This window comes from Haemaphysalis longicornis, unplaced genomic scaffold (assembly GCF_048455015.1).
Source record: "Haemaphysalis longicornis isolate Haplotype H1 unplaced genomic scaffold, Haemaphysalis longicornis Haplotype H1 scaffold_6, whole genome shotgun sequence".
Classification (NCBI taxonomy): domain Eukaryota; kingdom Metazoa; phylum Arthropoda; class Arachnida; order Ixodida; family Ixodidae; genus Haemaphysalis; species Haemaphysalis longicornis.
The window spans coordinates 44,419,343-44,491,431 of NW_027526407.1; the positions used below are offsets into that span (position 1 = coordinate 44,419,343).

At 44.4% G+C, this 72,089-nt stretch overlaps 2 protein-coding genes across 2 annotated transcripts in view; both read left to right on the forward strand.

Moving 5' to 3' along the window:
• Positions 1–6,108: 6,108 nt before the first annotated feature.
• On the forward strand, positions 6,109–49,340 carry LOC144142547 (venom metalloproteinase antarease-like TtrivMP_A). The gene is made up of 14 exons (XM_077674132.1): positions 6,109–6,340; positions 6,819–7,003; positions 7,899–7,991; positions 16,912–17,035; positions 22,958–23,044; positions 33,192–33,322; positions 35,386–35,457; positions 36,523–36,647; positions 38,829–38,878; positions 39,690–39,798; positions 39,900–40,031; positions 41,496–41,646; positions 44,174–44,272; positions 49,167–49,340. Exons 1-14 carry the CDS (start codon positions 6,283–6,285, stop codon positions 49,218–49,220), a joined length of 1,470 nt encoding a protein of 489 aa, XP_077530258.1. The 5' UTR covers positions 6,109–6,282; the 3' UTR covers positions 49,221–49,340.
• A 15,344-nt stretch (positions 49,341–64,684) lies between these two features.
• Positions 64,685–72,089, forward strand: part of LOC144141518 (venom metalloproteinase antarease TserMP_A-like) — a 22,978-nt gene continuing 15,573 nt past the window's right edge. Inside the window, exons 1-4 of the mRNA XM_077673066.1 lie at positions 64,685–65,130; positions 65,268–65,434; positions 67,594–67,686; positions 70,867–70,990. Of these exons, the coding sequence (XP_077529192.1) occupies positions 65,001–65,130; positions 65,268–65,434; positions 67,594–67,686; positions 70,867–70,990 (514 nt within the window). The 5' untranslated portion in view covers positions 64,685–65,000. The remainder of the gene's footprint in view (positions 65,131–65,267; positions 65,435–67,593; positions 67,687–70,866; positions 70,991–72,089) is intronic.

Sequence of the window (72,089 nt, forward strand, 5' to 3'; positions counted from 1 at the left end):
GGGCTACAGAACATCTCGTGATTCAAGGACATACCACCGAGACAAACGGCTCACCCCATCGCCCCACTTTGGATAAATCCGAAGCTGTTCTTTTGCTGCGAAGCAGTGTATGTCTACCCCCTCCCCCCCCCCCCCCCCCCCCGCTTCTTCCCCAGTTTTCCTTCCGGTGAAGCCGCTTTACTCAGCGCCGCTCCGGGGCTCTCCCTCGCCACATCACAACTGTTATACCCCTCACCACCACGGATGCCTCTTTCACATGTCGCGCAATCGGCCGACAACGCTGGTAGCGCCTTGATCAGGTGATTGCGGAGAATCTACAAATGAGCGAATGGGCGTTTAAACGACCAAAAGCTGCGTCGACGAAAATGCAATCGTCGCTGTTTCCGCCCGAAATTCCACCTAGCCAAGTAGTTGCGAATTACTCCGGGTTGAAGAGCAACTTGCGCGGAGAGAATGTCGGCGTTGGCCCATAATTATTCTTCAGATTGAAAGGCTCTCGGCACGACACTTTTCCAGGAGTATTTCACGCCTGAGTACGCATATGTCACCGGTTCCCAGTTTATGCGCGCAAGGGTTGGGGATGGAAGTAGAGAAGTGTGCATGCACAGCTGGGCTTCATGCCATTGCTGATGACATGCCCGTTGTGCTGGTGGAAAATTGAAACGTCGAAGCCTCACGGCTGAATTCAACCTGTGAGCTGTCTTCCGTAATCGAGCGGTTTGGGTCTGGGTTGATGCGTTAAACAGACGGCAAGATGCCTACGACAAGGGAGGGACACGGACAGTCAATTGTTTGTCCGCTAAAAAAGCTCGAGGCCTTTCATGTTTGAACTCGCTATTGGCCGGACGCATGTCGTTCGCTTGGAGGAAGAAGAGCGGGAACTGAAGTAACGTCAGCCCGAAAAGAAGCACCAATGGGCGCGAAAACAATGGAAAGCCGCTGACGCCGCCGTTTCCTCCGCATGGTCTAGCTCGTCGAGTAGCTGCGAATCCGTCCCGGATGAACCACAATTTGACCCTTTGGAATACTGACATGATCCAATATAACTTGTTCAGCTTAAAGGGCTTACCCAATGACATCTTAGACCGTGTCTTTCACTTTTACGCACTTGCACAGAACCGGTCGCCGGATTATACATGCACGGGCGGGGAGTGGAGGTAGCGTGGGGTGGGGGTGCATGCACGCGCAGCAATAGGTATCATGCTGCTACTGATGAAGTGTCCGTTGTGCTGGCGGGGGGTATAAATGCGACTTGTCAAAAGTCCTCAGTGGTAGAGCGGATTGGGTTGTGTGTTACACAGAAATTAACACGCCTACGACGATGGAGGGAGGCGGTCAGCTCCACGTCTGTCTGCTAGAATAAAGCTCGGCTCCCTCCAAGTTTCATTCAGCTGTTGGGCTATAGGAAGCATGTTCGATCGCGAACTACAAACGAACGTGTTTTGTTTCGTGCACTCCGTGGACTACGCCCAGGTTCGCAGGTGATGCTTCTTCGCAGAGTTAAAGGACACTATTTTTTTTTCTTTTCTTTTTGCGAGCTCCTCACGCGGCACGAGCCCACGCGCAAGCCTGGACAACGCCGGGCGCTCTTCACAAGACGCACTCTCACGTGTGCTCGGCATTTTCTTGGTATTTTTTCTGTTTATAAACAGCGCAACCAAGAGCTTAAAAGTAATAGGATACTGCGTATCGCCTTTCTCGTGAAGTTGATGGCATGTCAGTAGATGGAAATAAAATTGCGCCATAACAGACTGTCTTTTTGTTAGTGCGCTGTGTTTTGTGTCTTCTTTCTGTTCATCCTGTCCTTGTCAGACCAACTATGGCCGGTATTCAATGACGTGGAATGCATGCAGGCCACCATGCGAGTGCGCCGCCATATCTGTAGCCAAGCGTCTGTTGCTAGGCGACGTTGTGCGCACGGCCCCCAGATCAGCCACCCCTCTTCTCCATGCAACCGTGTGAGTGGCGCCGTCACTCGTTACGTCGGGCTCCGCGGGATGGCGGTACTTGTCCATGTCCGTGGCGCATCGGCCATGTCTGTGGCCGTTTCCAGTGTTGCCAAGCGAAGAAATTGACCGCTAAACATTTCAACGAATACCATTTATACCTTCATAGTGCTTTCATGTGAGTAGAGGAAATACGCACCAACAGGGTAGAACAAGTAGGGAAGCTGTGGATGTCTTTTAGGGGCAAAGCACCTTAGGACCGATCGCTTTTTCCATGGTTTGTCCCTTGGCGTCCGTGTACACAGTGTTGCGCATGCGCGAGGAGCACTGATTGGATTAGATTGTATTTGGATTGGATTAAATTGGATTGTATCGGATTGGATTGGATTGGAATTGTATATACTGCACACACGCGTTGTCACTGATTTACATGCGCAAGTGGGCAATGCCACGGGTGATTTACGGTAAGAACGATCCCCAGTGCTTCGCCCACTCGTCATGATTCACTTCGTGGAGATGCGTGAATTGTTTTGTTGGGGTAATTCGCGCCACAAGACGAAGAAACGAAAGCAATAAAGGGGCGCAAATGCAATGTCATAGTTAGTAAGTCATTGGTAAATATCACCAGGCTCTCGCCTTCAATGCCAGTAAGCATATGTAGTGCCCGGTGAAATTTTAGAGCCCAGCTGTTAGGCGCCCACTTCTGTGGTTTCGTGTCACCGTCAGCCTCACTGTAATCAAGCGAAAGTAGTGGACACCGAAGATAGCCGAAATAGCGCGAGCAGAAAAGCAGAGGAGGAAGGTATGGGAAAAACTGGTGGTTGATTCCTCTGTCATGGGAATCAGTCAAACACGAAAGTGAAATGTGCAGCGAAATCTGCAGCTGAGCATGATTTTCGGGTCGGCGGCTGTCTTGTGGGTGTGCTTGACGAGCGGCGTCCTTCTGGCGGGTCACTTCGGCAAAAGTGTACTGACGTCATTTCCATGACGGATATGACGTCAGTGAAATCTTGTGGTGCCGCTGCATAAAACACTTTCGTCTTAAAATATAAATCTAGAAAACGATCAACCCTAAGTATATCAACCCTAAGTATAACGTACTCTTTTGTACAAAAGGTTGCTTCCCCGCACGAGCACCCTGTGTGCGGGGGTGCACCCTTTACAGGCTGCTTGTTTCGTTGTACTGGCGTCACTTCCGTGAGGGATATGACGTCACCGAAATTTTCGTGTAACCGGGAATAAAAAACTTTCGTGTTAAAATAGTGATGAGGAGGGCAGTATGCCTAAGACGCGTGAGACATGTTCGGGGGCGGCGACGCGCTGCGAGTAACGCCAGAGTAGCAAGTGCCGTCGTGTGTTCGGCGATGACACGATCACTCCCTGAGATGAAGGAAAGGCTGCGCCTGCTGCTACCGGAAAGGAGTGATATGGGAAGAATGAAAGTTGTCTGTAACTATACAATATATCGGTCTGAAATTCTTTGGCTGAACACATTTTGCACTGGCTAAGCACTGGCAGCGTTCGAATTCCGCATTAGGGAGTGCCGTAATCGTCAGCCTTTATTTCTTCCGAAGCATTTACCCACCAATGTTCGGTAAGAGGGTTCACCATTACTGCAAAAAATTTCAAAGGATGCAACCTAATACCTCAGCTGTTTTTCCGTTCGCGATACATTAAGTAAAGTAATAAGGTAGATATTTGTTCGAAAGAATTATCACTTCAAATGACAAACTCTTTGCTGATAAATTGTGGTGATTCTCACGGTCAGAAAAATGGGCACATTACTTTAACAAAATCGGGGCTCATAAATTTAAAACGAAGGCAATTTTTAAAATTCCCGCAGACTTTCCCCTCTCTGTAGGTGGAACCCGAGGTGGGTGATATAACAGTACGTATTATTTCAAAGGAAGTAAGGCACGAAGAACTAGTTCTTTTGCGGATGAACTGTTTTAAAATGTCCTTGATTATGATAAATGGTCTGTCCCTTACACACCTGCCTTTAGCAGTGCAAAAGTACAGTCGTCGGTGGCGCCAATTAGCGATTTTTGGCCGGTCGGCATTGCCACAAAGATGTATTATTTTCTGCTCTTGTTTTGCGGCGAGTGCCGTTATAAATGCTTTTATGGCTGAAAATAAAACGACGCCATACAACAGCGTTGATATTGCTTGCAAGGCGGTAGCACCAACGAAATAATTGTCGGCGTTTGAAAATCGAGAGAAAGAGGGAAACGTGTTTTTTTATCAGATGTAGGTTCTTTTTTAAAGGGACAGACAACCGATTTTTGTCGGGTATATATTCTCTATCCCAACTGAAAGGGCATCACTTGAAACACTTTGACGAGAAACAGTTTTGTTGATAGCACCCTAGAAATTTTTAAATCGAAATTTATAGATCTACGGGCCGTATGTGTCCCTCCCAAAAGTAATGCTGGTAACCACGAGATAGAGTAGATCGGTAACATACTTTTGTCTGTATGCGAAATGAAAAACGACATTTAAAAACTTGTCCCCAGCCAAAAAAGTTTGAATCGCAGGCTTTCCTGTTCCTCTATGTGTTTTTTCAATGCAACGGTCTATTTTGCAAGGAATGCGCCATCTGTTGGGATAGACGATAGGTAGAATCTGGCTTCACGCTGTGGAGGTGGGAAGTTCGATTCTCCCCGGGCGCAACGCTTTTTTTTTTTTAAGCTGCCGTTGGCGTATTTGGAAACTGAAATCGAATATTTTGGCACAACAAATGCCCCTGACTCAGGCAGAATCGTCAAAGCTCCTTCGCTCGGTCTGTTCACTGAACGCTGCCGTTGATTCTGGGCATGGGTTGATTCTGGGTTGATTCTAGCCACACTAAGAGCCACCCAGCGACGGCGGACGGCGTATCTTTAAAAATTTCAAAATAATATGTTTAGAAATACATATACAATTTAACCTTGTGCAAATACTTGTGTTAAAATGTTTTCAACACGTAAATAAACGTTTCAGCTGTTACAGTAGCTGCTAGGTTTGCAGGTCACGTGACAGGGACACATATTGTAGTGTCAAGTTTCGACACTACGAACCGCCACCTTTCCGATTTCAGGAAGTTTGCTGCCAAGTTAAAATTATTTCCGCCAATTTGTTCAGACATTGCTTGTGGTTACCGGGCTATATAAAACGCTGGCTTTCACATAAGCTAGAGAACATATACGCGACAAAAATCGGTTGTCTGACGCTTTAACATTTAGGTCGGACCTTTCGTATAAGTGAAATCATCAGGCTCAGTGAACTTTTACTCCGTGTTATAAGAGTGTTTCAGATGTTTAAGAGAGTTCCAAAGTTGATGACAGGGATGGTTTAAAATCTGACGAAACCGCTGATAAAAGGAGACAAGTGTCGACGTGAACCCCGTGGGACCTTAGAAGACTGTTACTACCAAGATTTTTGTGCATGCTTTTACGCCTGCTCTGAATATGCTTCAAGGTATTTGCATCCCACTACCCCAATCTTCGTAAAGGGCAGTCGAAGGGCGTCCAGGAGAAAAGAATGCCAGGCATTGGCCTAACGGCGAGGTACAAAGCGATTCCTTACACTCTGAGGTCCGCAACAGCAAAAAGCACAAATGATTTTTCTGACTCAGGAAAATTTTGAAAGATCTTCCAGACAACGGGACTACAATTTTAAAGACTCGAAAAAAAGTCGAAAAAAGTTGAAAAAACAAAAACAAAAAAAAAACTGTGTCAACTTCTCATCTCAGTTCTGAAATATCATATCGAAGCACTGTTCAGGCTTACGGTGAGTATACTTGGCCTTATAAAAGCCAAAAAATTTGAATATTAAACTTTTTGCAAATATCTACTCCCAATATATAACAGCCCATAGTTATAACCGGTATTCTTTTTGTTAAGTGTTGTTTCGACACATAAGAATTGATAGATTAGAATACAAGCACAAGGTTATTATAGCCAACATCACAGGAGAATCGTGAAACACCGCGACCTGGACCGCGTTAGGAGAATGCGCAAAACAATGAACACACCCTAGTTTTCATTTTGAGGTGTATGACCGCCTGTGCGTAGTCTGATAGACGTTTGAAATATTAGTTGACCGAAATTGCACTTAAAAATCAACGTTTTTTGACGCTGATGCTGCGAATACGCAGTTAAGAAACATGAAAAGCATGCTGAGTGTTCTCTATAAATTCACTAAAATACATTCTCCCTAGTTTCCTTCCTGGAGCTAGTTTAGAGGAAGCGGTGTAGCGGCACGCGTGATATGTAACATGTTCGGGTATAAGAACTACTGACTGAAGATTCCAAGATAAAAATCCGCAGACTGAATCTTATTTCGGGTTTCGGCACGAATGATGGAAATGATCCACGCAGTATTACTGTTGGCTTACTCCGTTTTGTGCCTCGGATGTAAGTGTCAGATTTTAAATGCTCTCCGCAATATGAGGAGTTTTGCCGGCTCAATACAGACGCCGTGTACGCATTTGAGACATTTGCTGCGAGGTTTGAACATTTACCTACATGCATTTTATAAGGGGCGAAGCATCTTAGGACCTCGCTTTTTCCGGGGCTTGGCGTCCGTGTACACAGTGTTGCGCATGCGCAAGGAGCATTGGATTGGATTGGATTTGAATTTGGATTGGATTGGATTGAAATGTATTGAATTGGATTAAATTGAATTGTATCGGGTTGGATTGGATTGGAATTGTATATGCTGTACACACGCGTTGCGCGTTGTCACTCATTTACAAGCGCGAGGTGGGCAGTGCCACAGGTAATTTACGGTAAGAATGATCCCCAGTGCTTCGCCATGGGGATCGCCACTTGTGCTTCGCCACTTGTCATGGTTCACTTCGTGGAGATGCGTGAATTTTTTTCTTCTTCTCAGCGTTGCAGCACTCACCGGAAGAAGAGCTCTCAGTGTACCTTACAGTTCTATCTGAACGAGCTTCAGAATCCACCCTGGTGCTGAAACTTACGGACTCGCTAACACTTAGCCTCGAGAAGAGCTCTGTCTTGGGTGATGAAATACTGCTGATTAAAGATGCTGATGGTAGCACCGAGTACAGTATGGTAAGTAACGTCATGTACGTAGATTGAAAGTTCAGACTACCGCGTTTTGGGCCAATGTAATACCTCGTGTATGAGTGCTCAAAAATTAAGGGCAAGTGAAGAATTTGGATCTTGGTTGCTGGAGTATATACGTAATCAGACTTTTTACTGTTTAAACGCCAGCAGGCGGAACTAAATGCAGAGTGGGCAGTAACTGTTGTTTTAAAGACGAGAAATTTGATCATCATTAATGCTTCGATCCCCAATTTCTTCCTCAATGAAAAAGCGTGTTCGTGTGTGCACGAAGAAAACATTTGTGTGTGCACGAAGAAAACAAGAGTTGCAGAAATGTAATTAGACATTTGATTATATATCTCGGCAACTGGGTGTTCTTGAATATGTATGAATATGTATGAGTGTATGTATGAGTGTATGAATACTGAAAAAAGTCAAACGTCTTGTTTTTGTCCTGTTAATTTTTTAGCAATCCTCTGCATTGTAATCGAAGCATTTGATGGAGGCGAAAAGCAAAAAAAGCCCGTGTGCACGAGATTTCGGCGCACGTTAAAGATCCTCAGGTGGTCAGAATTAATCCGGAGCCCTCCACTACGGCGCGCTTCATCGGCTGCGTTGCGCCGGCGCGGTAAACCCGACAACCAATCATCATCGAAGCATCCCACTTCAGATTGTTTGTCGCAGGGGAAATAAATTTATTGCCTACCGCAACGCGATCACTTCTTGCATGTCCGCTCCTTTGGAGGCTTGTTGAGGGACTTGTTCAGCATCAAACGTAAAGGCAAAGGTATATTCAGAGAGGTTTTGAAATGTTAATTCTGTTATTAACACGTTGGTAACATGTAATTTTGATTCATAAATCACTCGCATATCGTAAGAAGCACGTTTACTCCTATTCCAGGTGAACACATCTGGTATTCAAGAACGCTTGTACCATGACCCACACCACCAGTCTTCTTTGCTTGTGCAGGACAAAGACGGAGCCCTGCATGTCGTAAGTGATGGTTTTGGCCAAATATAACCGCAACACTTGAGGAAACTAGAGATAAGCCACTGTGGATGGAGGAAAATGATTTCGGCTGGTAGGGGAGAGAGAGAGAGAGAGAGAGAGAGAGAGAGAGAGAGAGAGAGAGAGGAGAGAGAGAGAGAGAGAGAGAGAGAGAGAGAGAGAGAGAGAGAGAGAGAGAGAGAGAGAGAGAGAGAGAGAGAGAGAGAGAGAGAACAATCTTTAATGAGTCTGGCGATGTCAGCCGAGCTAAGCCACCTGGCTTGCTACACCACATGAATGTGGGGACAATAATGATTAGGATGGTGAAGAGGAGCACACATGATTTTAACTATTCACAAAGTCTGATCAAGGCTTGTGGCTTTTAGATAGGTCAACAAAGCTTTTGTAGCACGACAGGCACGTTCTGAAGAATTCCAGGGACCTAATACGTCCCTCAGTTCTAGTCCTACGGAGAGCGGCCGGCCCAGAGACACTGCAAGACACACTCTTTGCGTACTAATTCGTGCACAGTCACATATTAGGGGTTTCACATCTTCACCCACATCACACTGTGGGCAAAGTGGACTGGTTGATTTTGCATCAGCAGTATCGCGTGTACGCAACGTTCAAATGCATACGGTGGAGTACTGCTTCATCATGCTTGGATATTCCAGGTGGCATGCTAAAGTTACAATGCGGGTCATAGAGTGGAGGTGCGCGTAATGATGGGATGCGTCTGTCCAAATCGATCGCTGCACGCTCCATGCCGCACTGGATGCAAGGGCTGAAGCATCTTTCTGAGAAAGTGGTACTGGTACTTGTGGTCCACGTCGGTTATGCGCTATAATGGGCAGGAGGCCACTGGAGTGTTGTTTGATGACGCGTCAGCAGAGATTGAAGATGCAAAGCATGTACATCGATAAGCATGTACAAGCTGATCTTTCGGCAAAAACGCCGAACATTGCAGTGCAGCCCGAGAGTCGGTGAAGATGGCCCACGTGTGGAGGCTGCTCGATGATATGAGCCAAGGCCAGCCGCGCAGCTGCAGGAAAGTAGAAAATCATGAAAGCAATGCCATCCTCATTTGCTTTTTAATTTGCGGCACCAACCGTACAATAAATGAGTTCAAACATATGCATTAAAACATAATTTTGTTGAACATAATTTTCTTTTCGCAGAATCTGACAACGTATACGTCTAACTTATTTTTCTACTATCACGGCCAGGCTTGTAGTATCTGCGGCCGCTGATGTTGCTGGGGTACTTGTGCAGTTAGTGTGCTATGCTTCTAGCACAAGATATCAAGGGGGGAGCGGGGCGGCTGGTTAAGGAGCCTCTAATTGCCTAGTAGAGATATATTTCAAGTTATTGCTTTATACACCTTGTTGCTTGGTTGTTCGTGAATTTTATACCTACCAAATGGTTTTGATGTAGCTGTCTGAGTCAATGTAAAATATTTTTCGCAGCGCAATCTTCCTATAGTGCTTCCACCAATTTTTGATACACGGGCAGCCAGAGTCAGCGTTTTGCAAAAAGAGCACAATGGGCCCATGGCCGGTCATCAATCACCCTTGTAATGCTGCTCCGTCCACTCTGGGCCCTTGATGCGCCCCCACAGCGCCACTAGCAAAGTTTGGCTTGGGCTCCACTGCTAACCCTTTGATGCCCAAAACTTTATTATTTTGCTTAAGGGTGCGAGAAGTTTGTACAGTCTAAAAGGACTTGCGACATCGCAAATATGAAGTCAGAAAAAAATCTGGTTCATTAGGACGGACACTGGGACACACTGGGCACTGGCTGCCCACATATCAGTTGAGCAAAGAGAGCTACCGTTATCACCATGATTTATGGTTCAACTGAAGACAATAACGTGGAGTTTTTACTGCTATAATCTCTAATAATAACAAAATTGTGCAATTTCTGTTACCTGCCACTACCCATTGAGTCACCCGGGCTTGGTGCTAGTTGACGCGCGTAAACAATATTTTTTTTAGCACACGGAAGTACGTGCTGCCCTCTCTTTAATTTTTGAAAGTCTGGGGTTCTTTGTCTGGAGCACGAGGTCGCGGGTTCGATTCCCGGCCGCGGCGGCCGCTTTTCTGATGGAGGCGAAAAGCAAAAACGCCCGTGTGTACGAGATTTCGGCGCACGTTAAAGATCCCCAGGTGGCCAAAATTAATCCGGAGCCCTCCACTACGGCGCGCCTCATCGCCTGCGTTGCGTCGGCGCGTTAAACCCCACAATCAATCAATTCTTTGTCTGTCGATAGGTGATGTTAAACGTCGAAAAAACCACAAAGTGCGAGAGAAAAAAAAAAATTGTTTGATTTGTCGCTCCTGAGCAACACTGGACATCAAAGGGCTCATGGCGACACACTCAACGCAGTATCAATCTTTTGCAGACACGATATCACCTTCGCGCTTTGTCGAAAGAGCGTGAAATACTCAATTATGGCCGGAACTATCGCCCGGTACATCGAAGTTGGAGGTGTGAGGGTTTATGACTATCACATTTATGACTATCGCCTACTCTTTTCATTTTTCTTCTCAAATGAAAAGTTTAAAACATTTCTTAAGGCATGCTCAGATTTGAAAATTTGTAAAAGTGATTGTCGCACACGTGGCAGCGATAGGTGGCTGGTACCACGCCGGCGCACGGGCTACATGCTGCAGTCCCTTAAACATAACGTGCCTTTTTTGCTTAACAGATATGAGAATGAACTGAACTCTGATGCGTGTACGCGCAAAGTACTGCGTGAATATTTTGTAAAGATAAGCTAGAGCATGGTTATTTTTTTTTACAGTTATCATTACGTCATGATTGCCGGTTTTACTGGCTTTGTGCACGTGTTTATTTCGTTATGCCTGCATTTCCTTGTGTGTGCATTATCTATGAACCAGCAATCTATTTAAAATGTAACTTTATATTCCTTGTATAAACATAGTGTAGCGACTGCTGCTATTTATTGCTCATTTGTTCTTTTTTTTTCTTTTGTAATCTTCGGAATAGCGTGCAGTGGTATGGGAACGTCGTGTAGTATTTCTGCGTTTTTGTGCATCAGATAAAGGTCACAATGTAGTGATATTTTTATTTTTACTTTTTTTTACATGGTTCTGAAGGCATATGTTTGCTTCATGGAGCATTTTGAAATCTTACAAGCATCCATATATTTATATTATCCTTTTTCACGTGATGCTGTCATGTATGCGGGCCCTCAGGCACCTTCAAGCGGTAGCTAGCCGCTTTCCGCCTGAGGGACCCCCAACACTGTTGTTGGAAATAAACTGATTTGATGTGATTTGATTTGAATGAACCTTTTCTGGCATCTACACGGAAGCCCAAGTAAATTAGCTCAGATGTGGGGATCTGATTCACTTGCATTAGCCTATATGTGATATCTGATTTATCTTTGTCTTTGTCTTAAGCCTGGTTATGTCCACTGCAGGACGAAGGCCTCTCCCAAAGATCTGCAGCCACGCCTATCGAGTCTATGAAGACCGGTAGTGTTACTGTATAATCATGGGGAGGGAGGCTTTTTAGCAAATGTACTCAACCAGGATTGCTAAGTCCTTGTCTGGTGAGGAAATGCTGTTTTGTGTCCCAGGAAGCCTCGCCTAGCCTGGTTGAACCTATCTAGTACAGCCTCCCGTGGTATACGTTGGCGTTATATACCGGACCAGGCAGCATTTCAAATCCGGTACAACGCTCTGGAGGTGTAGCATGGAAGGTGCATAGAGCGCGCAAGGAGAGCGGCAAAGAACTTCTTGCTGGGCTAGTTGGTGAATAGATGCTGTGATTTGAAGCGACACAAAAACACACGGACGAAGAACAGAGTAGACGAAACAGGCGCTATTTCGTCTAGTGTTTTCGTCTACTGTTTTCGTCTACTGCCTGTTTAGAAAACAGTAGACGAAATCATGGAGAGCGGCAAAGCTTCCTCCCGCTTTTGTTCTGCCCCTAAGCACTTTCCCCTTTCTACTTTGACACTCTTCGAAGCATCGAAAGCCTAACCAGCGAGTACCGATTTCTCAAAAGCTGCCTCACTTTTGCCCTCACTGTGACGCAAATATTTTCAGCAAGTCAATATTTCAGGAGTTGCAGCAGATGAGCATTACGACACGCCGGCGACTGACGTACTTCTTAGAGGCATAGTACCTCCTAATAATTAGAACGTGCAAGACCAATTTAAATGAATCAGACGTGTTGAGGAGGAAATGAAACAGACAGTTTCTGGTTACTTACGTAAATTAACTTACTTGTGGTATTTCGTTGAGAAATTTTTGAAAATAAGTGCAGTGTACTGCTGAACACACGCAGCAAGTGATATTTGAAAGGAGTTTCAAGTTTTGTTTTTATTTCTGTGAGTTGGCTCTAGTGACCTACGCAGCCGCCAGCAGTAGCCACTTCCTATGTAAAACATCCCAGCTAACTTTCTCTCAAGGGCAGAGTAATGCCCTTGTGTGTGTAGATTTATGTACTGTGGAAATGGCGAAGCGGATCGGGCCTCAGCGCAAATGTCAGCCTTTGCATGTCATTGACCCGCATTTGAATTTACGCTTTCTGCGCGGCCTTACCATAAAGTCTGATAAAATGTTGCACCGTATGCGCTTCAATGTTGCGTATACCTGAAGCCTTAACTTTAGAAAGATTTAGCCCTCGGGAATTTTAGGAAGTATAGCACGTTTAGAAGTTTAGAAAGATTTAGTAAGGTCGGAAAGATTCAGCCCTGTGCTCGACATGAGCTGTGAGCAGGACTACCAATTGTTTGCTGTGATTTTGTCTTCGATTTTTCACTGCTCGAGCAACAACAGTTGGTTCCCTGTCTCGTGTACGAGGCGGACGCAGGGTTGAACTGTATTTCTTTCTTAACCCGTGGCCGAAGAGTGATGAATAATTTTTAAGGACTAAAATTGCTTGTGTTACCTGGAAACTTCGGACTTAAAAAAACTTTTTAACTTCGTAAACAGTGCAAGTTACTTTATACAGTAATATCTCATTAACCCGAAAACGCATATCTCTAAAAATCGGCTAAGTTAAAATTTTCCGCCGCACCGAACCATTCCCTATGCGTCCCATGTATTTGTTGCCCTTTATTTAGTAGTATTTTTGGGCCAAAGGGCGTGTATTTCGATATCTTGAGTGAGAGTAGAATGAAAATTTCGCCGCCGCTGACCGTTTCCCAAGATTCGCGCGATGCTGCCGCATCTAAGTCTCCCGATTTTTTTTTCGTTTAGCCGCGCCTACCACAAAGACGATGTTTTCCTCGAACGTGAAGTCTGAGCCTAGAGCAACCCTGTGGCCCGTCATGTGACGGTGGAGGCATGTGCATAGGTACAGAATGATCTGCCCGTCACAGGAGAACCTACGGACGCCGAAATCGTTGAAATGGCTACAAAAGGAGGGGACGACGAAGACGGGGGCGACGACGACGAACCTCCTCGAGAGGTGCCGACATCTCCCGAAATGACAAATTTGCTCTGCTTACGGAGAAATAACGCTTAGCGCAGCGGCGGGGAAGATCGGCTCATGCAATGCGTCAAGCAGCTAGAGGACTCCTTACTAGGCCCGAGGGCGACCTTAAAGCAGACCAGCATTACGCAGTTCTTTTGTGCTAAGTAAAATTGCAGTGCCACAAAACCCAGCCGGTGAACGCCTCTCGTAAGTTTTTTTTCTTTTTCAAACCTTTACGAAAAGCAAGATTGGAAGCTGCTGTTGAAGAGCATGTAAGCAGTAGCGCCTTTTTTTGCAAAGACCTCCATATTTTATGGCAATAAGCGCAAGTGCGCTTATCTCGAAAATCCGCTGATCTCCAAATATTTCCCGGTTTTTACTACTCTGAGTTAACGAGGTGTTACTGTATATGCATAGTCATTTGAATTGTCACCTCTATATTTTTTTTGCACTCCCAGTTTCCTCGGCCCTGTTTTGTTTATAATTTGTTTCGGCTGTTTCTTTTAGAGTTTTGCTGTTCAAAAGCTTCTGATTGAATTGACTTGCAGATGCTTTAAATACGTTTTGTTCGCCCTCTCCATACGACATCTGTGACCACAATGTCCTTTCTTTCTCCACCGTACAATATCCATCACCCTTTGGCGTAAGATGTCCGGCCGCTAGCAGGATGGACGGGCCTCTCCAGTTCATATTGGTGGGCTAACTGTGTCTCTTCTTCACTTCCTCTCGCCTTGCGGCACTATTTTGACATGAACGTGTTTTATTCCCCGATACACGAAGATTTCGCTAACGTCATATACGTCACGGAAGTGACGCATGTACAACGAACCAAGTGGCCTGTAAAAGGTGCGTCCCTGCACACAGGCTCTTCTTGTGGGGAAGCAACCTTTAGTAATAAAGAGTGCATTATACTTTGGGTTGTTCGTTTTCGGGTTTTAAATTTTAAAACTAAAATGTTTATGCCGCTATACCCCAAGATTTCATTGACGTCATATCCGTCACGAAAATGACTCCAGTACACCTTTGCTGAAGCGACCTCCAGCAGGACGTCGCTCGCCAAGCACACCCACAAGACAGCCGCCGACCCGTAAATCATGCTCAGATGCAGATTTCGCTGCATATTTCACTTTCGTGTTTTACCAATTCCTATGCATACCCAGCTTTCTCGCTCAAAATTACAACCTCTCGGGAACCTAGAAAAACCACTTTAGGAAAACGATATTTGGCATAAAGCTAGACGTTAACGTGAAGATTAAAACGCTAAAAGAAGATTTCAGGTTTCTGAATATTTTTTTGTGTAATTTGCTGTCAAATCTAACTCCCCATGCATTTCTATGGGATAGTTCCCATGGCTCAGGAACCCAGTCGCGCAACGTGCGAGACTTGAAACTGTGCACAAAGCAAGTATTCACCTCAAATATTAGCTGTGCAAAATAACATTTTCATTTCGCTAAAAAAATGCAGAGTAATCACTGTTGGAAGGACTGCCATGAGCGGGAAAGCTGCACATGAAAAAGGAATCACCCACTGTGTTTTTCCTAATATTTGTATTTCCCGACTTCTGAAGGCTTCGGCTGTAGTATCAGAGGACGAATAAAACTGTATACTTAAACGCACGTCGAACCTCCAAGTTATTACTAAAAATGTGAAGTCGTTTCGCTACGGTGATTTCAACTATTAGCACTCAAAGACGGTGAAGTACAGCTTGGTTATTGTTTGGTTCCCTGGTTATTTTTGTGTTTTAATTTGGTCACCACCAAACAAAACAATAAACAATTGACTGTCGTTGAAGTTGACGTTGGTTTTGCTGTCGATCAGCTCGAAAAGCACGACGCTGAGCATCGAGATCGTTGAAACAGCTCTGCCCATATTTTTTCGAAAAGTGTCGGCAGACGCGAAAGGCGGGTGAAATGATACATTGTAAACGATATAGATGTGACCGCGGAAGCAGTAATTCACGGCTACAGAAAGATTATCTCTCATTACAAGCAAACTCGCCGCAGCCTCCCACCACCACTCTGGCGCCTCTCCAGAAAGGAAGCTACAACTCGGCGGCGTCTCCAGACAAATACCTACCCACATCCCACCCGCCTCCACCTCATCTTACCCACCCAACAACGTTCCCTCTGTGCTTACTGTCCCCAGCCCGGCACCCTCTACCACATCATATGGGAGTGCCAATCAACTCCAGACTTGCCCCCCCCCCCCTTTCCAACCCAACCTTCGAGCAGTGGAGGGCTTCCCTGGCCAGTACGGACCCGGATATCCAGCTCAGGTTGGTGACCCGAGCACGGACGGCCAGCCGAAGTCAAGGCATCCAGGACTAGGGACGCCTTCCACGGAGCGAGGCCCACACATCAGCCTCTGCTGGAGAAATAAAAATATTTTTTTTTCTCTCTCTCGCTCACCTGCACATAGTCTTTGATTCTCTTCATGGGGCCGTCATAGGTGCACCCAGTGCAGCAACCGCGGCCTCCATTGGGCCATGCAGTAGACATCACTACTGATCCCAGATCTTGCCTAGCAGTGCTGTATTTTGCTTCACATTCGGACAAAACGGCACCTACGATTTCAGCTAGTCAGTCATTCAGTGCTTTCGCGCTAAAGAGCTCGCAGCCCTCCTGCAGAGTCGCATTCGATATTGTTGCACAAGAAAGTGAAATGTGCATGAAAGGCAAATGTGCAGCGAAATCTGCAGCTGAGAAATATTTTAGGGTTGGCGGCTGTCTTGTGGGTGTGCTTGGCGAGCGACGCCCTGCTGGCGGATCGCTTGGGCAAAGGTGTACTGAAGTCATTTCCGTGACGAATATGGCGTCAGTTAAATCTTGGGGTATCGCGGCATAGAACACTTTCGTGTTAAAACATAAAACCCGAAAACGAACAACCCTAAGTTTAACGGAGTCTTTAGTACTAAAGGTTGCTTCCCCGCAAGAAGACCTTGTGTGCAGAGGTGCACCCTTTACAGGCCGCTTGTTTTGTTGTACTGGCGTCACTTACGTGACGGATATGTCGCAGGACGGAAAGTTGGGCGAGTTGGTAGGTCGTCATGATGTAAAAACAGCGCGGTAGGACGAAATACACGAGGAACCTCTCTGGTTTCTTTCCTCGCAGCGCTCGTCCTGTCTAGTTTCTTTCCTCGTGTATGTCGTCCTACCGCGTTGCTTTTACATCATGACAGATATGTCGTCAGCGAAATCTTGGTGTATCCGAGAATACAACACTTTCGTGTTAAACGACCTTGAGCCTTGCTCCAGTTTACTATATTTGTTATTCGAATTTAAACTTAATTTTATGATCGATCCCCCTTACTGGCTAAGGGACATTTATGAGTGGATGTGTGTTCTGATTGACAAACTTCAGGTTAACCCAGATCGACATGCACAATATTGCAGGCGGGGCACCTAGTGCTCCTGCGGAAAACGATTTTTATCACATTAGAAAAATTATTCGTTACATCGTAACATACCTTTTTCAGGAAGGTGTCGTAAACAGCAAGCTCCGTATCAAACCTGTACCTGAAGGACCACGCTCATCGCTTGGCCAGGTATTGCACCGCGTGTACGCAGTTACGGAAGGCGACGATGCATACATGAAAATGGGTAGGAAGTGCTTCACCTTCGTATCACCTTCGGTGTATTGCATGCCGCACCTGAACTTGCTACTTCGAGAAGATTGCAGTGGCATTTGTTCAATTCATGTGCAGCGCAAAATCTAAACTTAGTGTATATATATATATATATATATATATATATATATATATATATATATATATATATATATATATATATATATATATATATATATATACATATATAGTAAAAAATGGGTATAGCTTCTAACAAAACTGTTTATTGGTCGACGTTTCGATCGGATGCCGATCTTTCTCAAGACAACATTTCGTATTTCTGTGCAGGTATTTATAAGCTCGTCGTCCAACGACGCCGAAAAAAGAGAGAGGGGGGATTTTGGGAGAGAGGTAGCAACAAACACGCTCTCGGCGAGGTGAGGTGAAGGTTTGCAAAAAAGAAAGAGAGAGAAAAAAAAAACGCAAAACCAAAAACAAACCTAAACATGCAGAAAAGGGAGAGGAGTACACAACTCTTTCAAAAACACTGTCCTCCATCGTTCGTCAGCTTGTAGAACGAGTGACAGGTAGCGCCCACTTCAGAGGGGGGCCGCTCTGCTTAAGAAACGAAAGCGCAAAGCAGTAACAGGGACGCTCTCACAACATCACTGGGAGGCACAGAATTCTAATGGTCACTGACCTTACGGGAAGAGTTTACAGGAAGCGGTCGCAGCCGCACACATATCTCAGTGACGCCAACCCCACAAAACAAACAGGCAGGCTCGTTAAGAGTGTAGGTACGATCTCTGCACTGTGGCTCAAAGCATGCACGATTCTGCCTACCGGCAGGACGGGCGAGTGCCATTCATCATTCTTAGCTCTATTCTTCTGCCCTGCCCGGGCAGCCGACAGGGTCGTCCCTGACCATGAACCAGGGAGAAGGAGCTTAACTAATCCTCTAACCGCACGCGGGAGTCGCGCGGGTCCTTTGTTGGAGTAAACGGCGGCGGGCGCCTCGATGTTGTTTGTGGCATATGCCGCCTGTGCGGACACCCCAGGAAGGGAATAAATAAAATAAGAATAGCTTGATTACTTGTTTAAACAACACAGAGACTTAATTTAGATAGGGGATTATTCTGCAGCCAGATTATCAACAGCATGTATAGACGACATAATGCCCGGGCTAACATTCATTCCTGCCTTTACGGTGTTGAATTTGTAAATAATGTAAGATTCACGTTGTTCGCGTTCTCTTGTAGTAGAAAATCCACTCTGTAAAAGTGTGACCCTGATGGAGTCGAACGGGTGGTTTTCGGAGTTAATATGTCGTGATAAGGGTAGATCCGGGAGTGAACGAACATGTGCGCGATGGTTGTTGAAGCGCATGCGGAATGCCGTGTCCGTCTGGCCAATGTATTGGATGCCACAAACACCGCACTCCAGAAGGTACACCACATTAGAAGAGTCGCAGTCGAGTGTCGCGTGAATTAGATGCTTGAAATTTGAGTTGGTGCTTTCTGCCACCGTGGTTGTCTGCATGTGTTTACATACGCGGCACCGTGCCTTTCCGCATGGTCGACACCCACCCTTGGGTGCCCTCTCAGTTTTGGCGTGTACGAGGTAATCTTTAATATTTTTGGGGCGCCTGTATACGACCCGAGGAGGGGTAGGGAAGATTTTCGAAAGCCGTTCACTCTGTTGTAGCATGTTGAAGTGCTTTTTCAAGATTTTGTTTATGTTTGGGGAGTTGCCCCCGAACGTCAAAACTAGGTTGCCTCTCCCCTTCTGGTTTAGTTCCCTTTCATGGTGCAGCAACTCTTGGCGATCAAGGTTGACCGCTTTGCAAATAGCGTCGTTGACTATGGGTGGTGGGTATTGTTGCTTCGCGAGTACATTGCGCAAGTTTTCTGCGTTTGCTTCGAAGTCCTCGGTGCGGGAACAAATTCTCCTAAATCGGTGGGCCTGCGAGTATGGGATACTCGTTTTGCAGTGGCGCGGATGACAACTGTCGAAGTGCAGATACTGCTGCCTATCGGTAGGTTTTTTGTACACGGTAGTGATCAGTTCTCCTTTGTCTGTATTTATATGCACGTCAAGGAAATTGATTTCCGTGGTTGAATACGTATAAGTGAATGCGATGCTTGGATGGGCCTTGTTGAAACACTCGATGAAGTCGATTAAGTCATCCTCCGTACCGGTCCAAATAAGGAATACATCGTCCAGAAAGCGTTTGTAAAAGAATGGCTTAATTTCGCGGGTTGATAGAAATTTTGTTTCGAGATCGTTCATGAATATATTAGCGTAGTTGGGTGCCATTCGAGTACCCATCGCAGTGCCGTTTATTTGTAGGTAATACTGATTGTGGAATTCAAAGCTATTTAATTCCAGCACTAGCTTGGTCAAAGTTTCAATGACTTGTGGGCTTGGCGACTCATGGTCCCTATGTATGCTATAGGATTCAACCAGGGCTTCAATCCCATCTCGATGAGGTATATTTGTGTACAGAGAAGTTACATCTAGAGTTACAAGGAAGGCGCCATCAGGGATTTTTATGTTGTCGATTTCCCGTAGGAAGTGGTTAGTATCACGAAGATACGACGAATGGGTAGCGGGTATTTGCTTAATCAGGGAGTCTATGTAGCTTGATATTGGTTCGGTGAGAGTGCCTCTTCCCGAAATTATTGGCCTACCAGGGTTCCCTTCTTTATGAACTTTAGGCAGCATGTAAAACCTTCCTGGCGTTGCGTGTGCTGCTGTGAGTGCTTTACAGAGGCGTGGCTCTATTTCCCCAATTTTGACAAGATTATTTAGTGTTGTTGTTATTATTTCCTGATGTTCAACAGTTGGATCCGCGTCAAGTTTTTGGTAGAAAAATTCGTTATTTAACTGACGGTGGCCTTCTTGAATGTAGTCTGGTTTACTAAGTATTACAATACCTCCACCCTTATCGGCCGGTTTTATGACAATGTCTGTTCGATCACCCAGTGCCTTAAGTGCCTCGCGCTCCTCTTTAGAAAGGTTCTGGGCCCCTGGTTTGCGAGCGTTATAAGCCCGCAGGACGTCTCTTTGAACGGCCTCAATGTACGAGTCCAAGTGTTTTTCCCGCTCTGATTTCGGTGTCCACTGCCGCCCTACATTGACGGAGGTTGGGGCAGTGCGCTCCTTGTCCGGCTTATCGAAAAAATATTCTTCTAGGCGTAAATTTCGTGAAAAATTGTCCAGATCTTTCAGCAAGCTAAACTCATTGTATCGGCCGGTACTTGGGCAAAATGTCAACCCGCGCGAGATTAACGACCGCTCATGAATAGTAAGCTGTACCCCGGAGAGGTTAATTATGTTTTCATCTATGTTCTTTTGAGTTTTTGATATTTCTTTCGACTTGCAGGGTGGAATTGGGGGTGTAATTTTGGAATTTCCAATGTCTGTGTGGTGCGGAGCTGAATTGATTTGAGAAAACTCGTTTGAGTATGGAACAGAAAACTCGTTTGAGTATGGAACTTTATCCCTTGACAATTTTTTAATTTTGATTCTCATTATTTCATCTGTCTTCTTTTTCTCGAACAGTTCCAGTTCGCTGGCCTCCAGCGCAGAAAGGACAATATTATTCCTAGCACGAAGCTCCTCCGCCCTCAGAGACGCGAGTGTATTATCACAATGATCCACTACGATTTTAGTTAGCTGAAGTGATGCGGATTTAAGAGTTTCGTTCCAATTTTGTGTTTCACGTTTGTTAAACGTATGCATCGATGGTGTTAATGATAGAAGAAGGCCCCGGGGGGCCTTCTGTGCGGTTAACTTCTTTATTATAAATTAGTCCAACAGTTTCGGAAGTGGAACTTCCTTCTTCAGGGACAATCTTACAAGTTGATCATATCTTATATATATATATATATATATATATATATATATATATATATATATATATATATATACAGAAATAAGGTTTGGCAGTCAAGAAAACCTCGGAAAGCAAAGGGGAGGTTGTGGTAGGTCATTGAAACAGATAAAGAATTTGGAAAGAAAGAAAGAAAACGGAGAAAAAATGCCCGCCAGGTGGGATCCGAACCCACGACCTCCAGAATACCGGTCTGGTGCGATAACCACTACGCTACCGGCGGGGCGATTCCCCCCCGCTTTCTGGGGTATTTATGTCAATGTAATTTTATCCTGTGCTTGGGGGTGGTGGCCAGCGCCACTCGAACTACTCGGGGTGAAGGGGACCTTCTATTTACCCCCCGGGCCGTGACTCGAGTGTCTACGACATGTCGAGAGTGGTCGACCAGCGTTGAACCCTCTTAAGCTTCCTATGGCACCACGACTGCCAGAACAAAGGCCCTCGCTATGCATGTAGCGAATTAGAATAGGAAATGAGGGGCTCGTTGAAAATAACACAGAAATAAGAGTTGGCAGTCAAGAAAACCTCGGAAACCTTTTCGTTGAAGATTGCAAAAATTGCCTCGTGATTTTTTTAGTTTCGGTGGTGACAAGTTTGGGTGGTGAGGAAACTGTTTCGCGAACTTCAGGTTTCTGGTGCTGACGTCTGCTTTTGATAAATAATGCTTTGAATACTGCCTTGGATGTGTATAACATAAACAGTGCCTTCCACACCGGTGGCTCAGTACTTAAAATTATTTCACGTGAGGAAAGTAGTATGTTTGAAAGTTTTTCACGTATGTAATGGACTTGTGAGTATACATGTTTATTTGATGGCTTATGATAAGAGTAGATGCTTTTTTTCCTTAAAACAGTTTGGTTAAATGCAGCTGTCTGTTTGGCTATCACGCGGCGTTCGAACGTCACGCATTTTTTTGCCTTTAGTCTTGTAACCCGAAACAACACTTGTTTAAGAATTGTCTGGAATAAGTGCAAACGAAAAAAAACAAGAACAACGTGAACTTCAACAATTTTGTGAACCCCATTAAATAAGTGGACCCGATTAAGTTGCGGATATTGGACACTAGGTATGACAAGAATGCACGCCACCGTTGCGAAAGAGTAGATTTTGGGCTATACAGTACAATCTCGATAAACGGAAATCGCTTGAACGGATTTGTCGCTTAAACAGGAGCAGTACCCTGTAAGTTGGTTGGTTTCGTCTTCAGATAAAGTAAAAAAAAAAACTCTCGGGAACCGGAACTAAAATTTCCGCGTCACCGTGTAAACGGCACAAGAAATGGAACTTCTTGTGAAACCCATTGGCATGAGAATCAGCTTTTTACGGTCCCGGCCATTTCGTTTTTGTTTTTTTTCTTCCTCCATGTCTTTTTTTAGCCTCGTTGGCCCCGTAAGCCTCGTCTCGTTAGTGGCCTGCCGTGTTAGGGCAACGAATGCAACATCGCAGTTCCTGTTTCAGTCGTTCGGTTTCGATTCAAGACGCCCGATGTTACAGGTTTCAGCTCCTGCCTCCTCGTTCGTGCCATCGTGGTGCTATTCGCGCTTCATCACCGCGTTTCCGTCTGTTAAATTCAGTGGCTATTAAGCACTCGCAAAGTTAAGGCCGCCAGCCTCCATGAAGATGCAGTTGCAAGGACTGAAACAAAAACAATTGATGCATTTTGTAGTGCACAGCTACTCATTGTTGCCAAATCGACTTTGCGAATGCTGTGCCTAAACCTCTTGTATTTTTCTTGCTGTCTGAAAACTATCAGCTACATTCACCTTCCAGTGCTTAGAGTTCCATGAAATGGTATTAGGAGTGCGTACGCACATAAACTTGCACTTTCACACATCTATCTCAGTAAAGGGAACTCGTGTTAAACGGAACTATTTTTTTCGGTCCCTTAAAGTTCTGTTTATTGCGAGTGTACAGTACTATGAATTACTGACCTATTTTGGATAAAGGAAGTGCTGTGAGTAACTTATTTTGTATGAGACAAATGCAGATTGTGAGTGAGGGTATGTTAAACAATGGGCTTTAATGCAGTTTGTTTTCTTCTCCAATCTCACCTTCTTCAAGATTCCAGACATCAAAGCTTAGCCAAATGGAACCCCCAAGTGCCAAACTATGGATACTATGGCTGGAGACCTCCCACGTGGACTACAAGTACTGTTATCTTCAAAAAGTATCTTTCAATTAGCCTGCGAGGGCTTTTTCTTCACATGTTGTACTTAAATCTCAGTTCAATACATCCCGTTCATATTACGTTATCTTCGTAAGAAATGAATTCAGATTCCGCATTTGCGGAGCAAACCGAGAAAGAGCTTTAACTGAATGACAAGAAATAGCGCTAAAATGAGACAGGGTCATTTTGCTGTAATTTTGGTCACACAGACAGCCTGTTGTAAGTTAACTGAAAGGAAGATGACCAAGAAAGTTTAGTATAAACGTGAACAAGATGAACAAAAAGGCAAAAAACAGCCGACGGATGTTGAAATCCTACACCTGCATCCTCGCATCATATTGCTATATTTCCTTAAAGGACCCTAGAGGGGTTTTTGCATAAAGGGTAGGTTAATAAATGAAAATTCCTTTTATTGTCGTGAGTTTTGATTGTGAAAATAACTTGAGAGTTGACCCTAAAGTGTTGATGGCCAAGGAGTGGCGACGACGTCATGAGGAGCGTCGATCTAGTCCTTTACGACTCGTACAAACAAGTATATTTGAAAAAAAATTGTTCTTTCTAATACGCGGACCGCAATTTAAAGTGGATGACTAGTTTGGTGAGTGAGCTGGTTGGTGGATTATTGTAGAGAGGACTGAACGGGAGAAGGAGTACACTCTATTGAGCCGACAAAAAAAAAATAAAGGTAAGGGAAGTGATGAAGTGATGAAATAGTAAGGGAAATGTGATGAAGGTAGGGGGTTAAAATATGTTCGCGTCTGGAGTCGGCGCTGTAGTCGGAAGTCGCAAGTGTTCAGGGAGTGGTGAGGGGTTGGGTAATGGCTGCGGCTCGAACAGTAGTGGTGCACTTCTCCGTGGTGGGGGAAGGAAGCTTCTTAGTTGAGAAAGCCGCAAGCACCGCGGCTGCTCAAGCCTGGGAGATCAGGTGATTCTGAGTCTCGAGCTTTGAGCTGGTCAGCCTGCGCTTCTACTGCTCCGTGGTAGGGGAAGAAAGAGGGTTTAAGTGGTCGGCGCATGCCCATACGAGATGGTACGTCGTATTGGGATATGGCAGGCTGGGATATTGGGATACCACACACCTACTCCATCAAAGTGGGTAGTAAGGACTGTGTGATGAAGGTAGGGGGTTAAAATATGTTTGCGTCTGGAGTCTTAGCCATGGTAGTGTGTCGCAAGCGTTCATGGATGGGGTGAGGGGTTGGATAATGTTTGCGGCTCCGACAGTAGTGGTTCACGGCTACGTGGTGGGGGAAGGAAGGGGGTGTAAGTGGTGGGTGGAGGCGCATACGAGATGGTACGTCGTATTGGAATACGGCAGGCTGAGATATTGGGATACGACACACTTACTACATAAAGGTGCGTAGTAAGGGAAATGTGATGAAGGTAGGGGGTTAAAATATGTTCGCGTCTGGAGTCGGCGCTGTAGTCGGAAGTCGCAAGTGTTCAGGGAGTGGTGAGGGGTTGGGTAATGGCTGCGGCTCGAACAGTAGTGGTGCACTTCTCCGTGGTGGGGGAAGGAAGTGGGTTTAAGTGGTCGGCGGCGCATACCCATACAAGATGGTACGTCGTATTGGGATATGGCAGGCTGGGATATTGGGATATCACACACCTACTACATTAAAGTGGGTAGTGAGGGATATTTGATGAAGTTAGGGGGGTTAAAATATGTTTGCATTGGAGTCTGCGCCATAGTCGGGTGGCGCAAGTGTTCAGGGAGGGGTGAGGGGTTGGGTAATCACTGCGGCTCCGACAGTAGTGGTGAAGTATAGGTGGTATTCGTTGAAAAGTTTAGCTGCCGATTTCTTCGCTTGGCAACATTGGAAACGACCACAAACACGGCCGATGCGCCACGGACATGGCGTGGCTTGGGCCGCTGCGCCCGCACGCCGAAGAAAAAAACACTGGCGTGCGTCGTCTGCTCCGTTTCAACCCGATTCCCAACGGTCGTGTCAACAAAGATGCTAATCGCACTCACATTGGACTCGAAACAATACTTTGCGTTCGGTGAGGTACAGTTTTTGACGTGCATCCAAGTCACGTGCTTAGCACGGACAAGTACCGCCATCCCGCGGAGCCCGACGTAACCAGTGACGGCGCACTCACACGGTTGCCTGCATGCTCGCCTCGCCAGTGAATACGAGCAATATCGTTGTAGGGACTAGGAATAGGAATGTTGAAGGGGGTGCTGCCAAGTCACCTGCTTTTAATGGGAATGCCCAGACTGGATATAGCAGGTAGCGTCTTATTCCCTGGGAGGGAGGCGTGACCTGGGGTCCCCACAGTTTGGATGTGAGACAGGGTCTTGATTGTCCGAAGAAGCTTGAGGGCGGGAGGTGAAATGCAATTGGTCAGAAAGTTCCAGCAAGCTTGCTGCGAGTCAGGAAGAATGGCTACATAGCCGGTGGTGGCTATGGTGGCGGTGAGAGCTATGGCTGCCTCTTCGGCGGGAGTGGTGTTGGTATCGGCGATGGTAGCAGATGTCAGGATGGTGGTAGAATTTGTGAAACAGAAAAAAAAGAATAATTTAAGCAGCCCTGAGAATCTGCGTCACATACTCCGTATTCGATAGTTCTAAGCATCATTGAGAATTTTGCATTTTTGCTGAACTTTTTTCTAAATGCAACCAGACATTAAGAAGCAGCCCCTTCAAAGCCGGAAAACGTCATTTCTGGACGTTTATGCTCGGCAGGATAAATAACAAAATATTCCCAGAAATATGCGCGGGCTGTTTATATTTGACATTGCAAGTTTGTTTGCCACACTGAAATTTCAAACACTTCCTAAAGAATGTTTATCCTGTGAAGTATGACTTGTACTTGAGAGGCGCGAAGACAAGATTTGGAAAGTCAGCAACAGCGCAGAAGAATTGAAATTAAAACCTTATCACGCCCTAAAAGTTGACACCATTCTATAACTCTCACTTTATGAAGTATAATTGTGTCGGTAGGCCACTGTCGCAAACTGCTTAGCAGGAGTTGAATGTAAACTTGGGCTAGTTGGTACATTACGAAAACGAAAACTGGGCATAAAACAAGGACACAAGAGAAGACGACTAGACACACAGGGCGCAAACTAGCAACTGTTTTTTTTTATTTGAGTGAAAAACCTATCATGAAGGAAACTGCGATCTACGGATGTGCGATAACCTAGGGCACAGAACGAAGATAAGCAACCAAAAAACAAACAAAACCACAGCTAAAAGACTGAGCGCAACAAAGGGGGGGGGGGGCAAGAAACGAATTTTTTTACCAGCTTGGTATGTGCTGACGTGAACGGAAGCAGTCTTTTCTTTTGGATCGAGGGGAATAGATCCAACACACATGATCACTGTTCACCTTGAGCTCCATATCAAAGATTTTAAATATTCATTTCCTCAGAAGTACGAGGAGGCAGGCTGGGACTAAAGGCTACAATGCCTGAAAGAGGCCCCAGCCCCCTTTTGTACAGTACAATGAAGAAGCAAAACCAAACAGGTTGGAAATTGCAATGTTTGAGTTATAAAATACAAGCAACATGTAGAGCACAAGACATTAACAACAATATGGGACAGGTACAGTAAAGTACCTTAGAGTACAGAAAAGCAAGTAAAACAAAGTTCCAGTGCACAATCAGGGTAAAACTATGACTGCGTTTTGAAGATAGACACAACTACAAAACCTGCGCATAACAAGTCTAAACACCTCCACTGTTCTAGCCGTTGAAGCAGATATTCTGATTTAAAAGGTATTCTTTCGCCTGTATTTTAAATATGCGTCTACTGCATTTGAAATCAGTGTGGTCTCCAACTTCGTTGAGTGTCTCGGTGCGTTGAAACAGAAAAGACTACCTGCCGTAGTTTGTTCGTAATTTCGGTGTATGTATTTTGGCATATCTAAAAGAGTATATACTGCGATTGCCGTTAACTTTTTCATTGAGATTTTCTTCGTGTATAACTTGTAAACGATTCATATAATAAATCTGGTCAGCCTTAAGCATACTGTACTGAACAAATAGTGGACCCGTCCTCAAGTCGGCATAGTGCTCGTGAAAATTTGCAAATAGAACACTTCTTTGTAAGACGATCAGCTATTTGTAATTTGTTCTGTTTGTTGTTCCCCACGCTAATATTCCGTAGCAAAGCCTAGAGTAGACAAGAGTGTTATAAAGCTCTGCTTTCAACCAAAGCAGTATTAAACCTCTCAATCTGTAGAGATGCCAATATTGTTTGAAATTTCATTGCCTAAGTGTTCTATATGAGGATGCCAAGATAATTCTTTATGAAACCATACTCCTCAGAACTTCTGTTCTTTGACTTGGCTGATCACATTGCCCCAATATTCAGTATTAACGCCTTGATCTATTTTCTTATTAAGTGGTCTAAAATTATAGGTAGTCTTCGATGCGTTTAGCTGTAAGTTATTTTCGTGCAACCACTTTGAGAAGATTTCTAAATATCTGTTTACTTCATGCTAGAGTTCTCTTACATTGCTACCGGAGAAAAAAAATGTTCGTTACATCTGCGTACATGGCTATCTGGAGTGTACAAGGTATGCTTGGAATATGATTCACTTATAGTAAGAATAACAACGGTCCCAGCTTTCATCCTTGCGGAACACCCTGTTCTTTTTCCAATAACTGCGATGAAACACCATTAAATTCAATAAATTGCTGCCTAATTCTTAAATAGCTCTTTAAAACGTCAGCGGCTACTCTGCGTATTCCTAATTTTTTTTAGTTTTCTTAGCAATATTTCATGATTGATAGAGTCAAATGCTTTTTGTAGGTCCAATAACCCGAGTGTAAATTTTTTCTCTCTATATTTTCTATTATAATGTCCTTAATATTAAGTAGAGCTTGCTGAGTTCACTTATTTTTCTGAAAGCCGTACTGATACGATGAAATAACGTTGTGTGTGTTAAAGAAGTTTGTTAGTCTATTATGTACTACATCTTCAAATATTTTTGAAAAGAGAGTCAACACAGAGATTGTCCTGTAATTGGACAACTAATCATCACCACCACCTTAGTGAATTGGCCTAACTCGCACTACTTTCAATTTTTGTCGTAAAACTCCATTAGGCAATGTCCAAGTAATAATAAAAGCTAAAACTTCACTAATTTCAGGGGCGATTTGTTTAACAGGAAGTGGTGCAATACCATCGATGCCAGATGGGACGTTGTTTTTAAGTTTAAGAATAAAAGTTTGCGCCTCTGTCGCGTTTTTGGGACTTAAAAAGATCAGTTTGGAAGTTGTGGCTGTTCCAGTATAGCGCTACTTTTATCTTCATCGACCTCCGAAATGTAAGCTACTACTTTGATGAAATGCCTGTTCATTGCGATTGCCGTTTCGGGTGATACTACCCGTTTACCTTTCAAGCGAGCAACATGCGACTGTGTGCTCTTCTTGCGGCCCGTTATCACATTCACTGTTTCCCATATCTTTTTTGAATCGTTACGTATATCCTCGAAGAGGCGTTCATAGCATCTCAGCTTGGCACTTTTCACGTTGCTCTGCAGTTTGTTTCAGTATTTTTCGAATTCTAGAAGCAGGTTAGGGTCACGGGTTTGCACAGATGAGTTGTACTTTAAGCTTTTGCCTTTTAATTCGTTTGAGAGGTTGTTGACCTGGGCTTTCGCACCTTTTGGGGAATTTCTTTGTTGTGCCACTGGTTGAAACGCTAAGTCGTAGCACGCTAGTATGTACCGCAAAAATAGGTCATAAGCTTTGTGTGAGTCGTTTTGAGCGAAAACTTCCTTCCAAGTGAAAACTCTGACAAGGTCTGTAAACTGCTCCAGTCCCCAACTGGTTATTCTTAAGTTCAACTTCAAGTTCAAGTTCATTCAAGACAATATTGCAAAACATTGCCTTGGGGGACATGGCTAGAGGCAAACCAGTTGCCTGACGAAGGCCACGCCACCCTCAGCAGCAAACGCCGGGAAATCCTTTCACAACTATTGCCGCTTGCAGTAACTTTCATGTTGGCAAAACAAAAGACTGGTAAATGATCACTAAGATTAATGGAAATCACGCCAGCCTAAATCTCATCGATGTTGATATTAGAAAGACAGATATCTTGCAGGGTAGCACTTCCAGAAGATACCCTAGTCGGTAGTTCTGCAAGATTTGTGTATGCATGGCATGCCAATACGTTTTTTAGTTCCAGAGACCACTTATCCGCTGAACTCATGTCTATATTGATATCCCCCATAATAATACAAGACTTATTACTGCTACCAAAGTGAATCAGTCATTCAAGAAAAATACTAATGTTTTGCCTGTCACCATTTGGAGGTCTACAGACCACTGACGCTGCGGTTCTTCCCAAACAAATTGTTAAGCACTCAACATCTTTATTAGAAAAGTTTTCAATGATCGTATACGCTATGGATGTTTTAAGGTAAATTGCGACTCCACCCCCCCCCTCTCCTAGCCTGTCTGAAAAGGGGTTTCGATCAGTAGTCGTTGAAGAATGGAATCGCATAATTTTTAGTCAAGCAAGTTTCCGAAAAACACCCCAGATGAAGTTCAGGCCTAATTGTTTCAAAGAAGATAGTAATGTCATCTAGCTTGTTTTTCATGCTCCTGGCATTTATATGCCTCAAAGCCAGTTTACGACAACCGGTAAATGCTTTGGAAGAACTGTCAATGTCATAATAAGATTTAACGCTTTCCATAAGAGTCGTAACGAGAGGGACTTTGTCAAGTTGCCTCTAATACTGCAGTCGGCACTTCCCCGACAAGAGCCCCAAATGCCACTTTCCCGACATATCTCGCGTTTTGTGGTTCTTCCGCTCTGTCCTTTTCAATCGTTCAGAGTTCGAAGCTGTAGTCACTGCAGCAATAGCACGTACATATATGTACAGACAGAAACTCTTGTATGGCAGTTCGAAAATTCCATACTATGAGCGTACTCACACATTCCCAAGAAGATGCGTTCAGTCTCCTCCACGACGCGCCGGAAATAAGTCGGGCAGTCGGGGGAGGATAATGCATGGCGCGTGTCAATGTCCCCGCCGCTGTTGTAGTTGTCCTTCTTGACACCGAGCAGGAGGGAGGCCTGGTGAAGACTTCGTAGTTGTGGTCGTCGGAGCACCTAGGACACTTTGAGTCTGATGAACTGCCGTATTTCTCCACGTGGCTGTAGACTGAAGAATTATTGCAGTGTGGGAGGAATGTGTTATCGAAAAAAACGACACCGTGTCCACGTAATGTTCAGATGAGTTTTACCCAGCAGGGAATTATATGATTTTTTCTTGATTTGCGGCTTGACTGTCTTGCCATGTTTTTCTTCCCACGATGCCTTGACCTTGAGATCATCTTCCGAGCAGTCGAGATGGTCTTGCTTGATGAGACGTTGTGGGATGGAGTGTGTCTCGATTTCCTCTTCTATGCCGACAATATTGATTTCTGGGAGCCTTGCCTTCGGGACTTTTGTCGTGAACTGTTTTTTCAAGCTTTAATGTGTCTTGATAATTTCGTTAAGTCTGTATATTTCTGTTTTACAAGTGGAAGAGATGACTACCCCTTCTCATGACGGCCTGATATAGACATCCTTATGGCCTATGTTAGCGGGGTCAATGGTCTTCATAATTTCCTCAATTACCTTCACGGGAGGAAGGTTTGACAAGTGCAATTTTTGTTGTCTGCCTTGTTGCAGACTTTAGGAATTCTTTCTTGGGCCAATTGGGAGCTACTGGGATAATGGCATACGCCTCCCTGTGACTTTTGACCTCCCCTTGTGCAAATTTCAGTTCCGGGTTACGTAGGAGGTGCTGTCGAACAAGTTAATCAATCCGTGCGAAGAAAGCGCGCAGTGAACGCGAAGCTGCGCTTAAACAGGCCCAAAACAACCGTCGCTAAAGCAGACAACGAAGCCGTCCCGCCGACGCAAGACGGCTGGGTAACCGTTCGCCGCGCCGTCTACGCTGTGCTTCGTGAGTTAAAACTGCCCTCCTACTACCCAGCCGCATTGGGAGTTTCTTGTCGCGCACGCCACGAAGGAACCGTTGGCTGGTAGAGGTAGAAAGCTTTGCTTGAAAAAAGGGAGATGTGTTCCCAAGGAGCCAAGTATGATAAGAGACTTAGAGTAAAATAGTTAAAAAAAAACCGTACCCTCCTCCCATGAATGTTGATGCCCTGGCTATACTGAAGTGCTCTTATTTCGTCGTTTGCACGTGGTTGTTCTACTTTATTTGAATTCGTATACCTTCAACACCCTCAGCTGATTTCTGCCCTTAACGCTGTTTAAGCAGGGTAGTTTACACGTGAAATAATTATGTAAATTTGCTACTTCCTGTGTGCCATGATTACTTGCACTGCAGGAAACAATAACTGAGATCAATGCTACCTAACAGTGCGAACTGTTTTTTGCTGTAAGGCCACTACTGTAGGTTGGTTTCCAATAGCTTGTCCGCGTTGCCTCTAAATTCAGTGCTGAATTCGTGCTATTCCGTTTTGTATGCCAAACAGGAAGATAATGACCAAACGAGAGCATAGTAAGCACACACTACTTGCACAAAAGATCCACCCATACCAGTGGTAACCACCGGTGACTACTGACGGGTAACCCAAGAATTAGTAGTGAGCTCGTAACAATTTCACTGCTTTCTAGAAGAAGCGGGTTCAGCAACAACAACACGGAGAGTTCGATGAGCTATTAACTACCCAACGGTCCCAGCACTGCCAATACAAGGCGCCACGCCAGTCGAAAGCATAAAGAACTAGAGCTGCAAGTTGGAAGTCCGTATAAAAAAGTGGTCACGCATACTGGCACCCAATTAGCGAAACGTAGTCGCCACACCCTTCTGCTACCGTTCTTTTGAGTAATCTGTGCCCCAGAAGCCGGCAAATCAAAGTTGAGTGTAGCTCGCGCGCTGTTTGGGCATCGTCACGAAATGAGGAATGAGTAGCCTCAAATACTTTCACGTTAAAATAGATGATTATATTTCCTGACACGCACATGCTCGGCAAGAATTCATCGTTTTAACCGAACAACGTATGTCCTTTCAGAGAAACACAGACTTACTCTTAGTTCGTTATTGTGAATAACTGAAAAATGTGTACTCATCATACCTAGATAAAAAACTAAAACCAGCTCTACTCAGTGCGAAATCTGCTAAAGCTGAGATCTGTGGGTTTTGTTTACCAAGATTGTGTTTGGCGATGGCTCCTTTCTTTAGAATTTCGAGGTTATGGCTTGTTCGCGCTGTGGCTTAGCTTCTGTCACTTGCGTCCGTGGCTCGAAATGGGCTTCGGTTCGCTGTCTCTGGGCCTTCGCTGCTTCCTTCCGTAGGTCGGGATGTGCACGCATTCACAGTTGTGTGGCTTCGGCTGCTTTCTTTCGTAACTCAAGGTTAGCTCCCCATCGCTGTCGCTTCGCTGCCCATTACTTCGCACGCACCGTCTAGTTTGCGCGCCGGCGACGCTGACGTTCTCGGGCGAGCGCACGTTGACGTTCTAGTCAGCGGCATCCATGGCGGGAAAGGACGTTTGCCAGCCCGCCCCTGTTAGGCAGTTGCGCCGTATGTGGGTGGGTCTGCGAACCAGTTTTTGCATAGCAACCTGCTCCTGAGAGTGTGACACGATGCCAGCAGAGACGTTTGTGCGGGCCAGCCTTAGGGCAGCTCCGCTCTTAACATTTCTGTGTGCGTGAGAGAGAGTCATATGGAGTAAATGTTTTTCATGAGTATGAGGGCTGGTCATAGCGACTCGCCCGGTGGACAGAATGCCTAATCTACGGTGCCCAGACTGTGTCTTGTCGTCGAGGCGCTTTTCACAGAGGTTTGCTGAGATTGAAAGCTCGGGTCACCCAGATGAGTCATCCACCGCTTATAAGATGGTAGTGGATGGGGGTAGATTATAAGTTTGTTGGCACCTCTCCACTTGGTGGTAAAAGGTGCCAGACATGGGACAGAAATTGCAAAGGGATGAATATTGAGTCGGGTTGATAACATGTGGGATGTTGCTGTGGGGATAGGCATTCGTCGGCAGTCTCCTGGGAGTGTGTGCTACTTTTCTACATTGCCCAAAAAGAGGTGGCGGGAATTTTCGCCAGCTATGCCTATAATGTGCATCATGTCTCTGCGTTGGATAAGAAAAATGTTACCAAAACCATGTATTTACTTGGTGTATAACGCATCTTTCTCGTAGAACCTCCGACGCGTACTTCAAACGCAAACTTGTTCGTAGTGGAGCTTCATGTGGTTTCTTGCCAGCAGCATCAGGCACACTTTGCAACAAATGCAGAATTGATTGCCTATTTGGCCGTGATGGTCAACGCCGTAAGTGTTTTATATCTTGTTTGTTTCATACGTCATTTTTAGGAGTACATGCACACGGTAACCAAGAGTGCAGAAAAAGGAAACGTTCGTTTTCACCATTTGAGTGACTTAATATCGTCAGCTTCGTAAATATTACTTACACAAGTTCGGATTGCAAAGATAACTCTTTGCGTTCGTTGCGAAGGTAGCGCACATCAAAGAAAAAAAAATGCGAGGTCACCTAAGCACTCTTTATTATGTAGTATATCCGAAAGCGTTAGGGTCGATTTGTCCAACTGATATGAGCGTACTGTTTAAGCCATCACAGCGTCCTGGATCTCTCTTGACTGCTGTGCCTCTAGGTGCGGCAGCGTTGTAACGGCAGGAGTCGCTTGGCGCCTGTGAAGTCATATGTCAACTCATAATCATCATCATTGTCTGCTCTTTTAGTATTTTACCCTCTGTTCCTATGACCACGAGACTTGGCCAATCGCTTTTAGTATGTCATTGTGTATATCACAGTTAAGTAGCTGTAATATTGAGCCTTGCGACATGCTAGTCAACGTCAAACTCATTGCACAGAACTGCGGGTGCAAACTGATGACCTGAGGGCTTAAACAGTAACTCCAGGCCTAACGTAAGACCTATGTATACCCCCGTTAGCGCCGCGAAGAAAAAAAACAGATCTAGCGAAAATGTAGGTATATATTTTCAACGGGCGTTTTTAGAACGAAGGCCACGCCACATTGACTTGGTCCACCTTTAGTCAACTAGACGAATCGCGCTGTTTCGGCATTGGTGATGAGTGCTCGTGTAGCATTCCGGAGGCTGTGGGTTCGATTTCTACACAGACTCAAATATACGCAGCTTTGTGCGGACTTAATTTTGATTTTTGGGTGGTCGGAAACTTCGAAATCCGTGTTGTAGACCCATCATATATTCGACTTACCCCGTCATTTGATGCCTTCCGATTGAAAGGTTGAAGGGTGTGGTGGTGCTTTTAAATACTTTCTTGCGCTCGGTCTCTGAACTCACTCAAGTGAGTTCGGCTAACGTCTGTCATAATGTATTCAAGCATAAACGACGCTTGGACGAGATGGGAAAAGTGAAAATAATTTTAACGGCAGGAACACGTCCGGTAATATTTTGCCCGTGAGTCTAGGACGAAAAGTTTTTGTGGTAACTAGAGGAAGTAAGAAGATCGTCGCGAAACAAAGCGGGTTGTCTGACCCCAAAAAATTTGTTCCTGTTTTGACATACTAATCTTTGGTTAAGAAATGCAGCGACGCTTGTGCTCTTTAGAATTACATAATTAAGAGATGACCACACAAGTTTTATGGTATCAAAATCAAGACTCTGAATCGTACCCACCTTTTGTTCCAAAATATTGGTCATGCGTTCATCATAAGGGAGCTTTTGTTACTCTAATTTAAGGGCGGACAACCACATATTGGTATTCAGGCCTGTGACAGTTATCGAAAGCGTGTGTTAGATGAGTCCAATGAACAGCACTGCTGTTTGTATGGGCATTGCACTCAACGGCGATGACGGTAAATTGAACTTTCGATGTAATTTTTAAAGAACATGTTTTTAAAAATTTTAGCGTGCCCAAGCCACACTTGGGCTTTAGGGCATGCTCTAGTGGGGGACTCCGGAATAATTTAAATTACCTGGGCATTTTTAACGCGCTTAGAAATATCAGCACTCAGGAGTTTTTGCGTTGCCGCTGTCGAAATATAGCTGTCGTTGCCGGGCTCAGCGACATTACCTCTCCTTAGCTATTAAGGCTCCCCGGAGGGTGAATAATGCAGCCTGCTTTTTGCGGTATGAACGCATTACTTTTCGGGCGGTACAGGAAATGACATAACACTGGGTAAATCTAGCTCTCAGTGAGTTTATTATTTGTCACCCTTCCGAAACCTTGACTTGCACTGCAGGTGTCCTCACTTGTCCTACGTTTTACTCGTTCCCATTAAAAAAGAACCGGGTGTTGTCTGGCACAAATTATTTAACAGTTGGAAGTATGCCTTTCGTTTGATTGTGTTTAAGGCGCTTTGGTCTATGTCGCTTGAACTTTGTTGCAGGTAAATATGAGGTACCTTGACATGGTCAGCCCTCAAATAAGGTTTAAGCTTGTCGGAATTACAAGAAGCTTGGTGAGTAAGCAACAAGTAAACGTGTCAAGCCAATAAATTGCGCACTGACAGGCAAAACGCAAAAGCGTTTGCTTAGTTAAAAGAAAAAAAAAAACAGAGAGAGAGCAACCACAACCTATTGGTAAATCGCGAAGCTTTAAGAAGTGCACAAAAAGGGGCAACACGCACGCACGTACACACGCGCGCGCACACACATGCACGCACGCACAGGGTGATGGGCGGACTAACAACTGATTGAATTCTTGAATTGATTGAAATCTGGCATGGTGAATCTAAATTATATGCATATGATTACTGGAAGACGCCAACCCATCCCAACTCCATGCCTCTCTTCTGAGCTTTTCTGCTCGTGTGTGTGCATATTGACCATGCTATATTTGAGGGTCACGTTTGGCATGCTTACACAATCATCTGCTTTCATAATGGCGAAGTGCAATTTGCCAAGAGGCAGAATCAATTAGCTCTAGTATGAGCGTTGCCAACCACAACCTATTCACTGGTAACGATGTTTTTAATTGCAAAAACAATTTTTTATACGCACCTTGTGTTTAACCATTAGATGAATTAGGTACGTGGCAGCTGTGGACACCATAGGAAAGCTTCATATCTCAATACGCTTTAATTTTGGTACGTGAAAAGCGTGGATGACCAATAAACCATTGCTTTTGTTTGTGCTATTATGGTATAAGATCTGATTTCTTCGAGCTCACATATACCCGCCTTTACAACCATAACACTAAGCTACTGTTCTAGGCTACTAGTTTTTATAATGATTAAGCTTCTCCACCCCAAGAGAAGAATATTTTCAAGCAGGTTAATCTATGCCTCGGTAATAGAAAGGGGTAGTGGCCTTACATTTCAACCTTGGAGCAACACTCCGAGAGCAAGGATATTGGTGAAGGTTTTCAAAAAAACGTGGCAGTTTGAATGCAGAAATGTGATCTTCATAACGCTGCTCGAAGCTAATGCCAGGAATCGACGAGGCCGATGAACTGATTTAAATATATTTAAAATGTACTTTATTCCTGCTCAAACCGTCGTTGCTTATTGGTTCTGTGCTTTTAGACGGACCAGTTTGTTACAAAGGTGCACGGAACTATTCACGCGGAGGTGACTCTGCAACAATTGTCGACCTATTATTACCTAGGAAACATTGCAGGAAATCCTGACGTTGTTTACTTCGTTACGAGGTGAGTAAATGCTTATTCAGAACAAAAGCTGCACCTGTAAGAGAAGACTACCGTGATGAAAGAACTGCGTGGCCTTAGTCTTTTGGTGATTAATTAAAAACTATTGCGCCAGCTAAATACATCTCATTAGCTAAACATCTTTTGCAACTAAATATTAGAGATTCTACATAAATTGGCCGCTGAAATGTCGAAATATTGGTTTAGTATTTTAGGCTCAGAATCAGCCTGATAGCTATTTTGGCCAGCACAGATGATAGCCACCACCAGGAATCATGACTGAGCCTGTCAACACCCAGGTATGAATGTCAACACTTGAATGTCAACACCCAGGTAACACAACGATAAATATATGTCTAGTGTTTCCTTTATTGCGTCACTGCTGACGTCATGTAGTGCAAAATTTGAAGCGTCTTTCGGGGCTGGGATGCAGTTGAGTGTGTCATCAATGTGTAGTTCAAAAGCCACGAGGTTGTATATTGATTTTAATGTGTCCTCATTACGATTGTTCACCAAGTCCTAGAAAAAGGGCAGAAGAATGTTATCCAGCTGGTCATGGGCGAATGGCGGCCAACGAAAGCAAACAAGCAAACGGAGGGATATCTGTTGGATAAAATTAGGGCACTCAAACCTATCTTGTGGCATATGCGGATGGAATCACATACACAGGAGGTTACGCCAAGATTGCCAAGGATTTGGAGCAAAGCAAACTCCTTTCTGCTATTTCTTCCCTTGTAACAAACGCATTGCCGGTTGTTGACCTTGAAGGTCAGCTAAAGATGCTTTTAAATTTAATATATGTTGCATAGGTTTTAAGCTGTTTAAAGTAGTTCTGCTTAGGTATATAATAAGTACAGGGGTAACCAATTTCAATCGCGCTGCCTGCGTACATACGCGGTTGAATTAGTGGCAAAGCACTGAGTTGGTGTGCACAAGGTTGCTCGCTGAGTAGTTGGCATCGCCAACCTCTTATTTTGTGGTGGTGAGAAATAGCCGACCTCATTACGCTGTAGGTTTTCACTGCGTCACGTCTTATAGACAAGGCAAACTTTCTGCCCCTACACTCGAATTTTGTATTGTTATGTTGTGACTGGTACCGCGAGCCAACCCGTTTGTTATAAAAAGCTTACAAAAAAAAGAGAAAAACCATAAAATATTCGAATCCGCGCTGTGAAGATGGTTGGATAAACGACACCTACAACGAATACCCATGCCACGTCACTTGAGCTCTCACACGCCACTCTACATAGAGTGAAACCAGAGACAAGGGAAATGCACTTGACCACACTTTCTATTACTGCACAACGACATATACGACTGTTTTATGTTCTTGTTCTTCTGGCTGTTCTCCTGGCGCATTTACTTTCCGTTGTCTACCCCAGGTAGCCTGGAATGAACTGAAGGAGGTGCTATACCGGTCTCCCTTTCATGTATGAAAGTGTGGTGACGTCACTATGTGATTTCTATGCTGTTGCGTACTTTTGAACTCGGGTGAGGTTACGAAATAGTAATCATTACGGGTATGGTCAGTCCCCTATCTTAATCATGATATTTTTCTGCTGACATCGCCACAAAAATTTACTTGGGGGGTTAGAGGTACACTGCTTCGCACTAGAACTGCAGAGACAACTATTTACACGTAATTTCTCGCGGGGCTTACATCGCCACTACGAATGGTGCAGAAATACAAAGAAAAACGCTACGGTTTTTGCAATTGCGAAAGAAACCGAAAATTGCTGATGTCGGCCTCAGTAAAACAAATTGAAATAAATTCTGAGCTTTCAGTATCAAATAAACAGGAACGAGCTAGCGGATTTTCTCCAAATTTGTTTTAAAAATTTTGTGATTGTGGTGTCCGACGTTCTGTAAGAAGGCTGGCAAAATCACATTGTTTGGGCCACTGCCTTAATTGTATTAGTGTCGTAGCTTGGCTTTCCCCCAAGGTTCTTTCTGCACCACCTTGCTCTGTTTATGGCAAGTTTTTTTCGGAAATTTTCTCCTTTGAGCTACCAGTCGAGGAAGAAACGTAACATTGATAAAATTATTGAAGGCTAATGAAAGGTGAAGGGAGAAATACAGGTTAGCGATCGGCGAGGCATGCAGCAGCGGAGGGCCTTTTGAGACTACTGAAATAACTTATCGCACATCGAAGGGGCAAAACTAAGATGAATATCTTGCTTGCAGCCAAGACCTTGCAATGGTACAGAACGGTGCTGTGGAGAAATCACTATTAGGTAAGAATGCGATTTGAATGTCTCATTCGCCTAATGCGCTTCTGGTGCTGTAGTGAGCAAAAATAAGCTACTGTAATTTGTTCATTTAGACCCACTTGTATTATCCTAACAAAGTTGCGGTCACTGACCAAGTTCAATGAATAAAATTGACGTTTCGGATACCCTACTGAATCCTTGATCACAATGAGTGGTGGAAGGAGGTTGTCGCGGTTTTCATGCCTTCAAATTGCGTCGTAATGATCGTGCGTAGATACCGGGCATATTGCCCTCTCTCAGGTTAATGGTATCTGATGTCGCTTGAATAACACGTCCTGCCTCACCTCATTGTGATCAAGGATTCCGTAGGAGATCCGAAACGTCAATTTGTTTTCATTTGACTTTGTCAGTGACCGAAACTTTGTTATGAATTTACTATCTGACCAGACGGACTTCCGTAGGACCTTGGACTACCCTTGCATTATGCAAAAAATACTTTTAGTGTTCCTCATATATCGCATATTACTGTTCGACGCATGCTTGAGGTGACCCCGTTGTCACAGGTTTGGGATACGCTTACAAATTTTTAAGAATCTGAAGAATCTGCTGGTGAAAGCCTAGTTGGACCTTCTGTTGAACTGCGGTTGAAGGTTCTTCTGAATTGAAATAAAAAGATTTTAGACCGTGGGCTTAAAACCGTAACGTTAATGACCATTTTAACAATTCTGATATGACGAGGGAGCCTGTTTTTGTGAACTTCTGCTTGTGTGGTTTTATACAATAGAACGCTGCAAAACTAACTTGGCAATTTTTCGGCCCTTTTGATTTTTTCTAGGGCTTGCCTATATTGGCACCGTCTGCACGAAACGTGGAGTCGCGGAAGGCGAAGACATTGCGCAGTCTTACTCAGGCGTATATTGCATGGCTCATGAACTCGCTCATTCGTAAGTGCATCTTGTAATATCGAACGCCAGGCTAGCGTTCCACTCGAGGATTTCGTGCGCACCTGAACAAAACATTTTTTTTACACCTAACATTTTTCCAGCCTAGGTTCACACCATGACGTGACAGCCGAGTGCCCGTGGTCGTCGGGTTTCCTGATGAGCTATATCGATGGCGGAACAAACAAGTACAAACTCTCACACTGCAGTGAAAGGCAGATTAGGACAACCTTCAGGTAAGTTCGTATAGCTGCTGTTTAAAAACAGACTGACAATCAGGCTGCTCATTGACAACAGTCAGGCCGTCTTAGTTATTTTTAACAGCGAAGCTGTTTAGCAAATCGTTAGCGTTTCATGTCCACCGTTAAAAATACCAACAAAACGCCGAGCGCACGCGAGCCCGCGCAGGTGAGCGCGTGCCTCGCGGCGACCACCCGGTGGTTAAAAAGCATGAAAATACTGAGTGTTCGTGTGTGCGTACCTCGCAGCGACCACCCAGCGTCTCCAGCGCACGTTTGTCAAGCCAAGCGTACGCACTTAGGCAGATGGCCAACATTGGCAAAAAAACTGCAGCGTTTGCCGTAAGCGTGGCAACACTTGCTCGGAACGAGAAAGACATATCATAGCGTACGCCCCTCCAAAGTGATGTCCTATAATTATAACTTCCAAAAATGGAAGTCAGCTCACACTTATAGCAACAATGATGGAGTGCAGATCGTTGCGGCAGCAAAAAAGAAGCAAATCCACTGCAATCGTGTGATGGTCGTGAAGCTTTGCGTACAGCTTCGCTACTTTCAAGGCTTACGCATTAGTGTGAGCTTCATTCATTTTTGATGTATTCGTGCTGCCGCATGCCTCGACCGGCAGGGAAGAATGCACAGGAAAACAGAGGCAGAGGCAGAGGCAGCTTTGCAACCTTCAAGTCTTACGCGTTAGTGTGAATTTCCTTCGTTTCTTTTTGGTATTAGAGTGCAGCTTAGTTCTGAAATTGCTTTTTGATATTTATTCCGCAACCAATATTGAGCAAATATAAATTAAGAATAATCTAAAAACTGCTTCAGGTAGCCCAGACATAGATAAATTTGCGTTTAAGCACAACTATTTACATTAGAGTTGTTTCGCTGTTGTAAATCATTCTATTTACATTGGTGGAGTTTTACGTGGGCTATAGAGAATCGCGTAGCGCCGGACACAATAGCCACTATTTAGTCAGTTGCTTCTGGCGAACCGCACAATTAAGAAACGAAATACTTTAATTTTCGGATTTTTCTGGATCATGGATGCCGCATTTTACAACAACGAAGGGTACAGTTTCCAACAAATATAACAGTTCATTCCGTGTTGAAAGTTCCTGCTCACGCTAAAAGGCAGAAGAATCGTGCCATATCACTTTACTTTATCGTGCAATATATAATGACTGTTTGGAGGCAGAACATTTTTCTACGATCTACCAAATTTGCACCTTGTCACAGAAGTCATTAAAGCCGCACCGTAAGCCTTGCAAGAACACAAGAACACATTGAAGCATTGTAAACATCCAGAACATGCTGATAGTATTGTTGCAAACATCTGAAGCAGTGTGACATCTATATCTTCAAATTATTTGCTGATCAGAAAACTAGAATGTGCTTTTCACACGAACACAAGTTTTCTGCAGAGTAATATTTCGAATAATTTCTTTTTCCTTCTTTTTCATGCAGGACACTGTCATATTACTGTATTTTGGAAGCAAGCAGCGCCAATTACATGGACTACCACAAAGCTCTCCCAGGGCAGAAAATAAATGAGCACACGTACTGCCTATGGACGTTGAAGATGAAAACATACCCAGCTGCTGTAACTGTCCAAAAGGTGAATACATGAGGAGAAATCACTTTTTCTAGGTATTTTAGCTTCTATATATTCGTGTTCAAATCTTCAAAACAACCTAGGCGAGAAAGCTGAACAAAATTTGGCATCGTTCACTATTAAAATCTACGATTTTTGTTATCTTAATAAAAGCAAGAATTTCTCGGCGTGCTCTCACGACGTGCCACTTCTTAATGCAATGATTCGCTAGCACTGCTGCTGCAACTCCCGGTGTGAAACGCGTGCTCATCTGGATTTTTGGGGCTTGAATACTCCTTGAACCTGCCGCTAGGGAAAGAAGAACGTCACGCACACATTCACTTCACGCGCGTGCATGCACGGACGGGCACTACATGCACTCCCGGGGCTACTCGCACACGCACACACGCACGCGCACACACGCGCACACACACACGCGCACACTAGTTGCGCCGCGTGCACTAGGGGCTTTCGTCCTAGCAAGCAACTAGTAATGCTTAGGCGCGGACGTCTTTGGGGTAATAGCGAGGCATTACCCTGAGCCCGAGAGTGCTCCAAAATTAAATACAATTAGTGGATGTGATCACGTACTACCGCTAATTACTGATCTTTAGCGACATTGTTTCTGCATTATCATCATAGGTTCAAGTACACACTCGTCTACTTCTGAGTCAAAACTTTACCATCCCTTCTCGAAGAAAGCTGAGAGAAGCGTGAAAGATTTGTCACATCAAAACTTCGTCAAAAGTGCGCCAAAATGCTCGCTAAGAGAGCGTACAACCTTCTGTGAAAGCGCGTTCAATCGATCGACCGAACATGAAAGCCCGAAATCGCAAACGAAGAATAGACCCATGCGGCGATTTCTCGCGCACCAAGTTAAGGCATCTAAGAACAATTTAAATGTATACCGATACGTGGTTAATAATATAAAGGTATGCTATTGTACTCCTCCTTCATGATCGATGCGTGTGTTGTTGTATCTAGAACTATTCTTCTTTCGCGATTTTTAAGTAACCTTATGACACAATGGGAGCCAGGTTTGTTCAGAGCCGTATGTCCAGAGATTTTACCAGGGCTTTTCGGTAGACCAACCGGTCTACAGGGAAATGCATTAGTTTTTTGGCAGGACGTAATCGGTCCAACTAAGCAGGCTTTCACTTTAAAACTAGAGTAGAGTAATACAGAAAAAAATTGCGTGGTTTATCAAATGCGTTTTGTTTATCCCTTGTCAGTTTTTGCTTACTCAACTGTAGAATTCTCTAATTAAAGATTAATTTTCTCCCCGAAAACAAGCAAAGGGGATAGAAGAAAGGGCCATCACTGGCGCTTCGTCGTTTATTTTTGCTTTGGGCTGCGAATATGACTTTACGTCAACGCACGCCACTTTTCTTTAACTATTGAAACACAGAAAAAAGTCCCTTTTTTACCGAAGAGACAGCTAGTAGTGGATAAAGAAATAATTTTGTTTGGTGTGTGAAATATGGAGCCATTCGATGCAACATTCAGTAGATGAAGCTCCCCAAACGTATCTCAAAGAGCATAAATTGAAAACCTACCTTTAGCTACGTTATGATTGCACACTTGTGTAACCAAATATTCGTATTCGGCGCATCTTCAACACGCACCAAGGTCAGCTTTTAAGTGACTCTGCTCTCTCCATAATAGAAAAGAATGCACTTGGACATCTAGCTTGTAGACACGACCTAGAGAGTTAGATACTTTTAATTTTCAGTTAAGTTTATGGATAAAAAAATACACCTTGTGAGGCAGACAGTTTGTGTACAGAACAAGATGTAGCTCCTCGTTCATTTTTGTGATTTAAGTAAGTGTAACGTGATCCTAATCGTTGTTTGGTGCACCCAACAACAATAATTTCAGTAGTACGACCTTCGCACTTCGCATGAAATATAAAGGCAAAGGTGTCAGTGTACGCCCGCTACCATGAAGAAAGCTATTATATAGAATTGAATATTTATGCTCTTGCTACGGTTAGCTCGATTTCAAATGCACGTGCTTCGCAGAAAATTTTCATTCGATTTATTCCGAGAAGGATTCACGATAATAATACCTGAGCATGTAAATTTGGTTCTAATTCTAATACCTAATAGAGAAATATGGCCAAGTCTTTACTGAAGAGAAAAGGTCTTAATTTTTGAGCTAGATATTACTCAAAACGCTCCCATATGTACCTATTGGGGAAATATTACTTATAAGCTTCAGAAAGCAGTTATTGGCAAAAACAATAAAAACACACGCATTCAATATAGGGCTTTTTATCACTCTTTTTTACAAAGAAAAAATTATGTGAATTGGTTAGAATAAAGATTCAGAAGCCACAAGTAAATATTAGAAAAGCCGGTGGTTGCCCCACCACCCTATACTTGCACCCGAATACTGCTACTAGAATATTTGCAGCATCCAATAGGAATGCCTTTCATTAAAAGTGTTTTAGCCATCTTGTTTTACTCTCCAAAATAGGCGCAACAAGTACTCCAAGTAGAAATTCACCTGGTTTCATAGGTAAACACTCGTTTTATTTTTCACCTTTTAGCCTCTGCAACTCAGCAGTCGATGCAAAATGCAATGCTGCTCCAGATACTTGTGCCAGGTAGTTGACATACTAGAGGGTATGTCTTGCGGCGGTTTGATGGTGAGTGTGGGACGTTTGCTTTAAACACCTTTTTCCCGTTATTGCACTCTTCACCCTATTTTCACAGATGAGAGTTTAAGTGAATCAGTAGTTTGAAAAACTGAACCTCAGCTTTCTTTTTTTGCTCATTAGCATCTTCATCGTGAAATACCACTGGTCAAAACATATCGATCGATCTAGGTAAAACCATTGAATGCAAAGCATTCGATACTGGGGATAGAACACAAGCGACGACGTTGATGAGAAAAGCCCGATGGGTGCTTGGGTAAAAGTATGGGAAACACTATTATTGCGAAATATTCATCCACCAATACACATTTTAATGAGCCGTCCTTGCGTTCGTAAAGCATGAACCAATCATAGGTTACGTACGCAAAAGTACTTGTTGAAAAATTACATCAAAGGCTCTTTACCTTTGCTGCTATTGCCATTGCATCCATATGTGAACGTAAATACTAAAAGCTTGTGCAACAAACTGCGTTAGGATGGTGATTTTAACTAGTTAATGCATACTATACGAGTGCAAAACAGCGCTAATGGACGGATGGAAATAAAATTGCGTAACGAACGGGACGACCGAAGAAGACACATACACCAAAGACTAACAAACTGAGTTGAGGGACGATGGAAGGCAGCACAGGGCGCCAACAACAACACATGGACAACACACCATCGTCGTGCGTTGTCGTCCCTCGCCCCGTATATTAGGGCGGTTTTAAACTTTAGGTTTGAAGATCCAGGGAATGTTCTTAAGATAAAAATAGAGCGAATTCACTGGACCTTTTTCCCGGTGTCATGACTTAGCCGAACTTTCTAAAGCAAATCTTTCTACCTCTACCAGCCAACGGTTCTTTCGCGGCGTGCGGGACAATAAACTCCCAACGCGGCAGAGGCGGCGGCGGGGGGAGGGGGCGAGAAGGGTTTCACTCACGGAGCCGACTGTAGATGGCGCGGCGAATGTACCAAGCGTTCCCCAGGCAGATGTGCCTGCTCATCGGCGGGCGCATCGGCAGTACGGCTTTGTCGTCTGCTTTAGCGACGGTTGTCTTGGGCCTGTTTTGGCGCAGCTTCGCATCCACTGCACGCTTTCGTCGCACTGCTTGATTAACTTGTTTGACAGAACCACCTGGGTAACCCGCACCCGACGGAATTAAGTGGTCGTACGGCAAAAATGCGTTAAGGATTGGTTTGCAGGAGGGCGGGAAAACAAAATGTACAAACCACATACAGACACCTGGACGCTAGAGAAACGCTACTTTTTGCTCACTGCTTGCCAAGAATCCAACTCCGTTTTCTAAACTGGTGAATACCAGTTCGGTTGTGTTTTAAGAGATATTACAAAAGGCGAAAGGAGCAACTGGTTCTGATAAATAGCCACTATTAAAGTTCCCTCAGCTTTCTCTCACTTCTCAAACTTACTAAACTGACTAGTTTAAATCGGGATAAATGGTAATCACTAAGCTCACAGGCCGAATAATTTCGGTGTCTGCGCTTGTGTCGCGCGATGGTGTAGCCCCAAGCTAGCACATCAGGATGGCTAGGTTCCGCTGTCTCACCCTTCTACGCTTCTCTCCGTTTTCTTTCTCCCGACTCATGGCCGGACTACAGCGGCTGCGTCCGCCGCTCCAGCCCGGCCGTGGCCGACGCTGATGCGTTCGGGATGCCGCTCCCGCGAATTCCAAGTAACGGCTGGCAGAATCTCTGGTTTCACTCTTTGTAGAGCCAAGTATTTGAATTCAAGTAACGTCGCATGAGCAATTGTTGGGGTGTCGTTTTTAAAGGTCTGGTTTCCACCCACCTTCGCAGCGTTGATTGGAGCCAATTTTTTCCAAATCACTGCGTGATAGATTTGAAGGGAACAACTTTTTAATATGGGGTGCAGCAGCGTACGTTGCACCATAGTTGCTTTATTAATCGAACGAATTGTTATCCAAACGGAACCAGTGTTATGACGGCTGGCGTTTTCCAATTGGTATGGAAGCAAACATATTTGTTTGGCCAGCACACTTATTCATTCGTTCACTGTCTTCTGCAGTAGTAAATGAAATCGGTGTCTGAATATTCAAGAGGATTGAAACCGAATTGGGCCACGTAGGGCGTAAACTTTCTGTCATGACAACTCCACATTTCAGCCCACCTCCCTGCGTACTAAGCGTACGAAAACGAAAGCATTAGAAACATGCACTTCCCGAAAAAGAAAAAAAAACTGCGGTTGATTCCTCTGTCATAGGAATCAGTAAAACTCGTGAAAGTGAAATATGCAGCGAAATCTGCAGCTGAGCATAATTCGCTGGTCGGCGACTGTTTTGTGGGTGCGCTTGGCGAGCGACGTCTAGCTGGCGGGTCTCTCGGGAAAAGGCGTACTGGCGTCATTTCCGTGACGGATATGATGCGAGTGAAACCTTGGTGTATACCAGAATAAAACACTTTTGTGTTAAAATATAAAACCCGAAAACGAACAACCCTAAGTTTAACGTATTCTTTAGTGCTAAAGGTTGCTTCCCCGCAAGAAGACCCTGTGTGCAGCGGTGCACCCTTTACAGGCCACTTTATTCGTCGTACTGGCGTCACTTCCATGATGGTTATGACGTCAGCGAAATCTTCGCGCATCCGGGAATAAAACATTTTCGTGTTAAAAATATACTAGAAGAGTGGTGAACTGGTAAATGCGGGGCACTTTAGGGTCCCGGGATGTCGTACGTCCGAGGTCGCTGGGTCTTTACTCAGCCACGATGATACCGAAACTAGCCAAGAGAGGGCGCCGCAGCCTCTCGGAATCGATCCTGCGAACAAAGAACGGGTGTTCCCCACCATGAACGTCGAACAGTTGGCACGGTTCGAGCGACAGCGGACTCTTGCTTGCGAAATACAGCGGTGCTGGTGGGTTGATTCGTCTGTGCGAGAACGTGAAGCAGACGTCAAGCGCCAACGAATACAGGAAAATTCCCAGCTTCGACAGGCAGCAGTGAATGCTCAACAACAGCGAAGGAAAGCGAATCCTGCGGTTAAAGTTCAGGAAGCTCAAGAGAAACGGCAGAAAAGGCGACGAAACACAGAGAAAGAAGGCGTTGCGCTGCTGAGCACGACGTTGCAGGTTGGATTCTTGGCCGCGGCGGCCGCTTTTCTGATGGAGGAGAAAAGCAAAAGCGCCCGTGTGTACGAGATTTCGGCACAAGTTAAAGATCCCCAGGTGGTCAAAATTAATCCGGAGCCGTCCACTACGGCGCGCCTCATCACCTGGGTTGCGTCGGCGCGTTAAACCCTACAATCAATCATCAATACAGAGAAAGGAAAGCAACACACACAAAAAGATAACAGAACAATAAGAAGCAAACCACAAATATACAGAAAGTAATCACAAGTGTTCACAACAAAACGCAAAGGAAACACCTGCGCATCACACCTCCGTACTTACAATAGCTGATTTCACGTTGAGTGGAACTGCATTCATGTTTTTCTTCGTGCCAAATAAATAACACTTCCCTCTTGCATATTTGTGCTTAAGTATGCGATGAGCGTGAACACGTTTTGAACCTATTAGTAGAGGCTAAGAACACGTACTAAGCACGCCCAGTGCAGAGCATCCCTAATTGGCTATTCCACCTTCCCAAATTGATCCCCACCTCTTGCTCACTTCACTACAGCACTAACAGCACACAAAGAAATTATTTGCTTCGAAGCGGGCACAAGTGCCATGTTATAATTTATGTAACGCTAAAAACAATCTTCACAAATGTAACTGATACACCTAATATAGCAAAAATGTGTCGTGGTAGTTTCCTTGCCGTGTACTCGTGCTCGTAGAGTGTTGGTGAAAAAAGCGAAACGCAGGTAATGGAAAGAGAAAAAAATTGACGTTGAATATAGGGCTCCCAAAGATATGTACTTACCAACAAGTTTATGCTTAGATCAGACTGAAGTAAACGACGTCTGGAATAGGACAAACTTTTGTTAAGCAAGGAGGCTTGTCAGGGCTCTGTGCAGCTTTCCTCGATATCCGTATGGCTGGATTTCAGCCAAATAACATAGAATAGATGCTCTGTGAGTGCAGTGTATTTTTTCCCTAGCCTACACAAATACTTGTGTAAGAATACTGCCTGGCTGCTGGGTAATGTTTCATAGTTGTAGAAACTGGTGATCGCCGACGAAAGGTGTTTTTAAAATGGTAAAAAGAGACGTTTCGGTGAACAAGGCTTTCGTATGGAAGCCGAAACGTCTGTTTTTACTGTTTTGAAAACACCTTTGGTCGGTGATCACCAGTTTCTTCAACTATGAATCTTTTACGTGACCAGAGGAGATTTCGTCAAACCTTAGATTTCATTGCTGGGTAAAGTACCGTTAAAAAAAGGTGTGCCGGTAACAAGGGCAGTTAAACGTTTCGCCAGTTCATTTTGTCGTAATACATCGGCACATAGCAAACCCAGCATTCGCAGTAATAAATATTGGACACAGTGTTCGTCTAATAAGAATTCTCAAGGCCGTAATGCATCTACGCTTTGTTTTTTACACAAAACTCTTGCAATTTATTTTATTGAATATTTCGTGCCAAAAGATAGAGCATTGCGCACAAATATACGGCTTCAATTTCCATCGAACAAAACCGAAGAACAACACTCCGTGCTGTGAACTTTGCGAATTTTAAGAAGAGCAATAAAGTTGGAGTAAATATATAAAGTCGGTTAAATTAGCGCTGTAATGAATGTTTGTAATTATTCAGAAGAAACTTCAATTGCTGAAATGCTCGCTTTGTGGCTCGGATATTTCAAGAATGGTGAAATTCATGGCGTTTTAGTACTCATACATGCACACCAGTTTTCAAGGGTATGTAAAGTTATGTGTAAGCCTCATAAGAAGCCTTGGCGAACCTTAAAAAATTGTTTTCATTTTCTTCCAGACATGTAGAAGAGGTGTTTGTGGATACCACAACAGGGCGTTGAGTGGCCGTTGATTTGTTGAGCAAGCTCACCTTTCTGAAACAAGGAGCGATTCTTGGTTCTTTCTTCTGGGCACAAAATTTACCAAAGTTAATTGTGATACTGGTATTTTAGAGGAAGCAAACTGTTGTACTCGTTTTGTGGAAGCAACCATGTTGCAAATAAATTAAATCTACATTAAAAAAGAACAATGCTGTGTCTTATAACTCGGATACTCTCAACGGTATTTTGAGTTGTCGCGTCTTGACACGAAATTTTCCTTGTTAAATACTATAATAGAGTGTCTTGTGACCCCAGTTTATGCATCCAGAGAGTTAACTCCACCAAATAAAAATTAATTTGCATTAGACCCTGGGCATTCAGGCTCACTTGAAAATTTCCGAGATTCGCAGAGGAGGCACCGTTACTTAAATGCACAAGTGTTTGTGAGTTTGGCTCACTTAAGGTATCAATGCCATCAACGTGGCGTTTACCATAGTGCTCGTCCACGTGATGATAGCACCGGTGCTTTTAGGGGCGAAGCCCATTTGGGGCTCGGGCTGTCGGTGTCGCCTGTCGTCGTCGTCGTATCTCGTATCATGTAGTCACGGTACTAAAGCACAGGGATGCTCATTTTCCAACGCGTCCCGTTAGAACGTAACGCGTACTAAAAGAACACACAGGGGCAATCGTTGTCCAACGCCTAACGCTACGCTAGAACGTTTCATCTCTCTAGTCTCAAACGCGTACTAAGAAAACACACCGGTACACTCGTTTTCCAACCCCTCGAGCTATAACGCTTCGTTATTTAAAGACACGAGACTTTTACAGCAAATCTGTATACCTCTACCCCCAGTGGTTTTGTCTCTGTGGGCAAAAACGCCATGGCGCCAATAATACATTTATACACTAGAGAAGGCAAGCGTTGCAGGGGGCGGCAGAAAGTTAGATGGGCAGATGAGATCAAGAAGTTTGCGGGGATAAATTGGTCGCAGTTAGCCCCGGACTGGGGTAATTGGAGAATAATGGGAGAGGCCTTTGCCCTGCAGTGGGCGTAGATAGGCTGGTGGTGATGATGACACTGCATGCTTCGCCCCTCCCGAACTTTCAAGTTAGGGGAGATGGCCCAGGATTTGGATACCAACCTTCCGCACCCTGTGGCCTTATGTCGCTTAGCTAACTACTGTGAGATACCACTGATTTATCGTTGCTCGTGCTACATGATAGACTGAACCCAGCACACCTTAACTTCAACTAACATCTCACCAGGAACTTCTTCACCGTACGTCTATGTTCCTAGCTTCCCCCGTTATTTTCAGAGCCAATCTAAGCCAATCTTAAAATATACCAATCTCGCCTCAACCGCTTATCTTTCCGGCCGCGGCCACTGTTGTTCTCCAGCATAAATTATTAAACGACCAGTTGAAAATGAAGCAAAGTGTCTCAAAATTTTGTAACTAAAAGTACCGAGATACAGACGAGACATGAGAGTGGAGTTGTAATTTCGTCTACAAGAATAACCACTACATGAGCTACGACAAACGTATTCAGCCCTTGAACACAAAAAAGGGCAGCGACATGTTCAACGGGGGTCTTTTGCGAGTGCGAATTGTCATGGTAGTGCCCTGGATATATGTTAAGTATTGTACAGCTTCTAGCGAATTACCTTCCAGTTCTGGGTAAAACGTTTATTATGCGTTTTTTATTATCTGGAAAAGTCACCTTATCATGACATTTTTCAACGAAGTTTCATGAGAAACAGTCCCGAGCACCAAACCATCGTTTCAAAGTGGATGCACCAATTGTTTCGAACTAAACATCGCTTCCTAGAGAGAAGTTTTTTTGTGATGCGTATGGCTGAATCTCCACTGGCTTTTCCATAGGATATTTTCATAAGGTAGAGCAGCACTAAAGATAAAAGGATACGTAAATAAATATAGAAATTTCTGAGAACGTATATAACTTGTATCTAATATATTTACCCCACAAAAAATCAATTCTGCTTACTTGCCACAAAAAAAGTGAAAAGAAAACTCACCCAGAAAGAACGACATGAATCTATTACAATTGTTCCTGTCAAAATCACCATCAATAAGCCGTCCTTGCCCTTGACACGTTGCACCTTACAGTTCTTAACAAAAATGGTTTTCGCGCCTAACTATTAACGGTTTGAAATGCGCATGTGCCTGTTATTGGGGCCACGTTAGCCATTATATTTCAATGTGAGTAATCGTCACCCTGCAATAAAACATGACGAGAGAAGTTGAAAGTACCGTATAAAACACTCTTCTTAGCGTCACATTTAATGCGACGTGTGAACGTTTTGTTTTGTTTTACCCCGCCCTTTTCAGTTCAGCGAAAGGGAAATTTATCGAAAACACAAGCTTCTTAAAATTACAAGGCACGGCACATGAAAATTGATATAGGTTCGCGTTAAATTCATAGGTCAGTGTTCGCGAAAAAAAAAAAAAAACACAATTTCAGTGTGCGTGACAAAGTCTTCCCACAACAAGTGCGAAACGTCAACTCGCGAATATACGAGAGTGAAGTCCCACTTGTGACCTAAAACTTGGCCATACGTGTTTTTTGCTTTGGCAGTACGGACGTCATGGCCCGACCGAGAGAAATGGCGCCTTGTTTACCTCATGTCTAAAATAAATATCGAACTCGTTGAAAACAAGGCAGGTTGACGTACATGACACGCGAAGGTGCAGGAGTCAGGACTTCTTTGGAAGGGTGAAATTCGTATATTCAAACCCAAAATGGCAATTTTGACTGCCCTCAATTCAAAAAGTAACTATTTTTCCTCCAGATTAGGTTGTGGGTTTTATTTTTAGCACGAAACTGTTTTATTCTGGGATTCACGAACATTTCAGTTACGTCATATCCATCACGTAAGTGACGCCAGTACAACGAAGCAAGCGGCCTGCGAAGGGTGCTCCCCTACACACAGGGTCTTTTTGCGGGGAAAAAACCTTTAGTACTAAACAGTACGTTATACTTCGGGTCATTCGTTTTGGGGTTTTATATTTTTACACGAAAGTGTTTTATCTCGGGATACACCAAGATTTCACTGACGTCATATCCGTCACGAAAATTACGCGTACATCTTTGGTGAAACGACCCGCCAGCAGGACGTCTCTCGCCAAGCACACCCACAAGACAGCCGCCGATCCGCAAATCATACTAAGCTGCACATTTCGCTGAACATTTCACTTTAGTGTTTTACCGATTCCAATGTCAGAGGAATCATCAACCGTTTTTTTATGCCCTCAACCGTTTTTTTATGTCCTTGTAGTATTGAAGGCGGATAATTGCTCTGGAAAAACAGGCACATAGCCTGTGTGCTACCTGGGAGGCGACAGAAAAAAAAAAAAAAAACTTCCAGTCTTATGAACTATGTCGGCATATTACTGCCCACATAGCGTAAAGCTCAGGACAAAAGAGATAGCCCGAGCCGGCAAAAATACCCGAATAAGAGGATGAACCTGGCGAACACACCATACATTTGTTTATAACGGAAACATCAATAAAAATATCTGAAGTTCATTCTTGCTGGTGCTATGGTTGCTGGAGTCACTTATTAAGATAGAATGATATCCAGTAATCCACGCGGTAGTAGGCTTAGTTACATCAGGGTTCTGCTGAGTTGGCACCGGTGGGCGGAAGCCTGGCAGATGCCTGTGCAGTTATTTTTCTTAACAGTTATTTTCCCCGAGCACACTACATGGCTTCAGCTCCCAGAAATTAGTTTTTTTTTGCCTGAAAGCTTGCAAATAAGGCGCAAATATGTTCCTTTAGTCTTAATGTTACGTACACCGGGACTCTTGAAGTATATTGCTTGTACAGGAGCTGGAGAGCCGAAGCTAATGCTAAGCAAAAAGAGGAAACAAACATTAGAAAATTTGTTTTATTTCGACATTTAGCGGTCTAATTTATTGTGGTTTTTGTATGTTTTATTTAATTTTCGCTATTTCCACTGCTTTTTCCTTGAAATTGCACATTTGGTTTCTTATATTACGTCCTGTGAAGTGATAAGATGGAGAATTATTTAACTTCCCTTGTCATGCGAGTCAAGTTCTACTTGCCGCACTAGAACATACAGCTCATAGATATGTCACGTTTCGTACATTGAGGACTGCTGGCTTTGGAAGATTGAAATCAAAGTAGAAAGTATTAGAGGGTATTTTTACGTAACAAAATTTTTTTCGTATCAAAATTTTACAGATATATGCGTATAGGAGCTGTTCCTACTATACCTGCTCAAATTCGTGTCACTATCAACGTCAACTTGAACACTGTACTCATGGCCACTGACTGCATGACGAGAGACCCTCACATATACAACCTGCTCGGCATTCTGCAATCAACCTACAATATCTCACGGCACCAGCACCTATGACCCGTTGTCGTGTATTACAAGCAAATCTCTTCCTTATGAACTCTTGCGAAAGTGGTCCAGCGTAAGTGGTTCAAACGCTGGCGCTGCCGTTTCCAAAGCCTGTGGAGTGTGTTCGATTCCCGTGCATCACTCCACCTAAATCAATTTCAGGTATGTTAAACTGGTTGATAGTGGTTAAGATGCTAGACAGGAAAAAAAGACATCGCAATGCGGATGGAGTTCGCTAAGAATGCCAATCACATTGCAAAAGTTTTCACATGGTTCTAGTGCATCAGTATTGCGATAATCGGTCCACTGCAGGGCACTTTGACTTGGGTAGTGTACTGAGAGCCGGCCCCTTGAAGCTTGCTGAAGAATACGAATTCTCGGTGTCCATGCCATGACGATACCTTTTGTATATATGGATTTAAAAAAAAATGACTCATAGGCGGGTGTGAGGGCAGCGGCACCATGAACGAGCAGACATCCGATTAAATGCTGCGTGCGGATATGGCCCTCCGGCGTTATCTCCTCCGAGCGTCCGGCCCCTGGTTCTGCGGTCAAGGATTAAGCCTTCACTCAAGGACCTAAATCACGATTTGACTAGTTCAGCTTCATGAGAAAGCCATACACATGAACTCCCGTTGGAATCCAAACATCCGTATAAGAGATTCGCAAGTTCGCAAGAAATTGCATTTCGAAAGTTCACATTTCCGATAGTACATTTGTTTCTTTTCTGCACATGGGTAAAGTTTTTATACTATATTAACCATTTTGCCCTGCAACCTTCAATGCTCCACCAGCGAGTTCGCAGAATGCGTGTAGATTGACACTGACGCGCTGGCAAGTTCTGGTTGGCTTGGTGTCGAGATAAGCACCGACTGCTTGACGGAACTGTGTCAAATCAGTCGACCCTGGTCCTGATGCGAACACGTCTCTTACGACACAGGCACGAGCCAGGCAAGCGCAAAAGGTGGGGGAAGAGCGCGTCGAATTTGAGGGCCTCTGATGACGTGGAGGGCGTTCAGCCAGAGTACGCCTCGGCTAGTGATCGTCGCGATTCTAATCTGTGCTTGCGCGCATATCTGACGCATTTTACAGCCGATAACATGATAGGAGCGCGGTATGCCGACTCCTAAGATATCGAGAATTCCCAACCAAAGGATATTGTCGAATGCCAAGGATGCTTTTTGGCAGAATCGACACCGAAACTAGTTGCAATTCCAATCTTGGACATTGTCCAATCCCACCGCATCTCGAATACGCGTCTCTGCTGTCAGTTGTTGCGACTGCCGTAAACAGCGCATGTCAGTTTTACTGCAAAGCGTATCACCCCCGCCCCCCCCCCTCCCCCCCTCCCCAGGTTTCATTCCGGTGAAGCAGATTTACTCGGCGCCATCCGGGGCTCCTCCTCGCCACCACCGACCCCTCTTTTACAACGTTTATAACAACGATTATTTTCCTCGCCACTCCTGATGCCTCTTTCACATGTTAAGCAGTCGGCTGACAGCAGCCGTAGCGCCGTTACCAGATGATTGCGGAGAATCAACATCAGCGCGAATGGGTGTAAAGACGCCCGAAAGCCGTCGCCATCACCGCCGCCGAGAATGTAGCCGCGGCCGCTGCCGCTTCAAATTCCACCTCGCCCACTAGCTGCGCGCCCCTGCCGGTTGAAAGGAACTTGCCCCGTTGATACGCCGTCGTGAGCACATTAATCTTCTTTAACTTGAAAGCCATTCCGAGCGACATTGTCGCGCCTTCGGCCGTCGTTGACCAGCTGGTATTAGCTCTTCTGGCGGAATAATAATAATAAATCTTAATCTGGTCGCATATAAAGTCTTTATCTCTCCATTCACAAGTGTATTTCATGCCTAATTATGCGCCTATCCTCCGGTGCCGGTTTAGGCGTGAACGGCTTGGGGGTGAAGAGAGGGGGCGTGCATGCACACTATAGGGCTTAACGCCGCTACCGATGACATACACGGTGTGGTGGCGGGAGATTTAAAGGAGCCATGAAGAGAAAACACGTTTGGTTCATTCAAAAGATTGCCTCGTTAGAATCATACTGACACCACTTTTAACGTAAACGTCGCTCAAATAAGCTACACAATTAGGAAAAACCGGAATGGCCATGCGACCCACTAGCTCATTTCCCGCAACAGAACCTATGATGTCATACCAGACAGCTCTGCGATTGGCGGAGGGCGGCAAAAGCAAGCGCAAATTAGGCAGAGGTTCTAAGCTTGCCGAACGAGCTATTTGCGCTTAAATTTAGGGCACATTCTTTTGAAAGCCCTAAGAATGGTGGGACCAACAGTGGAAGTTACGAAAGCACACGTAAACATAGAAGTACCGATGCGTATGCTGGTATTGGAACTGCGCGCACTATGCTGGTTTAGCAGCACACGACTTCGGTGACTGCGGGGCTTTGGGGTTGTTTCAGGCGACACTGGCCGATTGACACAAGCGACGATGTCTTACGTGACCGTATTTGTCGAGCGAGCACTATGTTTCACGAAACGATTGTCTCCATGAACAAAACAAGCCGCGTACAAATACGTTCACAAACCAAAGACTGAAAACGGCTTGCCGCGGTGTGGTGGCGCCATCTAGGTTCACTAACGGTAAACAAGGCCCTGTGATGTCATTGAAGAGCACGAAAATAAACTATTTAGCAGGAAAATCAAAATTTTACGTTAAATTAATTAATTTCTCAGTGAATAAAGCATCGTTGCCATTCGGACAAGTGCTGGGGGCACAATAAAACACAAAATCTCACGAATGACACAAACGTTCTCCTTTAAACGTGGCAGTCTCACGGCTCAATGGGCCCAGTCAGCTGCCCTCCTCAATCGAACGGACGCGTGCAGATATAGGGTTAATACACTTACTGATGACATGTCCGTTGTGTTGGCAAGAGGTTCAAAGTGGCCATCAAACAGCCCAATAAGAGGGGTGCGATGTCATCTTTGGTAGAGTGGATTGGGTTGTCGCGTTACACAAACAGTAAGATGCCTACGACGCGGGACGGAGACAGCTCTACGTTCGTCCGCTAGGATAAAGCTTGGGTCTTTTCCAACTTTCATTCAGGTAATTAGCTAGGAAGTATGTTCAGTCGTAAATTACAAACAAACGTGTTTTGGTTCGTGAACTCCGTGGAGGGCGTGCTGCTCTTCAGGTCATCCTTCTTCACAGAGTGGAAGGGTACTAGATTTTTTTCTTCTGTCCTGCGTTAAAAATTAACGACTGGCTTATCGATCGCATAAACGATGAAAACTGTGTTTATTGGAGCAAGTCTCTGCCGTACAAGCAAAACAGAAGTTTGAGAAATTCACTTCAGTGTCCTTATAGTGCTGTCGAGAATAAAAAAAAGACACCGATAGTCGCAACAAGAGTCGTTCGGCATAAAATATAAACAAATACTAAATAAATGCAGCTGATTTTGCTCCTGAGGCCCTTCCTTTCCCACACACGAACCGCTCACGTAAAGCCGAGAAAAGAACGGTTTATTTCTACCTGTAGTCTCGTAGCAGCGAGGAAAGCCTGCACCACACAAAGCGATAGCGCGACGAACATTACCTGCAGCTATTTGAACCGAGCTGCTAACAATGACCGAGCCGTCAGGGCACCTTATCTCTGTGTTTTAAAGACGATAGTCTTTCTTGGGCTGCTTAAACCCGGAAATTTGGTCTGCCTGTCCGCATGTTTGTATGTGACTCGATTCAGCCACCCGAACAAAGCGAAACAATTGTTGCGCAATAGTCTTGTATAATCACAGCCAAATGTAAACGTCTACTTCCGTTGTCAATGTTCACACTTGTCAACATTGTTCAACAAGAACAAGACATTGCGCAGGTATAAGGCAGAAAACAAATAAATGAGTGATATTTGCAGTGTTCCTTTACTAAAAAATTCACGGATGCTTGGTTTTTGCGAAATGAATTACCACACCCACTGCAGTAAAAAAAAAATTACTCCGTCACCTGCTGTCGCGCGCACAACTATAGCTTCTGGCGGCATTTCAAAAAGTCAAGTGGCAACAGTTACGAATGGTTCCACTAGATAGGTTGCACGTCCTGCTTGGTATGCACGTAGAGAAGCGCAACGTGGTTCTATAAACGTTGAAGTAGGGCGCTTCAATCACGCGCGTCTCTGCCGTACGGCATCGAGGCACCCGGCTGCGTATAGGCGTTTCCTAGTCAGCACAGTCAAGCGGCGCATGGCGCCATCTAGGGGCATGCTTGAAGCTATGTCCACGTGCATGTGGCTCTCAATTTAATTGCTCAGAACCGCTTGGTCTCGTAGTGTAATAGTTCCGCTGCTGCGAAGCAAACATCCTAATCAGTGTTCAAATCCTGTCACCACTTTTTTTTTCATTTTCAATGGTTTGAAATATCTGAATGATAACATTTCTATCAGGCATATAATTTATTTATGACATCTTTGTGCGTCATAAATTGGATTTCAGGTATTTTTGTTGCCTTTTGGTCAGTTTCAGCTGCTGCTTCTTGTACGTTTTTGTGGGTTTTCCACTTTTAGGTCGTTTCCGGCTATTTCTGTTGAATATTTTTCTGCACCGCGTCTGTCAACCAATGCAGGTCCGTTTTGGCTATTATGCATTTCAGTTCGGGCGTTTTGTATGCTTTAGGTACGTTTATGCTGTGATATAACCCCAATAAGCAAGCTCAGTGGTGGCTGGCTGTACTGACTAGGAAACATGTATACGCCACCCGGCCTAGAGAAGTTGAACGCGGTAAATTTAAATTGACTTGAGCAATTCTCAGCGTGTTTACTTTGGGAGACGCGCGACGGAAGAGGAACAGCATGAGATGGGAGCGGGAAAGCGAAGGGAGGCATTTACTTGGCAAATGTTCTACAAAGAATATCGTTTTTCGACGACATTTGCAACGAAGGGAGCAGATACGCGGGCAATTTTTTCTTCCCCGCCCATTCCTTTTCAAACACGAGTATGACAAACAGGCTCCACCAATTCGCTTGCCCAGGCTGGGCAATGTGTCCTGCTCCCGGCAATGCAGTTACTTTGGGGGTGAACTATTTGTGCTGCAGGCAGCGAACAGTAGACGAAATATGATGGGCGAGGAAGGAGAAGAGGCGTTGGAAACCATTAGACTGGTAGGGTAAACACCAAATAAAATTAGTAGTGGCTTAGTTCTGCTATACCAGGATACACGTCGCGTGAGCTAAGGTTCAGCAATCCAGTCTAATCCAGTCAAATACAGTCCAGTCCAGTCCAATCCAGTCCAGTCCAGTCCAGTCCAGTCCAGTCCAGCCCAATTCAGTCTAATCCACTCCAGTCCAGACCAATCCAGCCCTGTCAATTCACTGCTCCTGGCGCATGCTCAGCACGGCTGTTTACGAGCTACGCGAAACGGCTATCAAGCGGCTCCGACGCAGCGTCAGACTTGGCTACTGCGCACTTGAGGCGCACACCTGGGTACGCGCCTGTGCCAATGCGTCTGCCGCGGTTATGACGCAACACAATCCAACACAACCCACTTTAACCCAAGCCAAGCCAAGCCAAGCCAAGCCAAGCCAATTCAATCCGATGCCCCTCGCGCTTGCGCAGAACGGCCCTTCACGGCACACGTGAAACTGCTCAACCTCGGCCAGTGTAGCTTAAGCTACAAAAACCATAGGGGGTTGGCCTCCTCCTCCCCTGTCCCATAATTTCCGGGGTATCTGCACGTGAGTTATGGTGCGCCAACGCTAATATCTTGCGCTCGCGATCACAGAGGAACAGGGTGGTCATTTCACCCGAGTTTGAATAGCGCATGGAATGCCACGATAGCAGACAACCTCCTGCAACCCATTTTTTATTTTTAAAGCGAAACTTTAGTGTGTTCACTGATGTTGCTGTACGTCGATAAGCCTTGCAGGAAAGCCAACTTTCTCTGACGATGATAATGAGTTTTCGCCGGTGAAGTGAAAGAAAAAAAAAAAAACGCTTCCCGTGACCACAATCAAACCCGGGTTATGAAGCCGGTGTCTATCCGATTACTCCATTTCGACATGGTCGATGCGAACGCCAAGCAGCAGGTGCTGATTTGCGCAATTGGCGGTGAGATGTTTGAGTGGCGCCCCCTGGATCTGACGTCAGCTTAGGGACCCGCTCCGCTGTCGTCTGCTACATTCGCCGCGCTGCTACACCCGCGCCGCGGTCGTTCGGTTCTGACTGGCAGCAGTGCCTTTGCTAGAAATCGCCCGCTTTGATGCTTTGGTGCTTTAAAAAGCGTGTTTTCAATCAGATTCTGACGGCTCTGAATAATTTCCAGCTTTGTCCCGAACAATTTTACAACACACGAGGAGAGAGAGAACGACTTTCAGAGAGCATCGCTCAGACGTAACTCGCCCTCGTCCTATCTAGCGTATTTGCGAGTTTCAGCGCTCAGAGCTCCTCGATAAGTAATCAAAATGCGTAGGCTTCCCTTAACTATTTCTAAGATGTTCTTATGAAGACTCAAGAGTTTAATGCTACGCATCAAGCAGCGGGTCGCACAGCAGGAAATAAAACGGGTGTTTTCTCTTTCTTTCGTTGTTAGATGAACGTTTTTTTTTTCTGTGCCCAATGCATTCATTTTCTGCACCGTCCTAAACGTCCTAGGAGGTTTGGGGATGTTTGCGAGGCTCACAAAGTTCGTGTGAATATTCAATGCAATAAGATCTGTGCTACGGCGCAGATAACGTTGTCCACAGTACTCGAAGGCGGCTTTTGTGCACCTAATTTCTATCCAACCATCGATATCGTAACGAACTCAATCTCAACCCGAAAAGTTCTGACATGATTACGGTGTTGAAAACTTGATATGCTTGCTAACTAACGCAATAAATAGTATACATGCCAATTTTCAGTATAACAAAATTCGAAACCGATGAATATGTCCAGACAGCTCTTTATTGTTTTCCAACCCCTTCAGTCGCAAAGAACAAGTCCTGGCCTACTCGGGATGACGTTCGGTGAATTGAAGAATGAATCTTACTCTCTCGTCTTGGACTGAGAAGCCTGCCCACTAACCAGCTCGATTTTACTGTTTTCTCCTCCTCCTTGTCCTCCCCCTCTTCAGTGCAGTTTTACTATAATGCCTGTCTGAATATTGGGATGATATGGTTGTGGCAAATGTACCGAAATATCCCTACAAATATGAAAAAAAACATAGTCTTACTGTATGTTTGCCTTACAGGTTACTCGTTTTGCTCAATAAGCCTGCATACTGTTTAGAAGCCAGGTAGAAAACCAGCACGCGCCTATACACACAGCAGGTTATTTGGAAATCAACCTACATTATTTGTGCCCCATAGTGCATGTCGCCACACTTTCATGCCGTGACAACGTAAAGTGACTTGATACAATAGTTACGAGTGTTAGGCAAGGTTGCCAAATCTGTTTTACCTTACATGTGATTAGCTGGAATCGTAATGCCTTCTGCCAAAGCCGACAGCCCCGAAGGCCTGGAATTTGTTTTGGTCTTCCATTTTCGCTGTTGTCGGTTGTCATCCTGCGGCTGTTACCTTTGTTCGAAAGACTGCTGAACACAGAGGCTGACGCCTAGCTCCGACTCTTCGCGCTCCGCACAGGACCAGCTTCGCAGCAATGCATGGGCGACGCCGGCAATGTTTTTTTTCCGGAGCGGTATCAAAAGCTATACTTAAAATCACGCCTTGAGCTAGTTTACGCTATTTTAAGTCTTTTTTAACGAAAAAAAAGTTGCGCATTCGCGAGATCTGCTGCGGACAAGCACAAAATCTCAAGCGCGCGCAAAGGAACAGCATAAAGAGCGAGCCCGAGTGAAGCAGACGACAAATGCGAGAATCCCTAAGCCGACGTCACGGAGGCGCGCTCCGCAGCGCCGCCCGTGGTCGCGCTCACCGCCAATACACCTCAAGCCCAAACGTTAGGCCGACGAAATGCACACCCGAAAGTTGCTGTGGGTATTCTAGAAAAGTTGTGCGTACCTACAAAGTAGCACATACACGCAGTGTGGCATATGGCCAACCAAAGAATCCACCACAAGGAAACTTTGCGTTCAACCATCGTCGTCACTAGACAGAGTGGTGCATGATTTTTTTATTAGGGGCGAAACCACTTAATGTGTCAGCCTGTCGGCGTCTCTTGTCGTCGCTGTCTTAAGAATTCACGGTACTAAGACACCGGGACACTCGTTTTTCAACTCCTCACGCTAGAACGGAACGCGCAATAAAAGAAAAGTGTAAAATGTATAAACTGGTTCAAAGTTAAGTAACATGATTTAAAGATTTATGAAACGCTCCCCCCTTCCGCTTCAGTAATTGTCAAGCACAAGCAGAAGCTGTTTGTAGAAAAGTTATAATTTGTGTTACACTCAGATACCCCCCCCCCCCCTTCCGACTCTCGACGCTAGGCCTGATACTGTCGGGTGGTCAGTTTGAAGCAAGAAAAGGCATACTTACTTGGACCCCTGGCCTCGGTGATCACCTTAGACGAGCAGCCACTGAGGACGAAGTAAAAAATATACGAAAGGCATGTGGTAACTTGTTATTACTGAATGGTATGCAGAACAACTCGATATAGCCACAATGTATGTTCAAACTAGCCAATAAGACAACGAGCGCTTTGGGGTGAGTTTCACGTCGATGCTGTGAGTCGCTTGTAATGTTTTAAGGCGAATTTTTTGCACATCCTTGCCTCGGGTCTGGTCACTATCTACTTCATTTGCGATAGGGTGGAAAACGAGAAGGAAGAAGTTCAATGTTGGACAGCTATCCTCAGAGGAATACATTTTCAGAAAAAGGTTGTAAAGAAATTTCTGTACAAAGGTTTTCTAAAAATGTTTTGTGCAAGCGACAGAAGAGTGCTTCTCGTGCACACCGGACTTGAGATGTAAGCGTTTGAAAAAAAAAAACATGAGAATCTTTCGATGAAGAGAGGTTTTTTAACACGAAGTGTTTTATGCTGGGGTGCACCAAGATCTGACTACGTGATATCCGTCACGGAAATGACATCACCAGAAAAACTTCTGCTGCTGTGCCGGGATTTGAACCACGAACTCTTTCGCCGCAACGGGAGGTATGAAACGCGCTCCCGACTGCGCTCTAAAGAGACGCTAAAAATGACGACAGGCGTTCCTTATATCCTTACGTTAAGATGGTGCTGCCGTCTAGGAGAGGCGAAGCAAGTAGTGCATCATGACGCTAATGAGCGCCGACAGTTGGCGCCTCGATGCCAGCGCTTACGTGTACGGGGGACGCGTAGCGTAACCTGCGGAGAAGCCTGTAAGGCAACGACCACGGAGTAAGATCGAAGCCGACTAGCGAATGTCGCGCTCGTGGCACGGCCCGCTGCTCCTTTCATTGCAGCGGACCGTGAGTTCACCAAACGATTCGCTGACAACCCGTTTGGTTTCGTTCGCACGGACGGTTTGCCAGCGCCGGTGGTTTCAGTCTGATTGACGCAATGCTCCGGCGCGTGTAATCCAGTGTCTAACATTGCTGTGTATAACGGTGCATATCGAGGAAATATAAATAGCGATGTGCAAGTTCACATCGTTGCACAATAAACATTCAACTGCTCCTGTGAAGGTAGATTTCACTTCCGTGTTCTACCTGTTCCTATGGAAGAGAGATAAAAAACAGTTTTCGCTGTTTTTACAGCCAGTATGACATTGAAAGAAACTCCGGGGAAATTCGTTGGGATGCGATCAATCTGTAGGACGGGGAAACGCTTTCTGAACCCAATGCCTTGACGTGAAATTGCGGGCAGATTTTGAGAGCGGAAGCTTTGGTGGGGCTTTTATTAGGCAGCCTGTAACAAATTATTTTCAGTGTGAACAAAAAAAATTGATCGGGTACTTCAGTGTCGTAGTAATGCGAAAGCCCGCGAATATCGAAGACTTCTTCACTGCTGCATCGTGCTTGCGGTGACGTCACGCTCACATGTCATGCGACATGTATCCGGATAAGTCGTGTTCCATCCTTGCACGGTACCGGGTTTAGCGCTGTAGTCACCACACTGGGCTGCCGCTCTGGGTCCCCGGGGTCAAATCGCGATCAAACCCAGAGAAGTTTTAATGTATATTTTGTTCACTGTTTTAAAGCAGCTGCTATTTGCTTTCATTTGCGTAGGCGCCAGCAACTAAAGTCACTTTTCAGGTTTGTTGAGACATCTAAGGCATTCACTTTAAGAAGTATGCCACGTTTTTATGGATCCGTGCAGAATCGTCTTTTTTAATTTTTCCGTACCATGAGTACGTAACACCCCAGAAGTACCCCGAACAAAGGCACGCCGCAAGGCGCAGTACTCTCTCCAACCATATTCAACATAGCTATGATTAAGCTTTCATCCAAACTGCACGAGATTGAAGGCATCCAAAATGCTATTTATGCCGACGATATAACGATTAGGACCAATACGGGATCGGGTGGCGGGAGGAGAAATTGCAAAGCGCCGTACACATGCAGTGCAGAATACGTCAAGCGGCAATGCTCCAATGCGTGCCGAAAAATCGGAGCTACTTGCAATTAAACGCCGGCGATGAGGGTTTGCATATGAGCAACTCCAGATCAGACTGAGTTTGGATGGGTAAGAGATTACCCAGAATCTTTCGAAAGATGAGAATGCAATGTTCTTGATTTACTCTTTGTAAAAACATGGGGGAAAAATTAGGAGCAGAAAATCACGACTATTGGAGAAAAAAGTCCTAATGCCAGTAATACTGAGATGACAATGCCCAATTAAAACAAATTCATAAAAATGATTTCACCTGTCACAAAGGGTGACATCTGCCAAGAAATGACCTTCACTATCGTCATAATAAACAGGGTATTCACATTGTATTTTTATTCGCAGACGTGGCTAGGACTTTGCAGCTGCACTTCAAGTCGTGGAGTGTACACCTACTGACATTTGAACAGAAAAAGTTAAAAATAAATAAGTTTTTACAAACATGTCCAATTTTCCTTATTCACTGGCTAGTGGTCTTGACAAATGATTGACTGCTATTTTGGGGTGACTCCTAACCCTATCTGCGTAGCTATCTTTTTAATGCCAAATCCCAAACCAAGACAAGTAAGTAGCGACACGTAAACCCTAGTTTCGTGATGGACATTGACCCCTTTGTCGCTAACCGTGAGAAAAAAGCATCGGCCCTTTTTCTACGTCATTTCTGCTTTCAGCTTAAAATTTGCGCGCAAATCAACAACAATACACGCACATACGTCCAAAGCATTCGTCAGAACTAGTTCTGGACTGAGGTTTCGTTCAGTTTTGCCCATGCGAGTATAACGTGTTTTTTCAGAGGCTGTGCGTTGTGGTAGATCCGATCTCATTTGAGGACCACGGGATCGTGACGTCATTTTACTCGCTATCGTAAAGAAAGCTGGTCCTGTCTACGTCACACTGAACGCTGCTCACCAGTGCCAAAATACTTTAAAACTGAGGAGCATGCCTACCCGAAAGCATAATCAGGTGGAGACATATTGTTCTCGAACTGCTCAAAAGGTTTCGAGTAGTTATAACTCCATAATGATTCTTCTTCTCAGTGCGCTAGCTATAACACTGTCGTCGTCGACAGGTGAGCATTCGTTTACACCAACTCCTTAGCTCTGTCGCATCATTTATATTTGTTTCGTTAAGCGCACCGTTCACAACATTTCTAAATCTTTATTTTGTACTTCAAGTTATCGTTACGAACGTCTGTTTTTGTTACAGCAAAGGAGGTCTCTGTATACCCAAAAATCTTAGAAGAAAGAACAAGCGATGGTGGTTTGGTGCTTCAGCTAAATGGTGACCTGACTCTCAATCTTTTGAAAAGTTCAGTTATTTCTGACTCCGTGTACGTTGTTACAAGCGAAGAAAACAGGAATACATACGAAACGGTAAGTAAGCCTTTATTGGGGGAAATTATTGTACACCATAGCAAACGTTGCTGTAAGTCTAAAGTGCTTTAAGGATTTTATATTTTCGAGTTGGTAATGGTGAATTTTTGATCAAGTAGAATGGAGTATTGTGTTTGCACATAATAATTTTATTCGGACTACTGCAGTTGCAGTTCCCGACGTCGATGGGGGTTCAAGTAATGAGCGCCGGTCGTATCAGCATGTTTTGAAATCACAAGCCATTTTAATCACGGCATTAGATAAAGTTTTCTTGGCAGAATGTTTGAAATTAGTTTCAGAACTTGGGAAGGCAAAGGCAGATCTGTTTTTATATTACTTTCGTTGGCGGCCTTGGCACCGAATCCCCTCAAGACAAGGCACGAAGGACACCAAACATGCTTGAAGCTCAAATTACGTATCAAAAGCAAAACAATGCTGCAAAGTTTAGGTTTTGCGCTTTAGCTCAGGGTGGAGAGTACAAACGCAGTACACTCGCCCTCACAATTGGTTGCATCAGGATTAAAACCGTTATCCTGCAGTTCTCGCTTAAGCTTGACGGGTAATGTTGAGGGCGCTCCCAATTGCGTTTTTATGCAGGTTAGGTCAGCAGGTCATGTGCTTGTACAGATAATCCTTCCAGTTAAACTGACGACAACGCTCACGGTCCTCACTTAAATCAGAGGCGATGACTGAGAAACAGGAAAGTAAGCTAAAGATCGTTAGTGCCGGAAAGCCAGCCCTTGAGCTTGAAGCTCTCGAAGGGGAGGAGTAAAATTCTCTTGAGTTAAGGCAGTTTATCTGGCAAGGCTAGGGCAGCGGTTAAACAATAAGTGGGGCACGATGCATTTGAAGGCGAAAAAATGGTGTGGTTCTTGTGGTGTTTCACAGACGGCCTATTATGCATTGCAGGTAAGTGCTGAAAGGGTTCCGCCTGACGATTATTGAATAATAATGTGACATTCGAGAGTACGGATGAATTCCACATATGCTATAGTGGCCGATGCAACTAACCTTTTAGAAAAATACGAAATTTATGGTTTATGCAAGAAATTTGTTTCCTAAGGTAAAGTTAAGAGCCGCCTAATGAGCTGTGGATCTTATTACCAAAACTCAATAAAAAAAGGTTAGTCGGAAATAGACCACGAATAATCTATGAACTAGTTAATTGAAAAATTTCCTAAATAAACAAACCTTGGCCTATTGCATTTATTGATGAGGATACTAGCCCGAAACAGCCGACAGATACTGACCAATGAACGCTGTATGAAAACGGGCAAGATTGTTCATCGCTGTGTAAACAATGGTTTAGAGGGCGTACTGAGAAAATACCGAGTTTAGGAGATTTACTTGGGGCTTATGGAGGACATAAGCAAATATTGTAATTTGCGGAATGATCACTCAAAAGCGGAGCGACCAGCGACGTTTTTGATGTGGCGTATAGGCTAAAATGCACCATCTCCATAAAATAATTGAAAAGCAAAATAGTATAATCAAATCAAATCAAATAATGTTTATTCAACCTCTTCTTCCGGGATGGTGGGAGTACGGACAAAAAGCCTCCACAGGATCGCCTTGCCTTAACTTGGTCGAACGCCGTAGAGAAATCGACAAAAAGGCTTACAGTGAAGAGCTTTTGTTCGATTCCTCGGAAAATGAGCTCTTTTTGCTTGAGGAGTGCTGACTACGTGGAATAGCCCTTCCTGAAAGCACATTGATTTGGGGTTAATATATAATGTTTTTCGCAAGAAGTTTGTCATTCTTTTATTAATGATGTTCCCGACATTTTGAAAAGATAGGTAGGATTAAAATGGGCCTGTAGTTAGACAAGTCGTTGCTATCATCCCCTTTGTGTATAACAGTTATTTTTGCCGTCAGCATACGCTTTGGGAACCGGCATTGCGCAAGTGCGAGGTCAAATATGTGTTCTGGAACAGGGGAGATAATCTTTAGGACGTATTTTATCGGTCGAACTTGACGATTATCAGCATCGCAAGATTTGCTATTGTGGAAAGAAAGAAATGTGCTGTGGATTTTTCTCGGCTTGTTGGAGTTAAAAATTTGTTCTGGCTATTCCTTTGGCTTTAGCACGCTTCTCGGTGTATGAGTGCGCCATTCACAGAAACAAAGTTGTTGAACGAGTATCTGTATCTTTTCTGCAGATAGATGTATCCGGGATAGATAAAGCTTTATATCATGATCCGGAGAAGCGCTCTTCTATTCGTATTCTCCGCAGAGACAACGCTCTTGAAGTCGTAAGTACTTTTCGTTCACCTAATATATATTATATACAGTCACCGACCGCTTATTTGGACGCCGAAAATTCGGACACGCTTATTTATTCGGACACCTTCGCGGCACGGCCGTTGTCCGATTGAAGTACATATACATCCACGACCGACAGTTTGGACGCCGCACAGCCCGCCCGTTCGATTTTTCGGACACCAGCTTCGGTGTTCTTGGATTTTTTGTCACCGAATACCAGGGAGATGATAGATGTCACATTAAGGAACATGAAGAGAGCGGAGTGGGTCAGGGAACAAACGGGTGTTAAGGACATATTAGTAGAAATTAAGGAGAAGAAATGGACGTGAGCAGGGCATGTAATGCGCAGGCAAGATAACCGTTGGTCATTAAGGGTAACAGAGTGAATCCCTAGAGAAGGCAGGCGTGGCAGGGGGCGGCAGAAAGTTAGATGTGCAGATGAGATCAAGAAGTTAATTGGCCACAGTTGGCGCAGGACCGGGTTAAGTTGAGATTTATGGGAGATTCCTTTATTCTGCACTGGGCGGAAATAGGCTGGTGATGATGATGATGATGACCACGAGCGTGTTGCTGCCCATAGACCAAGGGGTCATCAAGAACTTGAAGCTGCACTATCGAAAGCGCCTTCTCAACGTGTGCTATTGTGTGTGGACAGTGACAAAAGCTACGTTATGGATGTGCTGTCAGCTATCAGCATCCTGTCTGATGTTTGGAGAGCAGTGACGCAAGGACACGTTCCGCAAATGTTTTCGGTATGCGGAATTTGTGATGTGCAGGGAGGACGAGGGTGGTGACACAGTCAAGAACCCCACAGCTGAGATGCCGCCTGTCGCAGCATCCGACATTTTTGGTGACCTCGATGCTGGCGGTGTCGATGTTCGAGCGGCCACGTTTTAAGATTTCACCGACATCGGCAGTGCCGTCCTGCGTGTGCCGAGTTGGATGATGACGAAATCGTACGCCAGGTCCTCGAACAGGTGTAGGTGGACAGCGACTCCGATAAACACCTGCCACCAACGCCAGAGGTGTCAAATACTGATCTAGCGTGAACCCTTGCAATGCTATTGTCTGCGTACAGTGACGGACAAACACTGGCGGAAATACAGGCGGAATTAGTCGCGCGTAGGCGTTCGTGCGTGCAGACGCGCATACGTACGTTATTCATAACGTATGTATGCACGTCTGCACGTAGTTTTCATATCAATAAAACTTTGATTGGCCGTTTGGCCAACCAAGGTTTTCTCTCAGTGAATCCTTTTTCTCGGAATCGATTATTCAGACGTATCGGCGGTTACCGTCGAGTCTGGAAAAACAGTCGGTGACTGTATATCAGAATGTCGAACCAAAACTTAACTGAACGCAAAACCGGAACTGAACCGGCAGGTTTTTTCAGAAATGAACCCGGACCTAAAACCTTATTTTTTGTCCTTTCTTCCACTCAGCCTTGCACTCTGCATGCGTGAAAAGTAGCAACATTCCATTGCAACATCACGGCGCATACGTCTCCCCATGTTGTGATTACGTATCGAGTGTTATTGAGCTGTGATTTCTCTGTCAGTGAGAAGTCCGTGAGAGGTCGCGAAATTGATCTTGCGTGAGAGAGAAAAAGCCTGAACGACATTGACCCCGCCTTACCAACAACGAGTGGTGGTTAAACCGTTTCATTGTGAACCGGGCACAAAAGGGTCGCACACATTTAAATTCGCATAAAAGGGTTGCAAATTCGCAAATTCGCATAAAAGGGTCGCATACCTGGAAAGTGCAAAAACTTGACAAGTGTTCTCCGTCGGAGTGGTTCAAAGGCTGTTGCACGAAAACAATGCATGTTCGACCACCGCACCCGGTGGTCATTGTTCTGATGTCGACGAAAACGAAAACGCCTATGTGCCGATGTCGACGAAAACGAAAACGTCGATATTTGTACATTCGTTGAACGTTCGCAGTGGTCAAGACATGTCTTCCGCCCTGCACTTCTTGGCAAGTGTGTTCCATCGAAAAAAAAAAAGAAAAGACCTATCGCTGATTTTAAATTATTCCGCGGAGATTTTATGTACGAATAATTTGTGCTCTTTTTTCTGCGTTCAGCCGTCGAATGAGCAGAAAAGAAACCGGTAGATTTTTAAACGGGTATAAAATGTGGGAATAAATACGGACACGTATATGCTTACTTCACTAGAAATGTCCTTGAAAGACTATCGTCTTTCGACGACATTTGCTGCAATTGCGACAAATTGGTAGAACGAACGGGAAATGAAGACAAATATTGCTATAAAGATTAACCCCCAGGATTGTTTGCCTGCGGAAAAACAGGAGATATATCCCGAAAAATATTGAAATTGGGACATCTTTGTAATTTTTATTAGAAAGAATTCCTCTTGGAAACAAAAAACAAATTCGTTAACTTTTTTCAAAGTATTCAAAGTCTCAACAAAACAAAATAGGCCATACGTGCAACGGCTTGTGATTCGCAGAGACAAAGGTTTCGAATTCCGCGCGATTATTCAAAGGCATCTGTCACCCGAGCCGGATTTTTTAGAAAGTGAATGTTTTTGCCCTTTTAGTTAACTTTACCTATTTCATGAGCACAAGATGTGTGTAAATTTTTGTCAACATCAAACATGTCATCCGGACACACCTATCTCGCCTCTCGATAAAACACGCCAATCTAATCCCTACGACGACATAACAGCTGGGAAAAAAGTGGGCTAGTTAATCGTCACTACTTCGTCTCTTTGCAATAATATCTGCCCAGTTCTTTAAGTTGTCTTTGAAATTGCACTACGGGTATTGGTAAAAAGCCGTATATTGATTTTTGTTTCAAACTAATAAATGTTTTTTTTCTTACGGCATTGATAATCCAACTTCGCACCAGTTTGAGAATCGATTCAAAGCTTCCGAAACGGTTAGCGAACCGGTTCGCTATGTAGCTTAGTCGAACCATATCTGAATCGGAAATTATACATCTGTTTGACACTGCTTTCTAAGACTAACCCGCAAGGAAGGTTTGTTTGTCTTCGTGTAATGTGAGTACAAACTGTGTTCCAACAGGAAATTTATGCAATTTCCCATGGCACGCAAATACAGGCACGCAAATATTTTCTCACTTGAATATCGCAGCCTCATTACTTTGGATATTACAAGCAACGTGTATCGCTGTTCATTTTTAATAGGAAGGCGTGATTGACAGCAAGTTGCGAATTAAACCGCTCCTTGAAGAAGAACGTTCATCAGAAGGTCAGGTTCTTCATACAATCTACGAAGTCGAAGAAATCAAAGATGATTTGAAAAAACTTTGTGAGTAAACCTTTTTATAAATCCAGTTTACACGTTAGTGTTTAAGAAATTGGGACCAATAGAGCTTATACTTGAGAGTCACAAAGGCTTATGGTATTTGAGATCTTGAAAAGCCAGATTTGTAAGGGTAGAACATATGCAGCCTTCTTTTCTTTCAATTTTCAAGCTAACTTTCAAATATGTAAACATTCTTTGTTCGGTAGTGTCTGAGCACACTGAATCTGTCTCCTTACCAAACATGAGACACGAACTGTTATGTGTAGCTGATGAAATGAATGTTTCCCGCAACGCAAGTTGCTAAATTCTGGAATTACACTTTAATAAGTTGTTTCATAAGTTTAATAAAATGTGGGGAAGTCTATGTTGACCAGATCAGCCGATGTATCAACGACCCAGCACGGTAACATGAATTGTCGATAAAGAATAAAGAAAATGCGGATTTGCCCGTGCATTGCGATGCCTGCAAGTGTGAGCCACTTCCCGCTGAGATTAAGATTCTGGGTAGAAGTAGAGACGCGACAGCACGGGAACTCTTCGAAGCTTTTTATATCAAGCAAAAAGGCGATAAGTGTATCTGCGATACATCTGTGGTCCTGTTTAACTCTGAGAAATTTTTTTTTCGACCGTTTCGGTGATTGACGCGTATGTGTACTTGTGTTACTCTTACTGTGGCGCATGCTGCGCATGCTCCAGTTGTTTCTATATTTACCGGCTCCGGCGGTGACTAAAGTTCATTTGAAAGTTAGCGCTTGTCCCATCTCCTTTCTTGTGTACTGTCTTTAGGTTTTTGCGCTGAACATATTTTTTAAAGAATCATGAACCAATTAGCCCCCCGACAAGTTTCGGTAAATTAACTTTACTCTTAGACCTTGCAGATGTTCGGAAGAAAAAAAGCGTTTTTTCTGCGCAGCCCTCACGGGAAGGTCTTTAGCGAGTAAAAGCCGATGTTGGCTGCACAGGTATCATTGTTATAGGTTTGAAACTCCAAATTGTTGCTTTATTCACAAAACGCCACAGCACCCACAAGTTGACACTACATCTGAAATACCAATCTATCCCTTCAGCAAACGAAATATGAAAAAAAAAACATTTCAATTAT

Excerpts from the sequence above, each read along its gene's own strand:
- LOC144142547 (XM_077674132.1), top strand. The coding sequence starts at position 6,283 with ATGATGGAAATGATCCACGCAGTATTACTGTTGGCTTACTCCGTTTTG. Across the intron at positions 38,879-39,689 it reads TGTGGAGAAATCACTATTAG|GGCTTGCCTATATTGGCACC; the intron begins GTAAGAATGCGA and ends GATTTTTTCTAG. Across the intron at positions 40,032-41,495 it reads CAGATTAGGACAACCTTCAG|GACACTGTCATATTACTGTA; the intron begins GTAAGTTCGTAT and ends TTTTTCATGCAG.